Below are 65482 nucleotides of genomic sequence, written 5' to 3' on the forward strand. Positions count from 1 at the left end.
AGTAGAAAATGAAGGCTAATCATGTTTTATGTGTACTATTCCTTTAACTGTGACAAACCATTTGCAATGCAAGCTAAATTAACAACATTTCTCTGTATTTTATACACTCAAATACTTCAAATATTTTAAAATCAACAGATCCCCGCCACTTCAGTGGTAAGAGCCATAAAAACATAGTATTACAAGTCACTGGATACAATGGAAAAAATGTGAGTGGGTGGCATATCTTAACCAAGAATATAAAAGACAATATTTGAGACATTAAACATTTTCTTAGAGAGTTTTGTGTATAAAGATTTAGATTCAAGCAGTTAAGGTAAATAATTGAAAATAAGACTACGACTGTTGCTACTCGTCAAACTAATCGTATTACTTCTGCCAATGAAGAAAAAAAGTTTTTGTCGTTTTTCTTTAAATGCTCTTTTAATTTAAAATGTGAATTTAAACACAATTTATTATGCAATTTATATTAAATTAAAAACTAGTTATATTTACAGAAACCCAATTCAAAATGACCCATTCAAATTTTGATTTTATGTTGAACAAATGAAAAGGTGTTTAGAAATTTTAGACTTTTATTTTGAAGTCAAAACAAATCTCTGTCTGAGGTTATTCCAGTTTTCTTTATGCCAGCTCTGCAAACACACACGTGTTACACCAGACTTTGGCAAATCTAAGCACTGGCTGGATCATACTTCCCAGTTTAGTCATTGACTGGATTTCCCAGTAAGGGTGGTTTCCTGGGGGATCAGAGCAAAGGCAAAAGTCTAGGGAAGACAAAAATCCTCACCGCTCCTAAAAAAATGTGAATATTTTTTAACAGCATTGCTGGACCTGTTTCAGTTATGGATACAGATGTGAACTTTGCTTTCTAGTATGAGCTGAACATAGAAAGCTCCATTTCAAAAACCTGAATGTAATTCAGTTTTGATGAATACTCATTCTGTGCCAGTCAGCGCTTTAGGATGATGCTAAAAACAACCTCTATGGAAAATCACTATCACAGTACCAATCAGGAAGAATATCATCATCAGAATAAGCTGTGTTTGGAAGTACATTGTAAGGGTGAGGTGTAATGTGTGATTTCAAGAAAAACTATGAAAAATACATAATTCTTTTTAATTTATCAGTAAAGATGTTTTAGATATTACAGTTACAACTCACAAAAGTAAAAGGCAGTCTCTAAATTAAATGAGACTTTTCCATCAGGAGTAGAAAGCCTAATTGGATTTCCAGAATTATGTAAAAGAAATCTGAACCTGTTTTATTCTCTTATCTTAAATAAGATAAGTATTTTGTTTTAGATATCTCCACTCTAATAGATATATAGAAATCGGACACATCATTGCTTTCATCAATAAGAAATGGTTTATGGATATCTGGAATATATATCCAGTTTAGAATTTAAATTTCATCAGGTCCACCTAAGCTTTAAATGAAACCTTTCGAAATCCCAAATCTTTCTTAAATTGTTTTGATAAGTATAAGTGATTGAAACCGTACTTGTATTTAAAGTGACCTTTTTAGATCCAAATAATAATCAAATTATTGATATCTTTGAATTAAAACAACTACAACTAAGAATTGTCACAATGGTCTCTAAAATAGCAAATAGAAAATGGTGTTTATTAAAACTGTTTTCCATATTATTTAATCTAATATAAAGCATAATATTTCTGCTTCTCTCTTAAACCTTTAATGCCTTGGAATGAAGCCAGAAACATCTCACAGCTCCATCTATCCCAAACCTGGAGTCCACCTTTAGCTAATTAGAGCAGCAATTTAGCCACAGAGGCACTTCTAACCTCTGACCTTCCCCGCATTCCTCATGTCCATTGTCCAAGGAGTCAAAAATGAAATCCCGGGGAGAAGTCAGGCCAGGTTTAAAAGCATTCGACTGATTAAGCCTCAGACCTAATAGATAGCTGGTGTGAAGTATGTCTGTGTTTATAGTCTCAGAATGAAATGATGGCTAATAGTTGCCAGGTCAGAGCAGGCCACAGATCTGAGCGCATTCTTCCAGAGGCCATCAAGAGGTTTCAAGCTGGGTCATCACGTGATTAGCAGTCGACTCAAAAAGCTGTCAGTTTGCATCTGGTCTGTGATGGTAGCAATAATTAAAAGGATTAGGCTGGCAAGGGGTCTGGACACATGGCTTTGGCTTTTAAACATTGGTTTCAAAAGTACACACTTTTTTACTTAAGCAGAAGTACAGATACTGCAAAATTCTTTGAGATAGGACAAAGGATGAGGGAGGTCTTGTTGGTCTCCATCTCCCGATACACTCTCACCTGTGTCCTACCTTTCAGACGTTTCAAAATCTTTTTCTGAAACCGACATTGTAGCATGGCATAGACAATTCACATTTACAGTATGAAGAACACATGCTTGCTTCTGATGATTTCCTTTAGCTAACCAATGAGTGTTTGCGTCATATAACTCATCCAATTACACTAGTCTTCACTAGATCTGGATGGCACCAATGATCTGCATTGGATGGCGCACATGACGTGAAATAAATATTTATAAACATTAAACCAAAGCCCAAAGTAACGAGTAATGTTTGTTTTAAAAATGTAAGGAATAGAAAGTACAGATACTTGTGTGAAAATGTGATGAGTAAAAGTCAGAAGTAGGAAGAAAACTAAGTAATGGAGTAAAGTAGTTAATTGAATGCCTTAAACAGAATCAATCAATCAATCAATCAATCTCTCTCTTTGTTTGTTTTTTAGAGCAAAGTCGAATTCCTCAAGAAGTGTGCACAGTTAAAGCTGAAGTCTGTAAGTTTTTAAAAATCACTTTTTTGTCATATTGGCTAAAATTGTCCCTATGCCCAGACAGCAGTACATGTGATATGTAACCTGTGAAAAAAACTGCTTCAATTGGTCCCGCATACTGCCTGTATTTCAATCAGGAAAGAATATTTCGGGACGAGTCAAAACAACCAATCACAGCCAGAGGACCTGCCGCTGCTGCGCGGCTGCCGCAGTCAGGAGGACGCACGTGGAAGTCATGGCGGAGCGACAGCCACCAGCGAAAGAGAAACTGCCCTTACTGCCCCTGCCGACAACTGCTTACACGGCAAACTTCGGTATAACCAGCATCTTATATCTAGCTGCTTGGAGGTGAGTGTTATCGCTCTTACCGGTTCACACTCCATGCCGCGTACGCTGCTTGGACGCTTCTGGTCGCATGCGGTAGCCGCGCAGATGCTGTGAGAGGGGTGGAGCTTGGAGGTGGGGCATGAGTGAAGCAGAGAGGGTGGGGGAGTGGCGTGAAACCTGTTTTTCTTCAAATTTTCAGTCGAAGTCTGCTCTCTTCTCAATGTTACAGACTGCAGCTTTAACAGTCAACACCCAACATTTGACTTTTCTGTGAACTATCCAATCAAGCAATATTGAGTTTACAAAATCATTGTGAGACAAAAATGGTGAATTCATGACAGTGGTGTGCCGGAAGTCCATTAAAATATGATTAAACAGAATACATGATATAAATAGCTTTTATTGTCGCTCAATGGGGAAATCATGTCTTGCTTGTGGACATGCATCAATTGCTTCCCTGCGATGGACTGGAGACCTGTCCAGGGAGTACCCTGCCTCTCGCCTGTAGACAGCTGGAGATAGGCACCAGCAGCCCTCGCGAAGTGTGTCAGAAGATGGATGGATGGATGCATCAGTTGCTTTTATACAACTCTCCGCTGTTTTGAACCATTATCATTAGTTTATCATGTCAGTCAAAATAACCTATACTTCTGAATGCTAAGTAGTCATTCAATTTAAAATTTCTTGTGAAATTTTCAACCATCTTCCTTGTTTGTTCACATTTATGATCCAGTGATTGTCTCAACACCCTGCCACTAAGTGGTTCAACTACTGACACCACAACCCAGGCACTTTTTAGTGAGCTTAAAGCTCAAGCTGCTTCTTTGCTCTTCCTTTACGCAAAAAAAATCTAAGCTAAAATCTTCGTTTAACTTATTTTGTGGTGAGGGCGGTTAAGCAGGGGGCAGCTGTGTTCCATTCCCAGACATTCCACATGTTTTTACCTTTGATGGTGCTTGGAAGAAAGCCTGATTTACTTTAGTGTCCATAAAGTGAATTATTGCACTTTTTAATTTAGCAACCTGATCCTGGGTGTTTTTTTCATTGCGTTTTGCAGGTTAGCTGCCCAGCTGTTTTTTCTTTATTTTTCTTACCAGAGATTTATGCACCTTCTCCAAGGGTTCCAATTATGCCAGCCCCACTCCACTCAGCCCCCTTTGAGTGCATACCCAGTACTGTTTCTTTTCTGATTGGATTGAGGTTTTCATAGCTGCTCAGGAACTAGTGCAAACAGAGCTGAGTGGAGCATTGCTGTTCACTGGCTGCCTTTTAGATAAGGGGAGGAAGTGCAAGGAAAGTTTAAACTAAATTGTACCTAGACAATTACTGAGGACCACCCAGAACGCAGTTCATACTTGAATACAATTTTACTGCGTATAAACCAGAAACAATGTATCAAGCAAATTGAACCCAACAAAATGCAAAACAAAATGCAAAACAAAACCATGAGAGCCTACACATGAGAGCCGTGATCCAAAAAGCAGGAAAAAAGCATCCATTAAATCTAGTTCAGTGCTGACATTACTTTTGTATAACTGGGTTACATACCCTGAAAGCCTTTTTTGTTTGTTTTTGAAGAGTTTTTTGTTCAGTAATTTATTTACAGTCCACCATAGAAAGAAGATCAAGTAGAGAAAATATCCACCAGCAGATGGCCTGCTCTGGTTAAAATGTGAAAAATACCCTGCTGAATCTGGCAAGCACTTTTATCTAATAAAGTTTTACCTATTAAACTTTGATCAAAAGTCTTTGGTTTCTGTTGTGTCTTCACTCCAACATAGTATATTAAAAATAAAGGATTCAACTTGGAGGTAAAATGAAGAGGACTTCACTGTAGTTTTCAATATAACATATCAATGCACTGGCGGATAACCTATAAGTATACTCAGTAGCAGTTTATATACTATAGTTTCATCCTGCGTCTGACAAACCCCACTTTTGTTAAAACTTTCTGTGCAACTCTGCCTGTTTTTACAAAATTGAAAAAGATACGATTTCTCTGAGAGGACTTTAAGACTTTTTTTGAATATAGGTCATATAATCATATGATTATAAACTTATCTTATTCTGAAATTTTTCAAATAATCTGGGTTATTTTTTGTTAAAGTTGTGACCACTAGTAGACTTCTGGAGTAAAAACATTTAACTCAATTTGTACAATACTATGAACACTCCAAGAGACCTCACTGACTATTTGAAATAAAAGACACTATATTTAATAAAAACGTACTTCTGTAAATCCACTTAAGTCGTTTTTTTTAAAAAGGTTATAAAAAACTAAATTAGAGATTAGGTAAAGATTCCAGGATACAGAGAAAGATTAATTCTAAAATAGAATTAATTCAATTAAATCTAAAAAAATACATTTAAATAGGGTTAATGATAATAACCCCTTATTGTCCTAGAAATAAACCAACACAAGTTACTTTTTTGCAGAAGAGGAGAGTGGACCCAGATGGAGAATTACACTCCCTGAATGATGGGTGATGATCCATCACCTGCAACCACATGGCTGGATAGAGCATGTCTTTTCCTTTTCTGGGAGAACCATTAGTTCTCCCTGTTTGAAGTTAAAAACAACAGAACATTCATAGCAGGCCAAATGCCTGTAAGTTAATACAAAAAAACAAAATTATGACATTCACATTTTTCTAACATTATTATTAATTCCAAAAGGAAGTTAAATGTTGTAAACCTTTTTTTTTTTTTTTTACAAGTTGTTTTAGTAGTTGATAGCTTCACGCTGGAAAGATCTATTGTAGCTGTCTGTTTTGAAGAAAACCTGGAGAAGCGTTTGATTGAACACAATGTTGTAGTCCAAGAGAGTATGAGGATTTCATGATTTTGGCACTGATGGCTGGCTTGATTGCTCATTTCATCCACCTGTCTAGCTCTGCCCTGTTCCTCATCACTGCTCATCTGATCCCCCTGCTCTTGGTTCTATTTTAAATCCTTGGCCCCACCATCAGTGCCAGTTTATTTTTGAGCCTTTGGTGTTGAGAGTTCTCTACCGTTTCTAATAGTGTTCTGATTGTCTGATCCTGACCTGTCTCTGTACTTGGACCCTTGAGCCTGCCTGCCTCTGTCTGATCTGGTTGCCTGGCCTGTCTTTAGACACCCGTTGGATTCTTCAGTGGACTGAACCTGGATCTGCCTCTGTAGATCACCCTGTGGATTATCCTTCCTTCCTTTGTCTGCTCGGACCTGACCTCCTGTCAGCTCTGCAGCCTTCTAGGCTTCTGCATCTGGGACTCTCTGGCAGTGTCTTGTCAGCCGTCTGGCTGGAATCACCCTTGTTCTCTGGGCACTGACTGAACAGTCAAACCAGGTTAGTGACTCACAGAGTCATATCATCCACCGTCGGAGTATCATAGTCACTAACCTGTGTTTCTGTGTGATAGACATTCCTGCCTCAGCCGCTGCAGCCGCTGCTACTGCAGATCCATTCAGTCATTGTCTGAATAAATGCTTTTTAAGTATTCCACTGTCTGTTGTGCCGGAATTCTGGGACCTACTTTCTGAGCTTTTACAGAGGAAGGTTGTCTGCAATGTTCTTCATTTTATGAATATTTCTTCTTTGTAAAATCATCTCCAGTTTCGAGAAGGTGTTCTCAAAATAAATCAGGTCTTCTCTATCAGCTTTTTGCACTTTTTTCCATGCAGGTGATGGGAGAAGATATGCAGCATCTCAAGGACTTAAGTTTCATTAGGAAATACAGTGTGCACTGTCCCTTCTTGTAGACGATTTCACAGTTTAGTCCTTGATCAAGTCTGCTTTACATTTGAACACCAAAGTATTCATACTCCTCTAACACCTTCATGTCTTCTCCCAAAAAAGCTACTAATAGTAGTAGCTTTTGACTTGTTCCTGTTTCTTCTGAAATCTACAATCATCATCCTTGTTTTGTATATATTCAGGATCAGATGATTGTATCACAGCGTGCAACAAAGTGGTTCACCATCTCCCTGCACTCAACTTCTTTTCTATTTTAATGCATCCAATGACTACAGAGTCATAAAGATATTTCTGCAGATGACAGGACTCTGTCTTGTATTGGAAGTCTGTGATGTACAGAATAAAAAGGAATGGTGAGAGTACCGTCCCCTGTGGTGCTCCATGATGCTTTTGTCCAACTGCCACCTGAATCTTCAGGAGTAAATCAGGCCAATTGTGTTAAATGCCTGCAGAAATCAAGTTATATGACTGCCTCATAGTGCATTATGCTTTGTCTAATTGACAGTTGGTTTGATGAACCAGGTGTATGATGGCTTCTTCAAATAGTTTCACGTTGTAAACAAACTGCATCGGGTTTTGCTTACACAGGTGGACTTAAAGAAATCTCTCTTGGGTGTTAAGGATGTGGGATGCTAAACAGGTCTATAGTCAATGAGAACTAGTTTTATTTGGTGTCTGAACAGGGCAGGATCTATTGCTAAACAATGGAACCATCTCCTGGTCAAGGGGTTACAGTAGACCTCTTGAGACACCAGTGGGAAGGAGTAGCACATATCTTCTGATTTGGTTGAGAACAAATTTATAGAAGCAGGTGGATCCAAGACAGGGGTGGAAAATGAAACATTTAAAGTTGAAAAAAGGAAGCTTTGAGTAAAAAGGGAGCGGGACGACTGACTGGGAGCAGGAGAGAGGGATGCTGAGCTTGTTTCAGAGCTGAACCTATTGAAGAATCTATTCATTTCAGTGTCTCTGTCCAGACTTCCATCTGTCTTATTCTCCTCCTTAAAGCCCGCAATCTTTCTTAATCTCTAACCACACATGTCAGTATCAGACATTATACTGACAGAACAGATATTGCTCTGCAGGAGCTTACTTTCCAGCTTTCTTCCGTATGCCTCTGTCATAAGTGCAGCCCTGGTAGCTTATCCGATTACCCACTTCATTCACCTGCTGTTCCCTCCCTGCTCTCTAATTATCATTCATCTTATACACCTGCTCCCTCTGCTACATATTCGGTTCAGCCCAGCTATCGGGGTCAGATCATTATTCTTGGTTTATTTGTGTTATGTTTTCGTATTATGTTATTCATGTTTATTTTTTTAGTTTTATTTAAGTCCCTGGTTCATGTTTCCATCCCCAGAGGCCAGTGGATTGAGAGGGTTGGGTGTTTGTCTCCTGTCTTCTGATCGTGTACCGGCTCCTCTCCGCAGAGCCCTCAGGGTTTATGGCTTGGAACGTGGGGGAGGTCAGTTTTAGTCCCGAAAGCTTGGCTCCTAGTTGGAGACCAGTTTAAAGTTCCTGCAATTATCCTGGTGCCGTGTCTTATCTCTGTCCTTCATCCACCAAGCTTGCCTGTCTCAATCTGTGCATGTCTGTCTGAGCTCGCTGCTAGACTCATGGAACTCTGAACCTACACTCATGCTCTGTGGATTCCTGGAACCCTGGATCTGTCCGTTCCTGTGTGCATTCGAACACCTGGTCATGCTACGGACTACTGGATTACAGAACTGTTTCTGTCTGATCTGTATCCCTGACCTGGATCGGATTCCTGCCTGCTCGCTGGTGTTGCTGCATCAGGGACACTCTGGGCGGCTCCTGGCGCCGAAGCTCGTTGGCATCCCATCGGCTGGACTCTGCCTTCCTTGGTGAGGATGGACTGAACTGTTAAGTGACTCACTCAGATAATCATCTAATGTCAGATGATCATTGTCACTTACCTGTAATTCTCCCTCCAGAGTGTCAGCGATTGGGCAGTTCCCCGCCCCTCCCTCCTGCAGCTGCTGCGGTCCACTTTCCCACAGCAGCCCTCATATCTGTTCTGTTCAGTTTTGTTTTAATTTCTGTCATTAAACATTTTGAAACTTACCACTGTCTGACTCACCTGAAATTTGGGTCCATTTGACCGATTTTATGACAGCCTCTTTGCTTATTTTGCTCATCTTGTGCTTAGGTTGCTTCTGAATAGTCCTTAATTATTGTCTGACCCCCTTGTTTTCTTGAAATTTTCTTGCAATTCCTTTAGATAACTGGTGATCCAGGGTTTATTGCGGAAGCATCTCACTGTTCTTGTGTTTTAATAAAATCTGTCACACACTCATTTATTGTATTGATGTCCACTCCACCTTGTTGACACAGTGCATCCCATTTTCTAGCCAGTTTCTGCAGCCTCCTTGGACCATCTTCTTACAGTTTTGTTTCATGGAGTTTGCCTCTTAAAAAGATTCACATAGTCTCAGCAGAGTTGACATGCACACAGAGTAATGAGAATATCATAAAGGAAAATTGTGATGTTATTTAGTTTTAGCCTCATTTCTCAGCTTCCAAGTTTCCTCTTCTGTTGGAAAAGCTGAGCTGAATAATTATTAGAAACATACTTCAGAATAATATGGAGGCAGTGAAGGATAAAAAGGAGAGCACTGATTTATGGGGGAATGTTTTATACAAATGAGGACAGACTGAAGCCAATCAGGACAATGCAATAAAGAGAGACATCCAGATTAGTTATTTCATTCACTTTGATGTAACCTTTTCATTTTAATTAAATAATGGTGAATTCTCTGTACAGTAAAACTGTAGCGCTTCCTACAAAAATTCTTAAACACCTGATTTAAGGTGTAGCGTAGGCATCCCCAAAGTCGGTCCTCGAGGGCAGCTGCCCTGCAGGTTTTAGAGGTTTCTCTGCTTTAGCACAGCTGACTCTGATGACTACAGTTCAGCAAAAGCCTGTTAATCAACTATCAATGTAAATCAGCTGTGTTGGAGCAGGGAAACCTCTACAGTGGCCCTCGAGAACTTAATTTGGGGATGCCTGGTGTAGAGGTTACTATAGGATGTAGATACTTGTTGAACAGGCCTGCCATCTACAGGCTGTTAAATGTCAGCATCAGCAGACTGTATCTCCCCAGTACATGGACAGAACTTTGCCGATTATGGTTTCACTCAGAACACAAGGTGGTACCACTGTACTTGCTTTAGTAAGTAAATGGTTCACATAAAAACACACAGGTTAGAGCTAGTGTGACATATTTCTTGAGGTGGTTAAAAATAAAAAGGAAGAGGAGAAGAATTTTTATTAGTTTGATTTAAGAAGAGGATTTCTCAAAGAGATTTAATCTTCCTGGTACAGACCAATAGCCTGAGCATTAGGTTAATCGAGCTGTAGAGATTGTTCTTAGGTGTGAGTGGGTGCATTGTGGTTTGCTGTGTATCAGAGACAGTGTCATGAACTGGAAACCCACACCCTTCCAAGATCCATGCAAGGATAGGCCGCTAACAGATGGATATTGTACAAGGACCCTCCTGTGTCTTTGTAGGAAGTTAACACATTGTTTCCCTGAAAAAGAGATTAATCAATAACCGAGTAACATTACATGCACTTACGCTCAAGGTAAGATGTATGAAAATAGCACAGAGTTACTTGAACTTATTTTATGTCACATGAGTTAATGATTTGCTGAAAGCATAACACAAAGGGATTTGTGTCACTCTAGTGTAGCTGCAATGAGTGACTTGATTTCATGCTTGTGGGTTTTACCATGTGGTCAGTACCGCCCAGTGATGTATACAAGTCTGTTGAAATCAGCAAGTCATAGTGAGACAGGGTTGACTTTAAACTTCCCAGTAATTAGGCTCCAGGGTGTTGGGAAAGGTTTAGATTTCCTTCTAGAAACTCTCATACTTTCTGGGATGCTTCCTCCTCACCAAAGCGTTTATAGCTCAGTCGTAGGAATCAAAGGGAACCCTTGGTTCTTCTTTAAAATCCCCCCCTAGACAACTTCTAGTCTCCTATGGATTAAATCTGCCATGATACAAGGAAGTAAAGTCATTTTAGTCAGCTTCAGTCTGTGGTTTCTTCTCGCCTGGTAGACATTTTCAAATATCACTTCCTTACTGGTGGTTTAGTCAATTTATTTTGCAACAGTTTCAGGGACGCTGGTCAAAAGGAAAAAATCTTTTACATCCAACAGTTATAGTAATATAACAGGAGCATTGCTGGAGCTGATTTCCATCAAATATTTGTGATAGAATATCAACAAAACTATGTTATCTCAAAAGTTACCTGAGAATATAACAGATTATGGCGTCTGATCAAACCAAGCAATGGGTTATTGAAGAAATAAAAGCATGTATTCTAATAGTCTATTCTTAACTAAAAAGTGGTTTATGCAAGTGAATTTTATAGTACTGTACTTTAAAACTTAAAAAGTAAAACATAACGTTAACCTTTGATTGATATATCTAAGTTTCAGTCAAGATCAGTCAATGAAATCTATAAAATGGCAACAGAGATCTATATTATAAGAGTTCTTTTAATTATATTCATATTAATTTGCTCTTCCTAACCTAATCTACAATTACTCTGTCGATTTTTCTACAAACTTTGAAATACAATCCTCCTAGCTTTAAAGCAGTTCCTTATACTAACAGTATGACAGTGCTGTTGATGAGAAAATATCTTCTTTTATATAAAAAGGAGACAATAATCAATATCAGCATGTTATTATAACCACACATTGCTTCTTTAAAACATTGAATTAAAGTGGGGAGGCTAATTATCACATAGTATACAGAACTTAGCTTGATTTAAAAATCAATTAAGAAATTATGAAATCCTCTCAGAGTGAAACATTGTTTGATGCCAAGAGTATAATAAACTTAAAAAGTGTCTTAAGTTCATTACATTCCTAATTACTAAGTCAAGTTTTTAATATATATTTTTAAACTGCTTGGAGTAGAAAACTTATGTTTCACCCCTTTAAAATCAAGTGTATTTTGAGTTTTTGAGACCTCTGCACCATCAGTGTGATTTTTTTTGTCCTTAATTATTTATCAAAACTTTCAACGATAACTCTCATTTGAAAGAAAATTTGTTTTGTTTTTTTTTTTTTTACTCCAGGCTTTAAAGCGTTAATGTTTGTTTGGTTTATCTAACAGGCCATGCTCTGTCAATATTTTAAAGAAGGAAAAATAGCAAAAAAAACAGAGGTGCAAAATGTTATCTTAAAAGATTAAATACAAATTTCTATTCTATTCTGTTCTTTTCCGTTCTATTCTTATCTATGTGAATGTATTTTCATCACACATATTTTTTTCTTTTTTTATACTGTAGCGACTCAAGGGTTCTCCTGATAAATGGTGTAACGTTTTAAGGTTTGGGATATGATGGGACTTCAGTTTTCACCAGTTTCCAGTTTAACCTGTTGTTCCTCTTCCTGTCTGTTTTTTGGTGTAGAGATACAACTCTGCATGAGTTAAGCCTCTGTTCTTTTTAGGGACTTCCTCCACACAGAATATTGCGTTGGAGCCAAAAACATGTCAGATTTGATGATAAAAGGCATCACAAGTTGTACTGTCATTTCTTTTTTTCCATGACAAGGACAGCAATAAATTTGGGACACAAAGTCATGATCCTGAGGCATTACTAAGAAGACAAAATAAGAACCAACACTGAGAGAACCGAATAGGACACCAAGACATAATAAGATGAGGGATGCTTGTCACTTCCTCACAGTCACACAATGACACAGTAAAAATGAAGATAAATTTAGTACATCTGAAGATCTGAGCTATGGCCTATCAATTACAGGCATGCATATGAAAATTAACTATCTGTACATTTTCAAAATGTTTGCAAAAGATTTCTGAAAAGTAAGTTTGTGGTTTGAATTCAGCCTATACTGTGTCAAATGTGTAGAATCACCTTTTGTTGCAGTTGTAGTTTCAAGACGTTTGGTTGATATCTTTAGCAAGTTTGCATATATAGAGACTGAAACCCCAGTAATAAGGCCATCGGAGCCAGGTGACTCTAACGCACTGAGGCTTTGTAGAACAAAGGACAACAGAGAATAATGCTCAATGATTTAACCTCTCAAAACCCACCAAGTGGCCAGCAATGTTTTAAAGCGTTTACAAATAATAACTCAGAATGCATGAAAATTACACTGTTAAATGTTTACCAATATAGACATATTAGACATTGTTGGAAAGCTTAGGTTCTCCACAATCCAAACACCTAGTTCATTTTATAGACACAGTGAGCACCCAAGCACAATTAACACAGATATAGCAGCATGTCAAAATGTACCATGAAAAAGCAGCCACAACAAGCAAGCATGTCTTTATAACTGCTGTTTAAAAAAGACCTATTATTTCTGAGAATAAAAAAAACATCTTTGAGTCTTGTTTGAACGAATGCAGTTTGGGTTTGATGCAGCTTGGGTGTTTTACTCACCCAATTTTCACGTATATATTCAGAAACTAGAAGGTGATATCTTTCAAATAATGTAATTTGGGCTTACAGTTCCTGTGTTATTTGCTTTTTCATTTGGGTATGCAAAATAGGCGAGAATTTCCCAAAATGAGGTGGATATTACGAGGCTAAACATGGCACAAATAAAGATCCCAAATCTAAAGCCCAGCACACGAATATTAATGTACACATACAAGTAAGAACTTGGTGGATGGTGAACCTCTGACCAGTCCCAAGTCTTTTCAAGCCTTTGACATGTTATCTACCAGCAATAGCTTCATTTGTCCTCCATTTACTTTGGGTAAGTTTCCTGTCTCTACGGAAGGAAGGTATCCCCACAGCATGATTGCACCACTTCCATGTTTCACTTGTTTCAATTGTGTTCTTATTATGTCACCAGAATACCTATTTCAATATCTTTGCTCTGTTTGGTCCATGGCTTTTGGCAAACCAAAATCAGAGCAACTTTCTTCGTTTCATTCAGTTAAAGCCACACTTTATTTAAAGGTCAAATTTTGTGGAGTGAGTCACTAGTTATCATGGCAATACTCTTCCCATCTTAAGATGTTGGAATGATACTTAAGACTTAGGCTTAGACAAACTTTATTGTCCTTCTGTACTCAGAGTGTAAGTAAAATGAAATTTCATTCAGTACACTTCTCAAGACACTTCCATTTCTTAAAGTGCAGCAGTGATCAAATGTAAAATGGTGATCAAATGTAAATATAAGACTGATTTACGTTTTTTTTTTCCAACATTCAGCGTTTTTTTTTTTTCTGTTTTATTTAACATTCAGCAGTCTAATGGCAGTGGGGAAGAAGCTTAAACCTTTGGGGTATAGTTTCATAATTTAAGTCTGCTTTAGACTTCTCCACAACTACAACATTGACCTGCCTGCTGTGTTCCTTGGTTTTCAACATTTAAACCAAGTAATTTGTTCATTACAGTCCCCTACCAAATATTTTGAGCAGTATACTCGAACCATGACAGCATTGATAGAAACTGACCCATTTTGGTTCAGACGGTGGCAATGGAATAACAAACACATAAAGTCCCTCCCCATTTTGCAGAGTCCCCCAAGGTGCATGCATGGCTGAGGATTGGTGCTTTAAACCTCTGCTAACTTTGACAAAACTTAAAGAGTCTCTGCAATTGAATTTCTTATGATGAAGCAAATGCAAAAGTGTGATTTAGGGATATGTTAGACATATTGAGTATTTCACTTAGTATCCGTCTTGTGTGCAAAACGGTTGTATCAAGACAATCCTAGTGTGAATACCTTTGCCATAACAGATTTAACACTTTCTATAAGACACTAGTTTCTACTTTTTAATTCCATTGCAAGTTCCATTGCATTTACATAAACAATGCATTGAGCAGGATGCTGGCCCCACTTCAAACAGAACTCTAAGGTATCACTTGTCCCACAGCTTCACTGAGGGACAAAGCCCCCGTCTTTGTCTGCATTTGTACCACAAAAGCCAGTGAATCACTTTGCTCATATCAGCCATACAGTAGATTGTCCTCGTCCCAATGAGGAGTCTGCCAAATAAAACTCATCAAAGACTGAGTTGTCATGGCAGCCTGTGCAGGTGATGGAGCCTTCAGATGTAAGCACCTGAGGCTAACAAAGGCTTCACACCAGCCTGGATGCTATTGATGAGGAGCACCACTCACAGAGGCTGAATACTCCCACAGAAACGCAAAGGGAAATGATGCTATTCTTTCTCCCGCTCTCTGTGATGCAGGTGATGTGAAAGACTTCAATGGCATGATTTGGATCTATTTTAACAGCGCACAGGCAGCTCACACAATATCCTCCCGCCTGATGTTTTGATTATTCATTATTTGCTGCAGGATGAAGGGCCTAAGGTTTTCTGAAAGAGATAATTTGTTTAGGATAGTTATAGCTAAGTTATAACATCTACTAAAAAAAAAAAAAACTCTATGAAACAGCATGTGTTTTATTTATTATTATTATTTATAATCATTTAACCCATATTAAACTTTTTTATGTTAACAAACAGATAACTGAGTTGACATGTCCTCAGTAACAGACTTCACTCATTCTTAGGATCTCCAGACTTTTCCAGGCTAGATGTATCTCACATGAACTCTGGGTCTGCGCTGGGCCCGTTTAGGATGTCTTCTGATCTGGAATCTGATCAGGAGGATTCTGATCATCCATCTCAGCTGAAACCTTTTGCGGCAGAGGACCAGCTGTCATACTCTAAGTTCCTCCTCCTTTCTCGGGTGAATTCACTCTATAAAGGAAGTTAATTCCAGCTGCCCGCATTTTCATTTCATTCTCTCTTGATATAAATGTCCTGATCTGAAGTAAGAGTTGAATTATATCCAGCTTAGTAAATCAAGTCTGTACCAGTTTGCTGCGTCTTTATCACAAAAAGCTGGAGCAAGAACTAAACGAATCTTCCTGAGATTGAGTGAAAATCTGGAGGCAGTTGTTCATCTTTTTGCATTTCAGAACCATAGCCTCAGACTTAGCTGATGCTCAGCTGCAAACTGTTCCAGCTCACTTCAAAGCGGTGGTCTACATGCAATCATATCATCAACAGCAAAGATCTTTAGTAGACTCTGAGGTAACCAAACCTCCTCTACCCAACAATGTTAACTTTAATATGAGTCTGAACTCCACAAGCTCCATCGTGGTTATGGACTTGCCTTCTGCTGGTCCTAACTATGGCTCCATCTTATTCAGGTGTAAAGAACAAATGTACTCATTATAAACTTTAAATTTATATACCCTGTGAGTATGAATCATAGGCAAACTCATTAAACTGTATTGCGTCTTAAGGTGAGATGGACAGTTTTGAATATCAGTTAATGAACATTTGCAGTCTTTGTTCTCCAAATGCTCCAACTTCTTCCCTAAATGCTTTATGTTTGATAGAATAATCTTACCATTCTATCTAAGCTGCTGTCAGGCCCCATCAGCAATCTGCCCTGTGGTCTCCATAAAAGCTGTGCCAAAATAATCAGGTTATACAGTGAATAACAAAAACATTAGAGATTCGAATGTGAGATATAGATGCATTTTATCTGTTAATAGCCAATCCATTAGTTGTGTAATGTCCCCCTTGATTAAAACTTATTGATAATTATTAGGTCATGGATTGGAACCCACACCAGAGGGTTCTCTTGAAATTTGCCTGCTCCGTTCCATCAATTAGATGTTGGATTGGTGCTCCGTTCCTCCCATGGCGTCCCTTGTCATATATTTAGCACCAGGTCATTTAAAGTTATCATTTCATCATTAGCAGTTGGACGTTGAGAAGATAAAATTATTTTTGGGTCTCCTTTTTTGAATCCAGAGAGATTTTTTGATGTGTAGCTATTGAAAAAGCTAAGTAATATGGGTCAATTAACATAATCTCCCTCCCCAGTGATATCTGAGGCTGACAGGCCTGGTTTTTACATATCTGAATCATGACGGATTTAGATATTTTATTCTGGGCCAACTCAACAATGGCACCCTGTCAACAAAAACAGTCCCTTTTTTACTTTCTGTTTGAAAAGTTATTTCATTTTTTGTTAATCACATTAAAAACAAATTAAACCGATTATTTTAAATGCTCATAAAAATCAAACAGCCAATTTTTTTTTAACCTGTGATTAAAAAAAAAATCAAATGAATGACCAAAATATAAACAGACTGACCACGTTGAATGAAGAGATTTTATCTAACAAATTCTAGTGCAACATTTAAACACATACACTTGGAAAATCAAGTGTTTCTGTATGTTGTTAAATACGTTTTGGTTCTGTGTTAGAAAATACAAAAAAATTTAGCAGCTAAAGTTTGAGTCAAGGTAGAGTCTTAAACCAGATCCACCACCTCTGATGGGTATTAACTGTGTTTTTTCTTCTTCCCAAATCTATGTGGATATAGAGGCCTAATTTTAAATCCTTTTTGTTTCAAAAATAGAAGCCCAGCTCATGTTCTTAAAAGTGTTATCAATAAGTTTATCTGCTGCCCAGCACCCTCTGCTTATAATTAGACCTGGACTCGTCAAATGTCTTTGGGTATTTTATGGCTACCGGACAGTTGCCTTTATAAAAATTGCTGTATAATCATCAAAGTATGTTATTAATGCTGGTAAATGATCAAATGTTTAATTTCATCTGAAAAGTAGCTCACATATGACCTTAATCAATTCTGGTGAGATTTAAATTGAAGTTATTTGATCCATAAATACTTACAATGGGTATTTATTAATGCCTACTGATAGCCAGATTAGGTCCTGGTATTCACATGCACTGGAAAATAAGGGCATAAATTGCTAGCTTTGATAATATTATTTAATTAACAAGTTTTTTTAAATAAGACCTTTGGTAATATAAAGATAGATGACTGTATCCAAATGGATGGAATAATCTTATAAACTTTAATAAGGACACCTGTTAGGTACTGAGGTTTGTGTTGAATTCTATTACCCATGAATGTATGTTTGATGACTTTTAACTTACATCTTAGAGGGTTATTTTGTTTTAATATCTGGTATATAGAAAAAAGCACCACCAACACGATTCATAAGTTACAAATATTTACTAGACCTGCTGTGGTCGCCTCTGAATAATGGGGGCTAAAGGGGCTCACTAACTACAAATAAAGCAACTAACCGAGTTTTATTGTTTCTTTAGGTTAAATCAGCAGCACTCTGGCATCAATGTGATGATGCTGCTTGGATACAGCAGAGTTTTGCTCATTGTCTGGTTGAAAACACTTATTTCCTTATGAGCAGAAGACAATAAGATAACTCCAAGCATTTTGTTCACAGCCTTAAGGCTAATTTGTATTACATCTGATTCAAGTCAGGCTGTAATCTTTATTACAATAGCTTTATAAAGTGTGTATATCTTCATCTTTATAGTTATGGTAATGTCCTATTTAAAACTTAATTCAGAAACTGGTTAAGGTCAACAAATATTTAATATAAAACAAACCAGAATAGACAAAATAAATGTTAAGGAAATCCATCATCAGAAATGTATATGTGGCATCACTCTGTTCTCTCTAAAACTGCCCAAGTTGTCCAAGGACCAAAGGGAGATGAAGGCAGCGATCATGGTTTCCTTGTTTTTTGCTCTCATTGTGTCATTCTTCTGTCACATAATTGCTCAGAAGGTGGTATTACAGCAGCACTGAATTAATCAACATGAACAGCAGAGCTCTCTCGGAAAAAAGCTTAGCAACAGGAAATAAATCAGCTGGCTTTGATTATAATCTAAACTCTCTATTGGGTCTTTATTAAAGTGGAGGTGTTGCATTGACTATAAATACTGTAAATATATCAGTTTGTCTGGGGTGCACTTTTGTCACACAGGAACATTAAGAGGTAAGTGACTAATATTTGCCTTCGCTACAGTAGATAGAGATTTTTAGACATGCACTAAACTGCTTTCAAAGCTACATAAAATCAGGCTCCATTACTCCTGCCTCAGGTTTCAGTTTTGTTCCGTTTGCTGGATTCCAGAATAACATGGAGCTAATTTAAAAAGAGGCTTATGAATCCTTGTTACAAGACAGAACTAATGCAAACTTTTTTTGCTAAAACTTTCTATTTTGCCAATTTACCCACATTGCAACAGTGCTCACAAGTTTTATAGGACTCATCTTGGCTTCGTTATTAAGAGCACAAAACATCTTTACTATCCTTCAGGATCTTTGTATTTATTTTAGGGGAATTCACTTCCAGATGGTGTTTATTCCTAAATACAATCTGCTTAAAAGAGAACCAGACCCTCAGACAGCAAAACACCCACTTGGTGAATTCGATCATCTTACCTGAAAAGTAGGAAAACTTAGTCCGATTTAAGTGAAAACAGAAAACCTTTTTGCTTCTAGCAGCACATAAATAAGGTCCATTCCACTTAGAAACCTCCCAAAACACAGGAGACCCAAACAACCCACTCCCCAACAGAAACCAGCAAGTCAAATGTGAATACAACCTTTATTAAATGTGGAGCAAAAAGTTTTCCAGAAGAGCCGACATGAAGAAACTAGTCATTTATACATTTGACCAAAGTCCCGTGCTGACAGAAGACTGAATAAATCTTTATTTACAACATAGAGGCAAAACACACAGGATAAATTAACTGTGAAAACAGCTCAGTCTACAAGTTGTAAAGCATCTCTCCAAAGGCTCTAAGGTTTGCATGCTCAGAAGAGGGCATGTTTTCTCTCATTACTCATTCTCTATACTTAATGTTGATGGTTACAGACATACGTCTCAGTCCAATGTTGAATTCGGGGTGAGATGAGAGTTTGTAATTATGATGGAGATATAGACATTCTCTAGAACCACGCAGTAATTCAAGCAGTTTTCAGTCTGTGCATCCGCTGCTTGCAGGGGGGGTGGGGGGGTACGATCAGATGCAGGTTGGGATTTGGACGAAGGATTTGGAGCCACCATCAGGCGCCTCTGCAGAGGGACATCGATTCTTGCCCACCTCAGTATTTTAGGTTACGGGCTAGAACGTCAAACACTCCAAACACACACATCCCAGCTGTCGGTGTGTGCTGGAGCTCCTCTGAGAAGGGTCACGCTGGTGGAGGCCAGCAGAAACATGAGCAGAGTAACCCCGCCGTTCAGCAGACTACCCTCATATAAGACTCTTAGCAGCTCGGGCCATCTCTTTGCTGCATCACAACAAAGAATAGCATCTTTCATCAGATCGGATAACAATCCAGACTAACACCATGTGAAATCTGGCTGAAACCCAAACGAGGACAGGTGCTGATAGAGTCAATTATGAGAGCAGCCCGCTAAACAAGCAGGGTTTAACCTCAGCAACCACTCTTGGTGATGTCTCCACCGGATCTCTTTGACACCTCCAAGTCGGTAAAGATCTAAAGGGGAAAAAAAAACAGGGAAAAATTTTTAAAAAAGGCTTGAGAAATATCCAAGAAAGCCAGACAAACCTGCGAAGACCATTTATGAAGAAAATTAAGCTACAATCAGTAGCACAATTATCTAATGATCAGTGATGCTGTGGGCCTGCTCTGAAAACCTTGTTAAGACTGAAAAATGAACACAGCAATGCTTCCACAGAATCAAGCAAAAAGAAAAGACTTTAAACTCCAAACATATTTAATCACATTGGCTGACGAGCTGTACAAGTCATCCCTTCAGAAAACCCAAACCCAATAACCCAGACTTAGTCTAAAAACCTGAGCAGGATAATAAGACCAAACTGCTCTAAAATGAACATATGAAACACCCAGAGCCTGTTAATGTGCAGTAATTAGCTCTGTTAGACATTAGCATAATGAATGGGTAATCTTGCTCTGTTGTTAAGCTAATACACAGCTTGCATCTGCACAATGGAACTGATCCATAATTCAGCTCAAGATCTTATTAATAAGTCAATTAAAGATTGTGGATGAGGGGATAAAAGAGGGGAGGCCTACTGCTCTCATACAGAGTGGCCATGCTACACTAATGGATTTAAGTGCATGAATCCTAAGCATGTCTCAGTCGTGGTCTCTATGATCCATGTTTTGAAAATTTTACATTTTCATCCCAGGAAGAATCCAAAAGTCTATGAGAGAAAAAGAAAAGCATTCTTCAAATAATAAAAACAGGCATTAAGTGTTCTTCTTACCTCAGCACAGGTTGGATGGATCCCAATGGTGACGTCAAACTGCTCCTTGGTCGCTCCGCATTTCATGGCGACACCAAAGCCCTGTGTCACCTCCCCTGCATTTGGACCCAGGTAGTGGAACCCAATGACCCGGTCCTGAAAAGGATTGGAAAAGAAAATTCACCCAGAGTAACAACCAGCTAAAGCTAGCAGGCGCCTCAGCCAAAAATCAGCCTGAACGGCCAGGTTAACAGTACATTGTCAAGTTTGTTGCAGATGATCTTGGCGTAGCACTGGTTGTTGTCACGGTTTGGCACGGTGAACTCCAGAGGCCAAAACAGACTGTGATACACCTGAACATGAAAAGGAACAAAAAAAAAAGTGATTAATAAAAAACAAAACAAAAAACATCAGGAGACAAATTTTAACTCTGTTTATTACAAACATTAAATATCTCATCTAAAACTAAAGTTTTAACCTTCAGTTGGTCTAAAGGTCAGAAGACATTTCTGGTATCTGACACCTTTAAAATGTTTGATAACCCCGAAACTTTCCTGTAATTATAATCGTTAATATCTACGTTCTACTCTTATCATTTGACAGGAAAAGCGGTCCTTAACCAGACTGCCAAGGATGAATTATTCACCTCGATGTTGTCCTGTCCGTAGAGCTCGATGGCCTTCTCCTCTGACAGACCACAGGCGCCGTACTCCAGCGGGGTGAAAACGGTGGTGGGAACATTGACATAGTCACACTGCACACACAGATTTGATGGTTAGGGTCCGATGGCATGGCACTAGTATGGTACAGGAAGGCTGCAGTACCTTCACTCTTGATCCTCCATAAAGGCGACGGGCCAGTAGCTTCCCAGCTTGGATGGCAACAGGCGTCAACTCCCACTTTCCCTCCAGAATGTCCCCAATGGCATAGATGTGGGGCACATTGGTCTGTTCCTCGTCATTCACTGGAATCTTCCCATTCCTAGAATATGATTAAGAAAGAGAAACAAGGAAATAAAACACAGAAAAAAAAAAAAATTAATGCTGGGTTCAAACTAAGTAAACTATGACATCACAGCGAGGTGTGACATTTTCTTAGCATTTGTTAAGCAGATGTTAGCATTTAGTTAAAATCAAGTTGTCAACAACTATCATTAAACTATATTGAATATATTTTTCATGAATCCTGAATCAATAACAGAGAAATAAACTAATTTCAAATCCCCTCCTTCTTCCTGAGCTTCAGCATTTCGTCATGAATATATGCCTTAAAGGGTTTATATCAAAGGCAGAGCAACAATAGAGCATGAGCACAAGATATCTACAATCAAAAAGCAACAAACAAAGGAAAGATTATCCCTGAAACGTCTTAACCGAGTTATCTTTTACTGGTTACTACTTATATAGGGTAGGGGTGGGCACTATATTGAGTATAGTCCATGCATCTTTAGTTTATCCAGTTAAAATGACTATCACAACCATTGAGTACAAATTCACATGACGACATTAACCCGTTTGCATCTATTTCACTATATTTTTCCCCATACACTTTGAATGCATCATAAAACACTCCCCAAGCAGGATTATTTTCAGCGCAGCATACAAACTACAGCAACTAGCAAATGAAATATGGCGACAGTAGGTGTTTCAGGTTAGCAGTATATGGCAGCGGTTTGGATTTCACTCCGAAGCCGTCGGAACAAAAGGCGCCAATTTGTAAGACTTGATGCAAAACCAGTGCTGCAAAAGGTAGCAGTGCAAATTTATGGCACCATCTAAAGTCATTTGCTGCAAAATGAAAAATGTTGTAAACTCTGCATGTCAGCGTTTCCCCGCACACCAATTAAAACAAATCAGCTGTGAAGCAGATGACGTTGGTCTTGTCGTTTGAAAAAGCTATCCCATATGAGAGAAAGGAAGAGAGGGAGGGAAATCAGATTCTTTTGATTACGTTATTTAAAAGTTTTTTTTTTAGATGCTCCAATACTTCTGCTGTGGTTTTGTAGCCAATTTCTAAACTTTGCCATGTTCTCAATTTTACTGTGCTTCTTTAAAATTCCCCAGGAGTTAAAGATCAGCACTAATATTTTTGAGCTGCTCTGATAATGCTCTCATTTTTGCTCAAGTCATTTTTTATTACTCTGCTTTTTTTATCATTCAGAAAAGAGCCCTTTTTCTAATATTTTTTTTTGTTGTTGCCTTGTTTCCATTTGGTTGCTGGAATCTTGTTAAAGGTCTAATACGGACACTGAAAGACATAATGTGGCAGTATTATTAGTGAAAAGCTTTGAGCTGGTTAAAATAAAATGTTTTAAATTTGAAATCAAAATATTTGCATGTCAGTTTGAATGAGTAAATCTGCAATTTTATGCATAATTGTTTTTGAAGGAAAAGTAAACATATTGTGATATATATCATGATTATAGCCCAAATATATCGTGATATTGGATTTTCTTCATGTCGCCCAGCGGGTGACACTAATTTGCATTCAGTGCAGCCATCTTATTGCTAGCAGAAATGTTTACTGTAGGGTCAACTGCCAATATCCAGGTTGATCAAGTTTTCATTGTTTGTTTTTATATCTGGTTAGTCTGACCGGATTTAACTTAACTCCCGGAGAAAGTAGCTGGACAGAAATTAGGGTTTAGTGAGTAACTAATCCAAGGCAAACCAGCCTGGCCTGTTTTTGTAGACTAAATAAGAAGCAACAACAGAAGCTTAAGTTCCAGTATTGGCCTGTTGATGGTACTCTAAGTCTTTTTCTTTTATATTGTGTCACATAATGATAAACCTTGGTGTCTTTCTTTTCTTCCCCTTGTCCTGTTCAGCATCATGGCAAGTAGACGTAATTTCTGACTGCCATAGTTGTGCTGAACGGTTTTACTTTTTCAAGGGAGCCTTTACAACTATAAAGCTCCTCTTACTACCCAACCCTTGAGGATTTATATATTCTTATATAATACCCGGTTCTCTGATGCCCAAGTGCAATCATTCTGTTTTCTCTAAACATTTTGCTTCAGTTTGTCTAGCAGGTAAAATCCCAATAAAACACACTAAGGATGGTGTGTGCACAGCTGACCTGCTTTGATGCCGATTATGAGCTAGCAATAAACTAACAAATCACCTTTGAGAAAAGGACATTTGGATTTTAACCACATGGTTCACAATATGAACGAGACGTACAGAAATTCTTACATCTGATCTGACACAGCAAAGATAACTGGATCCAAGGTCATCCAGTGCACACTTGCACAAAGCTGTAGTGGCGCTTGGGAAGACTGTGTTAATATTTGACAGCATACAGTAGAAACACCCTCGGGCCCATTGATGGGCCCCTAAGCCCAGCGGCTCCAATTGGATGTCAGGTTCTGAATGTTGCTAGGGTCATAAGACCAGAGCATATGACTAGGAGCACTAAAGCCGACTTCAACCTCTTAATCTTTGCCGGACTCAAGCTACTAAATCGTTTCTGCAAACTAAGTTTACATTTTCTAATCAGTCAGATCAATCTTACATGAAATAAATACCATACACACTGTATATATACATCCCCCAAGCACATTTATCCCAATTGGACACCTTCTTTTTGACAATTGAGAAGATGTGACAAGTGAATTTGAGAACTGTGAGATCAATAAAGTCAATCAATGACATTAAGCTGCGAGACGTCAGTAAAAGGCAGATGGTTTTCAGGAAAACTATTGTTGTGAAACAAACTATAACGAGTCGATTCCTGCTAGTAGCCACATGCTGACACATGATACGCCGCTACATTCTCCGTTTACTAGCCAGCCACCTCTTATCTCTTCCTGATAAATTCCCCGGGGGACACTTAAAACTCTCCCAGCAGAGAGCTGAGGGTGAGTCAGAACTGCTGAATCACCGTGACTGTACGGTGAGTCTTAAAGGCACAGTTCAGCACACGTGACACAGCTGAATGTACAGAGACATGCAGCGGAGCAGATGAGGGGAACTTACTTTGGGTTAACTTTAACACCTGCCTTTTCCAGGCCGATTTTGTCAGTGCATGCATTTCGACCCACTGCTATCAAGACCTGAGAGACAGAAAGAGGGCCTGGTTAGTTTGACAAGTCTTCAGTCATGATTCAATTACACAGGATTGGTACGACGTCATAAAAAGGTACAAAAACCACTTCCTTCTTATATGTTGCAAGAATTGAGAGCTGCTGCTAAAAATGGCTTCAAAATTAGGTTTACTTTTACACTTTGCAAACAACATATGCAAAGAAAAAACCTCTGAAAAGCTCTACTTGTTTCCTACCTAAAGAATTATAACAACCGTCTTAAAGATTATTTTACTGAATGGAAGAGGAAAACGTCCAGATTTAATCAAAAGAAAAAAAAAATACTTGATTACATTATTTCTTAGTGCACTTATTTCAGATTCCTAAACAAACTGGTCATAAACACTTTTTTTTAAGCTGTGAGGACTTGCTGGATGAACTGATAAGGGAACTAGATACCGTGTTGTACTCGTCCTCGATGAGCTCGTCCGTTTCCGTGGACTTGGCCGTCACCTTTAGCCTGCCAGGACTGCCTGCCTCCAGCTGCTCAATCTGGCAGGAAAAAAAAGAAAAACATTCATCTACTGCCAGAATCCTGGCATGTTCAACAGATACAGTACAAAGTCTGCAGCAAGCGAAGCCACTTTGCAACTCTTAAACACAATAATCACAAGAGTTTGACAGAAGAAGAAAAAAAGCAGCGGCTGCTACAGACCCAGAATTCAGCACCACAGGAAGAACACAAACCTTTATCGGAACAAATTTGCGAATGAACTTGACTCCGTGCTTTTCCATGTACTCCCCGGCACGGTTGGCCATGTCTTGATCGAAGCCCCTCAGCAGGATGGAGCGTACCATGATGGTGACGTCCAGCCCGAGGCTAGTCAGAAAGCCGCCGCACTCCAGAGCCACGTATGAAGCTCCGATAACCAGGGTCTTACCCGGGCAGTAGGGCAGTGAGAAGAGGTCATCACTACAGAAGAAAAGAAAGAGCATGTTTCATTTCCTTTCATTTCTAAAGAATGCACTTCAAACCGTTTGTCCAATCCCATTTCATATGCTATGATTTCAGGTTGCAACAAAAAAAAAAATTCAAAAAAAAAAAAAAAAAAAAAATGCAGATTATGTATATAAATTGCTTTTTCAAAACGTTTGCCAACCAGATTTAAGGGGATTTGATCACAACTGGTTCATGTTGAAGACATTCTGCGAAGGCAGCCGAGCAGCAACCTTTAAGATCTGAACATCTGGCCTAAATTATTGCCAAGAAACTGAATCATAAAATAAAAAAAAAAATTCTAAAATAAACCTGCTGTAATAACTGTCAGCACTAGAAATGCTCCTTTTTTTAACCAATTTGAAAACCCAAGCTAAATCCATAGCTTGTTCCAGCTCTTTAAAAAATGGCCAACATCATGGAAGAGAGGAGAGTCTACTATGAAGGCAGATCATTTCACCAACAGAGGAATTACAGTTCGTGAAGATCTAGCTTAAGCTTTACACAGGCTAGCAGATCATCGCTACACTCACCTGGTGATGCAGTGCTCCTTGTCCCCAGGGATTCCCAAGTAACGTGGCCTTTCTCCTGTGGCCAAGACGAATTTGGCTGCCGTGTAAAACGTCTCTTTTCCTCGTTTGTTTGTGGTCTGTCACAGGTGACAAAGGAAAATGGGGGCCTTATAAAAAACATCCATGAACATAAAAGACTAAAGACCTATTTGAGCTACACTCTTCAAATACTTCATGTGTTTGCCTGTCACAAAAAACTAAAATTTAACAGATAAGTTTGTGGTTTTGAGGTGAGGAAAAAAAAAAAAGTTAACCAGTTACCTTGATTTTGTGGGGTTCGACAAACTCTGCATAGGCGTTAACATAGTTGACGTTCTTGTCTCTCAGCGACACCCTGTAGCCCCAATTCAATGATCCAATATAATTGTTCACCGCTGTCTTCATTGTCTCCCAGTTGTGTTTCACTGAAGGCAAACAAGACATCTGGTCAAACACAGAAGCTCGTCTTTAAAAACACCAGCGGGTGCGAAGATCTCAGAGACTGGAAGGCTCACCCGATTCGTCAAACTCCCAACCAAACTTCCGTGCATCTTGGATTGCTGTAGCCAACAAGGCCGTCTGGTGCATCAGCTTCTTTGGGATACAGCCGACATTCACACAAGTTCCACCAAGACCTGATAAAGGCAGCAGGTGTTTAGACTTTACAATGGCTGCCTCACAAGTTCTAATCAGTGTTATTAATCTGAAACGGTATCTTACCCCAAGAGGTTCCCTTCGGTGTTGGGACCACATAGTCCAACACCATAACCTTTTTCCCCAGGAGGGCTGCTTCCTGTTATTGGTAGACCCGTTGTTATTGTCATTGTGTTGCAAATTGTCTATACACTACAAAGTTAAGATGCTTCAATTCTCTTTCAAAACATATGGTGCATCTTAGTGCAGAGAAAGTCAGAATTATAGACCGTTTCCTTTTCGAACCACTGACAAAAAAACCAGACCAGAGGAACTGAATATGCTCCATTACCTTAGAGCACGCCAGGCCCCCAGATCCTCCTCCGATGACGATAAGGTCATAGTCATACGCTTCATTCTCTCCACTGAGAAGCTGCTGTAAGCTGCCGTCTTTATGAGCCTGATGCAAACATTTCCACAACATTAAGCAGTTAAAAAGCAGTGATCATATGAAAGCTATAAGATCCCGCGCATAAAATTGGTAAGTAACGAGAAAAGTCAACCAATGACTCACAAAAGGCACCATTTAAACAATGAGTCAGCTCAAGACATCGGATCCTCACCTGCATGGTTTTGTCACACCCACCAACGTGTGTCTTATTGACGAAGACCTGAGGGACGGTTTTCTGCCCGGTAATCTCCAGCAACATCTCCTGGTAGCTGGTTCCATTCTCTGGATAAAAAGATGATCAGATCAGAATAGATGGGTGGTATGTTTTCATTATAAGCCAATTAATGCTAAACATTCCAAGCAGAAACACATCAAGCCCCCAAATTGGTCAGCTCCTAACAGAAAGACTCTGCTCTTACTATAAGGACCACTTAAGACAGAAGGGGTGCTTTAACTTCAATTAGCACTTTGTCAATAAACTAACAACACTTTCCCAACTTCCCCAAAAGTATAGTTCCTCTGACAAAACACAAATTTTAAGTGCAAGTTCCTGTTGCCAAACATTTCAACGTTTAGCAAAAACACCCTACTGGCAGCACTTGGCATGAACCAGTTCAAATGAGCTCACATTGGATCACTTTGATTTGAAACGGGACACTTTATAAGCAAACGCTGATAAGATGTCACTTCAAGATACTCTGCTTTCAAGACAAGTTTGGCTTTATCCAAAGGGAAAAGTAAGAATTTATGTGAAAAAAACAACAAAAAACTTTCACAAATCCAACAGGTACAGTTCATGTTGGAAAGAATTTTTTTTACTGCTAATTTAGGTCTACCAAGATCTGTGATGATGCTCTTTGTGCATTTAGAAAATGGGTTCAAAGATTTCAGTTACAATTTAATCTTTTTGCCCCGTATTCAGTTATAAACTACAGCACCACATTTTGTGTCAGCAAAGACAACAATTAAATTAAAACAGACTGCTAATGGTCAAGCACAGTTTAACCAAAAGATTAACTCCATACCATAACTGTAACATCTGGTGTGCTTCATCATCCTTAACACCTCTGGTTTCCTAGCATGGTTTCATATTTGATAACAGAACATGGACTTCAATCAAAGGGATAAAAAAAAAGGAAAAAAAAAAAGAAATGTTGACCTTCTTGTACCTTTTAAACTGACTGCATAAAGAAAAAGCAAAAAATAATGATAAAATTACTCCATCTCCTTAGCCATCCTTAATTCAAATGCATCGGTCAAAATCTATAATGCCAGATATTTGCTGCTTCAAGTGAGCAGAGGTCAACCAGGCCATTTGAAGACTAAAGTGAGGAAAAACTCTTCATTCTTACCAATGAGATCCAACTCCATCACATTACACTTGATGTTCAGCTCTTTGAATAGGTCCTTTACCTGAGAACAACAAAACAAGCTTTCAGCTGCATTACAAAAACTATTGCATGCCTGATAAACCCTCCTATACTATATTTGCAAAGCAGGTTTCTCAGTTTAACTTTATGACAACAAAAACTGCTTTTGCAATATATTTAGCTGCTTAATTGCACATATTGGTAAGAATGGGCTCTGAATCCCATATGAAAATGGTCCCGGGGCGACGTCAGACAATCTTATTCCATACGAGTCCTCTTAACCGCATCTCTTAAACTACGCATCACGCACACTATAGGAATTGGCAAACGAAATACGGCGACAGTAGGTGTTTCAGCTTAGCAATATATGGCTAATTTGTAAGACTTGCCCCAAAACCATTGCTGCAAAAGGTAGCAGTACAAATTTATTCCACAACCTAAATAAGTCATCCAAAAAGAAGACACTCAGCATGTTAGCTTCTCCCTGCACACCAATTAAAACATTAACTAAATCAGCTGTGAAGCAGATGATATTGGCCTCGTTGTTTAAAAAAGGCGATCATATATGAGAGAAAAAGGAAGAGATGGAGAGAAATCACAGATTTTATTTATGTTATTTCAATGCTCTTTAGATGCTTAGATACCTCCAACGTTTTCTTGTTAAGAGGCTTTGCAGAGGTTTTCTAAACTTGGCAATGTTCTCAATTTTACAACTTTTTGTGCTTCTGTAAAATATCCCAGCAAGTTAAGATCAATGCAAAGTTAGAAGATGCTCTGATAATGCTCCAACTTCTTTTTTTTTTTTTTAAGTATTTCGACTTTTGCATTTGGAATTTGAGGTTAATTTATTTTTTACTTTTTATTATGATGCAAGGAAAGCCCATTTTTTTATTTTGCGCTTTAGTGTTTTTGCTTCGTTTCCTGTTTAGTTGCTGGGTTAAAGCTCTAATAGTGACACAGAAACACATAATGAAGCAGAATTATTGGTGAAAAGCTTTGAGCTGGTTAAAATAAAATGTTTTAAATTTGAAACTAAAAGTTTGAATGAGTACATCAGTGCAATTTTATACAATCCATTGTTTTAAGGTACTTTAAACATATCGTGATATGTATCAGGGATGGCGATTTTGCCCAAATATGCAATGGTATTAAAGTTTCTTCATGTCGCCTAGACGTAAGTGCGTTCTACCAATTTGAGGTATGCAGATTGAACCATAAATTCCCACAGATTTTGCAGGCAGCTTAAAACCTCTCCAGCAGACAGAGAGCAATTTCTGAAGGCAGAGGTGCATTTTAAAACAACTCTATAAAAAAAAATCAGCATCATCTCCACACCCGCAGGTGTCTCAAAACAATGTGAGCCTGGGTGAACCAGTTATGTTGCATATTAAGGAGAGATATGAACGCACCTTTCCAAAATAGAGAAAAAAGAGAGAACAAATCCAAAGATCCACCAGCATTTGGAGGAAACCATGGGCTAAAATACCATTATTGTCAGAATGCTGACATACAGCAAAACATGCAGATGTAAAACCGTACACATATTTACAGAGTATTAAGTGGTTTTTACTGGAATTGAATCAACAAAAATTATATTAATTATCTTCATTAAATTAGTATTAGATAACAGTAGTGAGAGGAAATTGATGTGTCCATTCAATTCTTTTCAACTTTGTTAAATTTAATCTAAAATTAAATAAAGAGAGAGATAATTATCAAACAGCTCATCAGATGAGTCAGGAGTTCATCTTGAACAGGAGGCTATAAATCTAACATTAGACTTATCAATGCATCAAGACATGGGATGGGGGGCAGCTGGAGGAAGGGGCTCCAGCAGACAGGGCCAACATGGAAAACCTTCCTCCATGGGGCCACTCTGTTAAACTTGGTGCTGCATATCTCAGACGAAACAAAGGCTGATCGTGTTTCATTATTTGTTCGAAAAACACTTTGAGGAATCGTATTTCATCCTGAAAAATCAGAATTAGCAGGAAGTAGGTTCTAAAATTACAACCGTTACGTGGTTTTTCAGAAAAACTTTACCCAAATAACTAACGCTGTGACCCACGTGGTACGATACAGATAATTATTGTTGACCTCAGCCGACAACAAACTGTTTTAGGCGTCAGGTAACATAAATATATATATTTATACATCAGCCAAGTTTGCTGAGGGCGAGATATTATGAAAGCTAACGTTTAGCCACATACGAATAAGTTACATTCTTCCCCTTCCGTTAACTCCAATGCAGCTTTAGCTCACTTTCAGGTTAACCTCGTCGTTTAGAGCCGACAGGCAGTCAAAATATAATAAGTTTTAACGAAGTCTTAAAGGGACAGAAGCCGTTGAAGTGTCGAAGCGCAGCTCCAGCAATTAGACTGAGCCCATCCCGTGGAGTTCGCGGGAGAAAAGTCGAAGTTCTCGTCCGGGGAAAGGAAGATCTAATAAATAAGACGAAAGCGAAGACAAACAAAAAAACAACTTACCTGGACACAATATGGACAGTAGCTTTTGCTGAAGACCACCACTTGATTGTCTTCAATAAGCTTCTGTATCTGAGTTTTGAGTTCATTTTTGCCGGTGTCATTTTCGATGGGAGGCATTTTTCAGCTATTTCCGTCCGCTTGCGTAAAGCAAGCGCCGATAATCGGATTTCCTTAGATAACCACAACCTAACTAGCTGCACCACTTACTTCTGTAATAAACCCCTAAACTATTTTAAGGGTCTGAAAATACCGGACAAGGGAGGACAGTTGGGCTGCCCTCAGTCAGTCAGCCTTCAGGCACCAGGTAGTCGTCTATCAACCGCGCAAACCGTATCTAGCATTTTCTTGTCTAGATGCTATGGGAGCGTTCGTTATATGTCACCGTGTGTGCCGTACGGGCCGATAGTTTAATAGGGGCCCTATTAAACTATCGAGAACCGGAACAACCCCGCCCATGGGCTATATTGTTGAATACAAAACAAGGCTACTATCAGATACGCAACAGCGTCATATCTTAAACGCCCAAAAGTAATTACTTAACTCACACGTTTAAGTCTGAACATACCCTGGGATTAATAAACAGCTATGTTAAGAAATATATAATAAACAGCTTTTATAGTTAGGGGAGCAACACTGGGGTTAACGGGGTCACTGAAACTTTACCAAGGTAATTAATTTTAGCAAATTAGGAAGCTTTAAATACTGATTGGTATTAATTTACTGCTTTGAGCTGATGATAGTATAGAGAACTTAGCGCCTCTTATATAAAATGCTACTCATCGAAAAGCTGGAGCATTAAATGTTGGAGTTTGTCGCCACCTAATGGTAAAAACCCACCAAAACAAAATTGGTCTTTTTTATAGTCAAGTGCCATCCATAGTGACTGTGGAACTGGATAAAGCCTTAATTTCATTCCCTTCTGTTATTTATTTATTTATTTGTTTGTTTATTTATTTATTTATTTATTTATTTATTTATTTATTTATGTGTAAAATTTCGGAAGTTCAAATTTTGGATTAAAACAAATCATAAAAACAACCCAGTTAATAAAAATTTAATACTGGATTTTTTTTTTTTTTTCTGGTGGATTTCCATTATCTCAAGAAAATTAATATGTTATATCTCTAAATAAGGCTGTCACTTAAAGTAAGTAAAAAATGCATTTGAAGAATTGTGTAAAGCACAACATTTTGCCATGAAACTACTAACTTACCGTATACCTGGAATCTCTGTCAGGGGACAGACAGAGACTTTTGAAAGTATGAACAGATTGGGGTAGCGTTAAAACAAGTACAGAAAAGTGTTGCTGTCAAAACCTTAAAATACATCAAGATGATTAAAACACATCAAGATAATTAAAAAGGATTATGGTCAACTCATAAAATTTCTGCATATTAAGCTCCCTCCCCGAGGTATTCTATACGACTCTGGACAACTTCTCTGGTCCTCTAGATTGAAAAGCACACTGGGCCCTGCAGAAGAGAGCAACAAGTGAGAAGTGTGTCATAGAAATTGATGTCTAGATATGGGTAATTTAGATAATATATCTAAATAGATGTGTCATAGAAATCTGTCTAAGTCTCTAAGAAGATTAGAAAAAGTAGAGTGTTTCTCTGCACGCCACATTCCAATGAAGCTAAGACAATGTGTAAAATGTAAATCAAAACAGAAAAAAAGATCTTCAACTTATATGCAATTAAATACACTACAAAGACCTTTGACCTAACAGTCAAACTAATAAATTTATATATATGTACGTACATACTTTTACTTAGTTAGAAAAGTCAGTAAGAAAACTTGTACGATTTAAGTATATTTATATTTACTTTGCATATATACTGTAATCTTAAACTTTTAAGTTTATATATAGCCTCTTAAGCAAAGTGAGGTTGGTGGAAGGGGTAACTTCATTTTACAGGCATAAGATCAAATAGGGTTAGGATTAAAACCTATATTTTTGCCCTTTTCACCTGGTCCCTATTTGAAACAGGTCAACAAAACCATAATCAATAATAATCTTGAAGAAATTACATAAACTTTTCGATGAAGTAAATATGAGTCCTTAAGGTAGGATCACAATTTTTATTTGCTAGATCAGAGCTTCTAGTGGCTCTTTGGGTTCCTCGGTATATTAAATGTTTCACTATTGTCCTTTCACCCACCCTGGCCTGCTGATAAAGTAAACTCTAGAACTGGTGATGTGCCTCTGACACTGATCATATCACATTCAAAAAACAGCTGTTACATACAGAAACAACTAGAAATGATTGTCCAACCATAGCTTTGGCTCTCATTTGTGCTGTTTTGTGTCACAGCAGTACCAGAAAATCCATAGTTGATGAGAGCCGAAAACTTGCTGAATCCACTCATGTCATCTTTGTTTTGTGGACACCAGACTGGCTACAGTAATGTCACTTAGATATTATAGTGACAATCTATTGTGTTTATTTCCTTATTTAACACATAAGGCAAATGTTTTCTATGCAAACATCTGTTTTTGTTTTTTTGTTTTGTAGGTAGAATGTATTGTTGGGACATTTAAATTGCATTCACCCAGGCCTATGATAATTTATTTTCAACTTTTCACATCCACGTTATCCTCCAGGATCTCCCCTTTAAGAGGTAGAAATCTCCAGCAGAAGCAGACTCAGTGTGTCAGAGCTGAGCAAACAGATTGTTCCACGATTGACCATTTGTCTATTTTATGGGGTTTAGGTCAAGCATTTTTACTGATGTGCAGAACAGTGCAACAGCTTGTCAGTGTCAATGTAACTAGTGTGAACAATTAAATCAAATAAAGTGGGTGATAGGATGAAATATCCTAAGACATTTGCAAGAGACCGCCACTCGGTAAAACAGAGAAAGACCGATCTTTGCCTTTGCAAATGTATTCAGGATTAAGCATTTGAAGGCTTCTACTCTCAGAGAGGCAAAAAGTGTTAAAGGAAGGTGTAAACACAATTTTATACCTCACAGAGGAAATTTTTTTTCTAGCCTAAACCAGTCTGTGATCAATATTCCTCCTTAGCTGGCCTTGGAGCAGAACTACAGTACATTGTGAAACCTTTCTGAATTCAACTACTTAGCACAATCAGTATGGAATGACTTAAAATATGCAAAAGGGCAGCATGCAGCTTCCCTTAAGACAAGATATGGATATTGCAAAACAACTGAAGCAAATCAGGATAGAAATAATCATACATGAAAATTTTCCACCACACATGGAAACCAGAATTTCCAGTTTTGACCTCATTAACCAGAGGACCTAATTCTGCATTATTGCTATTTCCTAAATGGCCTCTAGCAAATGACTACTGCTTGTGCCTTTTGTCTAACAATGGCTTTATTGTTGACATTGGTACATCCAAACCAGATTTGTGAAGTACTTAACTAAAGGGTGCAGCTCACTCAGAGCTACCATGGGCTTCTTGGCTTCTATGATTAATTATTTAATTAAATTCTTGAAGGTTCTCCTTACCTTGCCTATCAGCTGAGGTGAACAGCTAAATCTTTGTGGGGTGAGGTATTTTAGATTAGATCAGATTAAATTCAACTTTATTGTCATTAATTACACAGGTACTGGTACAAGGCAACACAATGCAGTTTAGGTCTAACCAGAAGTGCAATAGCAGCAAGTGCAGGATAAATAATGGTAATGGTTCCATAAATACAGGACATGGGTTCCTACTGAATAAGTATAGAGATGAATACCATTATAAGCTGAATCTTATAGATGGATATCATATATAGATGATGAGAGATGATGGTGCCCTGTGAGGTGTTCCCTCAGAAAGTAGATAACCTGAGCAGAACCACAGAACATAGATCGAAAACAACCAAGACAGGAAGTAGGCTACTGTAATTTGTTAGAAGCTGCTGAAACTTTTCCCTATTATTTTCCTGTGTTGCATAATTTGCAGTAATTTCTGCTTTTCAGTTTTTTCTCTCTTACACTTAGCCAAATCTGGCCTGACCTACTGTTCAGACGTGCCTCTGTACTCGAGGCGAAGATTGGATGGTTTTCTCCTGCTGCCAGGGATTTCATATTCTCCTTTCTTTGATCCACTTGGCCTCACCTTTCAGTACTAACTGTGTCTCTCTCAGTCACACCTGCTTTGCATCATTCAATGCAGGTCCAGCAGATTCTGCAACACTTTCTTCCCCATCGACATCAAACTGCTGAACGTTTGAGAAGCTCTATATCATGTCACAGTCTCTGCATCACACTGAAAACACCAAACCTAAACAGTACATATTTGCACCATATATATTAGTGATCTGAACTTTCATATTATATATTTTGCACCATGTTTTTTTTTCGATCACTGCTGCACTTTATGGAATGAAAATGTTCATTTACTGTCTGAAAAGCTATACTAAATTCAATTTCATTTTGTATATACTTTATGTATACAAAATGACAATAAAGTTGTCCAAGTCTATTTACTGAGCTCTTACTGAGTCTAACTGTGCTCTATTACAGACTGTATTATTGAATACTGACTCAGATCTTACCCTCTGTTATGTTTCTTTCTAGAGGAAGCCACTAACGGAGCTATTGCATTAACTTTTTACTTTTCTCAATTAAGAGACATCAGCCTTAAAAATGCATATGTTTGGAGGGTGTTCAGTGACAAATTGATAGAGTAATTAATGCAAAAGTAGGCCCCACCAAGCATTTAATGTCAATGGACATGAATAACTTTAACCATACTATTCTTTACCAAAACTTTTGGTTTTATTTTATTTCTTTTATAAACTTAATGTTTCTATAAAGTTTAGGTTTGGCTATTCTTTACTTTTAAGCTACAGTCATTGAAAACTAACAAGACGGCCTTACGTAAACATATCACCAGAATGATTGACAATTAGGAGGACCACTTATTTGGATGATCCACCTGGAAAAAGAACATCCTGCACCGCACTATACTATACTGACTATTTTTATTGGATGGATTAAACAAAAATAACTTATGGGGATTATTACAATTATTTACCATGTATATTTGAATTAACGGAATCAAACTCAGTACTTGACAAATTTGGTGAGTGATTTATTTCATAATGCAGAACTCGTGATATTCCAGGGTAAACTATAAAATATTTTAACAGCCATTCTTCTCAGCTGCTCCTAGTAAAAGTTAGCGGGCGTGGCTTTAAATACGGTTTGGACCCTACGGCTTCCCGTAGCTCACACCCTGGGCGTCGCTGCTGCCGCTACTGCTTAGGAACCAAACACTTCAACACAAACAGAGCCGGAGGGGTCTCTCACATCCAAAGGGAAAGTTAATATAAAGTGGTGAAAAGAAAAAAATGCATTCGGCCGCTCTGGACAGCAGCGGTTCCCCCAGGAAGCGGACGATTTCTCGGGGAATGAGCGAGGATGAGTCTCTGCGCAGCATAATAAAGGAGGTGAGGTAACAGATCACGGTGTTGTTGATAACTGTATACCTAAAGCGGCTGTTTTATAATCTGTAAACACGATCAGATGATGGATGTGTGCTTATTACACAGTTTATAACGAAAAAACGGCTAGATAAATAATACAGTAGCTGCCTCTGGCCTACACTTCCCCTTTCTTTGAGCTAATTTAGCCTGTGTTTTGGTTGTGATGCTAACTGTGTTTTCCCAGACCGAGAGCTCCTCCAGACGTCTGCCCCGCAGCGACAGCAGGACAGGGACCCTGAGGAAGAGGACTGACAGCCAGGTAGGAGATCAACAAGCTGGCCTCCACCCAGCACTCACCATCTCTATCATTGCAACACAAGGATTAAGCCTGAACAAGAGGATGTTTTTAGGAGTCTGTCTGTCTGTCTGTCTGTCAGAAACACATGCTTTAAAGATAAGCTGTAAAAAACAAAACAAAAAACAAAACAAAACAAAAAAAATATACATATATATACATACACATGTGTGTATATACATATGTTTGTATATATGTATATGTGTGTATGTATGTATATATAGTATGTGTATGTATATAATCATATAAAACTTTACAGTTTTATATGACTGATGTTTTAAATACAAATTCATAATGAATAATAGTAATAATAATTTACCTTTATCGATCTCATATTGGAGAAACGTACCTCTGCATTTAACCCGCCACCTTGGGGAGCGGTGGGCTGCCATGGGGAGCAGCTTGAGGTTAAGGGTCTTGCTCAGAGACCCAGCCTGGTAGCCTGATAAACCAGACTAAATGTGAGATTAAATGTGTAATTTAGTCTGGTCCCGATGAATGAGACATCGGAAATTGTTGATGAGAACAAGCAGTTGTTTTTCAAACCATGTCTGTGCCTATTGGCCAACGCTCTGACCAATGAGCGCAACTGACTGTAAGCTTGACAGAAAGTTGGTGGGGGAGTGCAAACAAACAGCCTGTCGGTAAAACGGTGAATACGTCCTTCTTAAAAATGAATGAAGCCTCTTCCTGCTCAGGTTTCAACGAAAACCCCAAGTCTTATCCTTTCAAAACTGATTTCAAATCTGAGTCAAACGAGAACTGATCAATAGTTGTTACCATCTTCCTTGTTGTGATTTCTCCAGTGTCGCACAGTTTTGTCGTCCCCTCCTTAAAACCCCACCTGCTTTGCATCCAAAAATTCAAAACACATCTCTGCGTTGTGATTGGCCCGCCAGTTCTAGGGCCTGGGGCATTGATCGAGGCTAGACCAACTCAAGGTCAAAATAATTTTGGCCGCTGGTGGGTGGGGCTACTTTACTAGGCTACCAGAGTGGCAGTCTGTGGGAGTGGCGCTTGAACTCAGAACTTTAGGTTTCCAAGCTCTATGCCCTAACCACTAGGCTGCTGCTCCCCCATTTATTTGTAATGAGATAGAATCACATTGCTTATTTCTAGATCTGAGGATCTTAGAGCTAAAAATGGCCCTTTGGTGCACTTCATTTATGAAATAAAACCCTTTGCTCTGTTTTTCTTTCTTTCGATCTATTGTTGGGTGCCCCCAGTAAAATAAACAAACATTAAAAAACACTATTTAAAGCCCTAAAGCCAAGATTCATCAAAAAAAGAAGAGCAGGTTGATGTCTCGAGGATTTTAAGTGGTATTATAACACTGTAGATTTTAGTCCAGAGTTGGTAGGATGGACCTATACATGTATGCGATTGCCTTTTGAATTTTTGTTTAAATGCTCTGCAAACTTGTTGATATTTTATGTTTGTCCTCTTCAGCAATCCGACCAGGACCTCTTCATGGGACTACCAGAAATGGTAACTCTTGTTCTTTTCTCTGTTAAAACATGAAAGTCACTTAAACAGCTGCTGATAGTTGAGTTAAAAGTCCTGGAGTAATTCATAAAAGTATTTCTGAACATATGGATCAGCAAACGACCTCCCACATATTGTCGCCTCCTCTTGTCGAGCACTGATTCAACCACACGCTCATTACCGATTAATGTGTGTGGTATAGTTGGAGCTGCAGGCCAGCTATGACGAGGCGGTGCAGGAGCTGCGTGGGCTGGAGGTGGAGCGAGAGGCTCTGTTGTTCCAGGTGGATGTCCTGCAGGATACTTTGGAGGGCGTAGAGGAGCTGCTGGCCGAAGCCCAGAGGGAAGCTGGGCAGGCAAATTTGGTAAGCTGAAATGTTTGAATCCTAACTGTATGGAAACAGGCCCAGCTCCCTATTGTTAAGCTGGTATGTCTTTTATATTTGCAGGAACTGGAGCAGGAAAGAGCAGAGAAGAGGAAACTGGAGAGCCTGGTGTCCTCTCTGATGAAGGAGGTGGAGAGATTAAGAGAGGTAAAGCAGGAAATAAAAATATAACTGGGTGTAATACAAGCAAAGGGTTACATTTACTTATAAAGGGTAATATTATGCCTGGTTTTTAAAACTTCTGTTTTTTGGCTCTTAGAATCATTTCGTAGAATATTTTCCCTGGCCATGATGGAAATCTGTTGAAAGACGTCTGAATAGAGTCCAATTGGTGATCGCCGTAGAAACAGATGTTGCTTGCTCTCTACTCAGTTTCATCATGGTTTCCATCTTGGACACTCATGACATGCATGAATAATGAGCCATAATATTTTCACAAGAGTTTAAAGAGGAATTTAAGACTGCCAACACTATGCCTGCTGCTATTACTTGCTGGAAACTGGAGCCACCATGTATAATGTTTTTATTTAATAAAAGGCTTAAACGATTAAGTAACATGATGTAAAACTAGGCTTGGTTTCCATTTGCTTTTCCTGGCTCTTGCTGTAAAGTACAATTCAAAGCCCTCCTGGTTAGGTAGTTGATGCAGATAGACCCCTCTGAAAACAAGAGATTAAAAGGGAAAATAGTGGAATATATAGAGAAAGCATTATTCTTTTATTGCCAGCCACATTTATTTTAATCTGATCAAAATAGTTCATTTTACCCAAAGGCAAAATGGTTAGCATGAAACCTGGTGAAATACAGCAAGCATATCCCATTTCAACCAATGACAACTCATCGTTTTTTTTGTTGTTTTTTTTTCAAATGTTGGTATTTCACATGCATGCTACCACTCTAACATGTTGCTTGAGCAGCTGGAAAGAAAACAGGCCCACAGCATCACCGATCCTCCACCGTACAGCTGGCATTAGAGCGGGGGTTATGGCCTATTAAGCATACACCCTCTCTGAATTTTGATCTACTGTGGTTCTTTGGGAGAGATGGTTCCAAAACATTGTCTGACCCAAACTGTTAGCATGGGAAATGTATAACTCTTGTCCAGCCTGGTGGGCAATGGTTAGAAGAAAGTGACCTGCATGATGCCAAGGGAAACAGAAAGAAATGTTCTTTTAACTATATACGATGTCCTGATTCGATCTAAAGAAAGTTACAGTTAAAGGTATAGGGGAGCATGTTCTTTTTCCAGGTGGTTTATCTAAATAAGTGGTCCTCCTAACTGTCAATCATTCTGGTGACATGTTTACAAGGGATGCACCGATCCGCTTTTTTCACCTCTGATACGATGCTGATATTTGAAGTTTAATGTTGGCCGATAACGATCCGATACCAAAAACAGCACTGACTTATTACCTAAAAAAATGGTTTTATTGTGTAAAAAAAAAAAAAAAACTGGGATAATTCGTCTGTGCATATGATTTGATTTGAAAAAAGAAAATAGGAAACAACCCAAATATAAAAGTTATGACTCTTAAACCAAAAGTTCTCTGACTTGATCAACATTTTAAAAAAGTGTCATTATCAAGTATCATCTCTGTGATTTTTTGCCTCTATACTGTTACATGGAAAATTTAACTTATTTCCAAAAAAGTTAGCTGCTTCCGGCTGCTTCCTTTTTGTTTGCCGAGTCCGATAATCTCAGCTAGTTCCTTGTTATGAAACTTCTGGAGGTGTTTCAATAAGTTGGTGGTGTTATAGTTCGAAGATTTAACATCGCCTCATGGAACATTTCTCCCACAAATATTGCACGTAGCCATTGGGCTAGTAGACTGAGAGAGCCTGAAAAACCTCCACAACGCAGATCCTTTTGCCTCGCTCCATCATAATTAATATGACGGTAGAGCATAGCCTAGAGTTCGAATGATTAGATCCGCCCCTATATTGAATCAATTGTCACAGATACCGATCTATTTTTTTCCCTTATATCTGGACCGATACCGATACAAATATCGCATCAGTGCATCCCCAATGTTTACGTGCTCGTCCCCATTTTCACTAACGTTGGTGAGTCTGACAGTGGAAAAAATTGCAAATTTTCTTTTGCAAAGTAAGCTTCTATGAGCGATCCAAACAACAACTTTGAAACAGAGCATGAACGAGGAGAAATGGGTTCATGCATGCTCTTGCAGGCGTTTAATAGGCATTCCCTCTCGGGAGCGGATACTGGGTTGTGCATGTGCGTTTTTTTTTTTTTTTAAGTGGGCAGGTCTTTTCAAAAATTCGTGGAAATCCTCCACTAGCTAGTGATTTTAAAATGCTTCGGTTTGATTATCATTAGCATCATCATAATTTTAAAGAACTTCTCAGGATTTCTTGCCATTCCCATTCAGTTTTATTTAACATGGTATGTTTTATATTAAATGTCCTGTGTGATGAAAGATCATTTATCTGAGATCTTCTTTACACATTTAAAATTTGACAGAGATGAAGATTTAAGGAAAAATCTTAAGTATATATATATATATATATATATATATATATATATATATATATATATATATATATATATATATATATATATAAACTGCTCACTAGTAAGACTTTTTTACTTTCTTTACAGGGAGAAAGCAATCAGCCGACTGCTGCGTTGAACTTGACAGATGAGGAGAAAGGCGAAACAGATGCTGTTCTGTGCGAACCTTGTATCACCAAACTTGACAACGCTGGGCTTGTTGCTGCGGAGGAAGCGGGACCAGATAAAGGTTTAGGAGAAGCAGGAAGTGTCATCACAAAGACGGGACGAGTGGTCAGCCAGAATCTGGGCCTGCCGCCTTCTCTAGCTCTACACGACATCATCTCCACCGATGGCGTTCTTCAGAGGCCCTATGAAGGGCACACGGAGGACGGGCGGGATCCGTCTCCTGACAGGAACGACTCAGACAAAAGCGCCTATGAGGACGCATCCGCTGAGACCCCAGAGCAGGACCGGACCTTTCCAGGCGATGGAGACCTGCCTGAGGATTCAGAGGAGAACGGGAAACATCCAGCTGACGGCAGCCAGAAAGAGATCAACCCTGATCTCTGTGTTTTGTCTTAAATTCAGCTGCTTTTAAAAGGGAAACTTTTTTTTTGTTTACATTTGGTTTGATTTTCACTTTTATTAGTATATAAAACATCAATCTGAGCTGCAGTTATTTGATTGATAAATCAAAAACATTCATCAGCGGCGTTTTACACTGAATGTTTACTGTTTTCAGCTGCCCTTTAAGCATAATAATTGCCAACCGTTCCCTGCCTTCCAGAAAAGATAAGAAATTTCTTTATTACACCTGAAGTCATAAAATGTAGTGACATTATTCAGGCTTTATGACTTAAAATTGCTAAGGATACGTTTTTAAGGTGGTATTTATAATTTTTATCAATCAGATCACTACAAAAAAGCTCAGGTTTTCTATCCTGAAAATCACAGACTACTTTATTTTAGTTGCCAAGCATTATGTTGACTTCTGCCTTTTACTTTTCTTTTTCTTTTTTTTTTAAGAATAGGGAAAACTGTTGGTTCATATGTCAGAACCTGATAGGATGTTATCAGGATTTGATCTGTATCCAAAACATGGTGAATTCAGGAGGAATGCAGACATGGAGCGTTGTGTTTCATTTCAAAATATTAAAGCAAGTTCATGTCACATGTTGAGAAAGTTTAGAAATGTAACTCTATGGAATATTATCCATGAAGATTTTTTAATTATCTTTGAAGATTGAAATACATTCCTCAGTTTTCAGATACTTTTATACAATCCTTTTGATATGCTTTACTCTGAAAGTTTATTAAGAACATGGTTGCATTTGCACTTTTCTTTTTTAGGAACAAAGTTTTGTCAGATTATAAACACAAGCAAACAAACACGTCAAGTGTGAAATAATCTTGTTTCAACAGGCTGAATACACTCTGCCTCCACAGAGACCATGTGTGTTTGCACTTTCTTTGTGGAACCTGCTGAAATGTCTCTTTAGACGTCTTTTATTGCTGTAAACATGTTTTATGCTGTCACATTACTTAAGCCAGCTGTAAACTGGTGCACAAACATACATTACATATTCATTGTTTTACAAGCTGCAAATGAAATTATTCTGGTCATGAAATCTACTTAATGCACAGATTTTTACTTTTGTCATTCACTGGTTAATGTTTCATGTTTTTCTTGCTAGAAAATACAAATATTGAAACTTTCAAAGAAATCATGCCAGATTATGCTAGGTTATCTTTGAAAAATGCTTATTATTTAATCACAACTGATTGGATATCTATAGTGCATTTTAGTTGCATCAAATCAGAAATAATCTGGCTGTATCACAGAAATTGTTAAACAGACAATTGCTTTTTATCGTCAAAAAGATTTTATCTGCCATCCAATTGAAATGTGTCCTTCAGATGTTGCCAGCACTTGTTTAAAACAATTTTACAAATGCTGATCACACATAATGCAAAAAAAAAAAACAAATGCCCTAAAGCCCTTATTGTATCTTAAAGCCTTTTGTTGGTCTTAATATTTTCTATCATGTTGCTGGTTTTTAAATGTTTTGTTGTAAAAAAAAAAAGGATTTATATGACAATAAATTGACGTTGACATGCATTTTGTCTTCATTTATTCAACTTTGAGACATAAGGAATGCTTTCACATGCAGCTCTGAAGATTGGCGCTGAGGAATTAACTAAGTTTAATTTGCTGTGTTTGTGATTTTTTTAGAAGATGAGACCAAGATGACATCATAGCAAATATTCTAATAGCAATCTTGTGCAGATTATTGAGTAATGCAAAATGAGGAAGAAGAAGTTTGCAAAAAGAAAAATATTCCCAGGAAAACAATGAAAGAGACATTAAAGAACCTTCCAGTTTAACATGTTTCAGTTTTTATCCTACTGGTTCAAAATAAGAATCATCAAAGCCTCCTTACTTTTGGTTCCATTTTTAAAGTAAATATTGGTGACTGGGTTCAGCAGGATATTATACATTCCCCTATTTTAAGGATTTAATGGTGATAAAGTTATTTCCATTTACAGAATTGTTCATGTTATTAGCATCCCTGTTCAATTATACAACAATTTTGAAGAAATGAAACCATTATTTTAGCACATATTTCTGTTTATAACAAAATAATCAATGCTATGATTGCTTTTGCCTCAGCAGTTAATACTTTATGGGGAAAAGTGGAACAAAAGTAATAGAAAAATAGTGAGTTTTTATGAATTTATTCAGAAATATAAGGTGCTTTTAATAAGAAATAAACATATAGATAAATAAGAGATAATATCCCCTCCCATGAGAAAAGCTCAGATGCACCTTTACATAATGAAGACACCCTTTAATTGCCTGTGTTTTTAAAGCATAATTAACATGAATGTTTAACATGCATTTTTTATAAAGTGAAACATCAATGATTGTAGATAAGCAATAAAAAAATGAAAAAAAAAAACCTTAATGTAAAATAGAATTTCAATGTAATGTCTGATGAGGATTAATTTATATCGGTGTGTAATTGTTTTATAATTTAAGATTTGAGTTAAGCACATAGATATTTAGTTTAGTGTTCTCCATACATTCACACTGAACATATGAAGAGCCATCTGAGATCCTCAGAAAGAAGATTTTTGTAGCTTATAAGTCTGATGTTCTGAAAGATGACTCAGCTGAATTCAAAACCAGGAATTTCATCACATAGAAAACAGTCTTAAATTGCTAATCTGCTTAGATCTAGTCATCCAGGTACGTAAGAGAGAAATGAATTAGTTACGTTAAAGGATCCTGCTAGTGTTTTAAAAGCACATGTCTGTACAGTCAGAAAGATTTATAAAGGTTAACGACAGAAGAGAATAGAGGGAAACATAAGGCCCGACCAAAGTCTGACTGAATACAAAAACAGCAATGTTCTACAACAGATGAGTCTAAAATATAATTTTATTGAACACCATAAAAGGGGATGTGGTTAAGATAAAAACGTCAAGCATTCCAGGAAAAAAATCATCCTACTAACTGAAGCATGGAAGTAGAAGTGTCATGCTTTGCTAGAGGAGGGCATGTCTAGCTCACCCTCAAAGATTTCCCTGAACTTGACTTCATCAACATGCTGCACAGTAAAACATCAAACAGCTGAATGTAACTAAGGAGACGGGCAGATGGTTACCCGATGAAGCTCTAAAAGTCAAAGCCAGAAAGGATCATTGGGTGTGCTAAAGATATTCTCATTTTGTTTATTAAAATATTTAGTTTAATGAGTAAAACAACTTTAAGTCTTTACTTGCTATCTTTACCAAAGACAAAAAGCATTTTTAGACTTCTTAATATTTCCTAATAAAACATTTATCTAATCTTTTTACAAGGCTGTACAGTCTGAGCATTGATGAATAAAATCAATAAATAGTCAAATTCAATGTTTATTTTTGTTATCAAGCACAGTCTGTGGGGTGGCCAGAACTGTAGGGATGTTTAGGCTTTTTTAGACATCATTACCGGAGGTACCAGTACTTATTGAGAGTACCACATTTACAAATCCCAACTTTCTCAGTTGTTGGATTTCACCAGAAGTTTTTCATAAAAATCTGGATTTTAATGGCAGTCAAAGCAATACGCCATCAAGAAGCCATTCAGAATTAAAACAAGGGGGAAAAAAATTAAACCATGATAGAAAACATTTGCCTCTTAACTTTAAAACACAGTACAAAGCCTCATCAAAACAAGCCTTTTTCTTTCTTTAGGTTCAGCTGCTTCCACTGTGGTAGGCCTGCAAATTCATCTTTGGTCATCGAAAATACGCTGCTGAAGTCATCATCAGAGAGGTGCTTCTGAAAAAAAAATAAACCCAGAGAAAAACCTGTAAGTGCAAAATGTTTTTAGGGGTATCTCTGTTAATGTACAACATAAACATAATATTTCATAATCATCCAGATTGTTGTTAGAGAATTAATTCAATCGGATAATAATAAAAGAGTTTAAAAGACTAACAAATTTTATTTAAAAAGCACAAATAAGTTCATCCAGCTGAGCATATTGTGACCGTCTGTGATCATCTTTTCCTCTCACAAGTACAATAAAACACACACCTCTTTTGCGGAGGGGTCCACACCTTCAGGCAGCTCTTCGGTTTGTTTGTTTACCAACAGGTCAAGAGGGAAAGACTGAACGTTTTTTTCTGTCACAGAGGTTTCCTCCTGGAAAAAAATAAATAAAAGAAAAAAAGTAGAGACTCAGACTATGAATCATCATTTCAGCATTTAAGGGAAATGCTTCTTCTTTTTATTGTTGCAGGGTGGAGGATAGATCTTTGCTAAAAAAAAAAAAAAAGACTTTTTATTCTTAACAGTGGTATTGTAACTTTGGATTTAAGCATCAAAGCAGCATCTCAAAGGAAAATGATTTCCTTTAAGATGCTGCCGCCACCTGCTGCTCTGCATTCCTCATTAATAGGAGTGCTTGATAAAGTTGAAAACAAGATAGATATAATAAAGACATCTATAATTTTGGATTACAAAATATGTAACTGAATTAAAGAAAAGTAACTGTCAGTCATTTAATGCTAATAATATAGCTTAATTATGAAACTAAATGCAACAGCAAGTTTTCTGTTTACCAAAAGGTTTTGAGTCACTTACAGTTTGAACAAGAATGGGTGTCAATTCTTCTCCCAGTTCTTTCTTCAGCTCTTCATAGCTCTTTCCTCCCTATATTACAGGCAATTGTTTTTAAAAGAAATATAAAAAAGAAATTAACAACATGGTTGTTGGCTTGCGTCTGAAAAGACTCACGCTCCATTTAGAGGGATCCCAGGCAGCAAACCAGCCGGTGAAGGTGGGTGGCTCGAAGCCCTGCTTGATCAGGACGATGGGTGTGTCTGGATCTCTGTTCCCAGGGTGGGTGCGCAGGTACTCCTGGCTCGTGACCACAGCTTCTTTGCGCTCCACCTCATTCGCCTCTTTGCCAATCCACAGAAACAACTAAGGATGACAATGAAAAAAAGAAATGTAAAATGAGATTAAGTCAAAAAAGGGGGAAAAAAACAGCTTGTTTATCAAAAGCTCTGCATCTTACCTGGTCCCAGGTATCCAGCAGCATGACGTCATCCTCACTGAGGTCATCCTGTGTGAACTGAGCCACCTCATTGACGGTGAAACGCCCTGTCTTATTGGAGCATTCAAACAGGCGTGGCTCATGGTCTAAAACCATTTGCTGTAATCTGCAGAAACAAAAACATAAGCTTAACAACACAGCATCAGATGGGCGTCTCCTGCTGAGGCTGTAGTACAAGTTAAATAAACGCTGATATTTGTGTCGTTTTTTTACCTTTTGTCATTTGCGTAAGGAGCTTTTCCTCCAAGCAGTTCCCAAAATTCAACAGGTTCCTGACCCTCCGCTACAATCTCTTCAAAACCTCTTTCTGAGCCAAGGCCGATCACAGAGCTCACCTCCTTTGCCATGGCTCTCTCATCTCCACTTGATCCCTAATAAATGAGCCCCAATGTTTACGTGCAGTTTAACAGGATCACAACCATATGTAAAATTATCAAGAGAAAAGTAACTTTAAAAAAAAGAAAACTTTAGGAACATTGTACAGTTTTTGTGTTTGCAACCAATGAAGGGGACAGAGAAAACATGTTTAAGAGGGTGTGCTATTCAGAAGAGATCGGCATTAAACTCTAAGGTCTACATGCAGAGTGTTGTATGAAGTGGAACACTAAAGGCCTGGTTATGCTCCTGCAGCAGTGTGTCGCAGTGAGCTTGATGCAGATATGTTATTCCACTCCACAACGCAAGAGGGACAATCCCGAACTAGCTGTGGGTGTAGATACGGCTGAGGCGGTGAGGAGGGACATTAGGGCGAAAAAGAGCAGGGATCCAGGTGGAAAGAGGGTCCCGACACACGCAGACGACCTAGTTTCTGAGTATAAATCAGCCTTAAGGCTACGTTCACTCTGCAGGCCTTAATGCTCAATTTCATTTTTTTTGTGATATCCGCTTTTTTTTGTTTGCCTTGCTGTTCACATTTACAAATATATGCAGCTTGTACGTGATCTCCTGTGTGAACCGCATTCATACAACGCAAGGGTCCCACCTGGCCAGTAGAGGACGCAATGACATCGCAAGCAAGCGTGCTCTGTGTTTAGGAAAGTAAACATGGATGGTAATGCTGGAGCACATCTAGCGATCTTTCCCAACCTTAAAAACTATATCTTTTCAAGATGTTTAAAAATTTAATTATCATCAGTCATGGTTGTTGTTTTTCGTTCCCCTTCTGTGCAGCAAAATGCAGAACAGTGACCTTTGTTGAGTATTAATAATGTTCAGGTCGGATGAATGCGATCTGGCCGTTCAGACATAGATTACATTTGAAAAGATTAGATTCATATTGGAATTGCTTTGTGGACATAGCCTAAGAGTTAAACATGGCGGTGGTAGGATCAGGCTGCGGAGATGGTTCTCTTTAACATGGACTTTTGAAAGTTGGTGGGAAGACGGATAAAGCTAGACACACGATAATCTAGAACATAAACCTAGTAGAGCAGGGGTGGACAATTCCAGTTCCTGAGGACCAGTATCCTGCAACTTTTAGATGTGCCCTTGGTTCAACATACCTGAGTAATTAGATGATTGAGAGGAATCTGGAGGAACTGACTGCTTACTGAGGAGGTAAGTGAGCTATTTGTTTCATGTGTGTTGGACAAGTCTGGTCTTCAAACAATGTTTTAGTCATAAGGGAAATAAAAAGGCTTTTTTTTCCAGCAAAAACTTAAAGCCTCTTTAAGTTATTTGGGAGAAAAAAGACCAATGTCAGTGCCTTGATGTCAAGAGGTAGTAAAGATATGGCAAAAAAAATTGTAGCTTCGCCTGGACTGTCAGTCTGAATGGACTGCCATCTCTTGGAAAGTTTCAAGTTCGGCAAAGCGCTTTTTATTTCAGATGTTGGATTACAGATGGCTCCATGACACCACCGAGGTTTAAAATGTTTTTTTATAACCCTAAACTACTCTACACTGCTAAAACACAGCTTTCTCCATGACCTACTGCTGGGTTTGTTTGTCATGATGATGCCATTTGTTCACATCATGCTACCTAAAAAAACCTCTGAGGCCTAGAGAGAAAAGCCAACAGTTATATTTTGAAAACAATTTCATAGGCTAGATTTTATTTGTGGAGTTAGAGTCTAGGGGGTTAAATACAGGAGTGTGCATCACTGTTCAAATTATTGTTCCTATGACTAAGCGCTACTTTGTGTTGGAATATCACCTGCAATCCCCAAATACATAGAAGTTTTTGATTGTAACATGACAAAATATGAGAAACCTCAAGCTGCATTAAATTAATTTGCAGAGCACCAAATCCGTTGTAAACAAACAAACAAATGCATGAGGAATCGGTTGTATCGTTGATGCGTCTTGTTCACCTTCCCACACCACAGATAAATTCCTGTTTGGCTCTTAAGCAGAAACACATCGTTGGAGTTCAGGGAGGTGGCCAGCGCTGGAACTTCAAAGGTTTTAGTGTTGGACTGGTCAGAGCCGCGGACCTGGAAAAGCCTTACTGGAGGCTCAGGATCAGAGCATCCATTTCTGGATGTGCCACCCTGAAACAACAGAAAAGCACTGAGCATCATGGTTGGCATTAGGTTAATTTCAACACAATTATATAAATGCCATCTTACATCAAAAATAACCATTTTTCCCTTGAACATTGCCATGAAGTGTCTTGGTTCCTTTCCCATTGTTACTCTCACTTGAACTGGCTCTCCGTTGTATTTCTGATCTAAGTTCACAGCCTGAAATGCCGAAGCTGCCAGTTCATCCTGTGTGGCGTTGCGCCCCTTAAGGACACAAATGAAAAAGCACAGAAATATCTCACCACACAAAGACGAGGCAGCTAGATATAAAGTAATGGAGTTACCATATCCTCACCTGCCACATGTACAGCAGATAACACTTTTTGTTGTTAACTAGGTAGGTGTAGAGGATCAGGTAGCAGTCTCCTCCATAAAAGTATCCATATCCCTTTGGGTCCACTGGGGCAAGCTCCAGGTTCTCCACTCTCCACACCTTAAGGAAATCAGGAGTTAACTAAGTTGACTAAACATCATCATGTCTAAGAGCCAGAAAAATATAAAGAGATTCAAAGTTATTAAAAAAAATTATACATTAAAAATGTATGCCCACTCATTGGAGAAAAAGACTTCCATTATTAGAGGACTCCTCTTTACGCACCCCTGAAACTAATAACAAAATTCCTGCATCTGAAATGCTTTTTTTTCTTAGTGTCTTTGCCAAATGAACATGACAATATTTGGCTGCAGTTGTGTTCTTATTATATATAGCATTCTCATGTTCCTAAGTTCCCGTTCAGCTTAACCCCTGTGATTTAAACAAAAACCGATCGACGGTGTGTTCACACTGAATGCAGAGGTTTTGGTCACCTGTCATTGGTCTACTAATGTTTCAACCCCCTGCTGTTGAATCTACAAAAATCCACTCAGCTTGCTTCACTGCATTATAAAATAGGAAGAGTGTCTATCCGCTTAACCAATGTTAGAACATATTCTGCACCTCACGGGTCTAAATATATGATGGGGCACAGAATATGGTGTATCACCCATTATCTGTTCAGATCACCATGGCTGCAAGCGAGTCACAGGGCTGTATGGGAAATAGAAAGCTAAATAAATACTTATACTGGCAGTGTGTTGCTCCTACAGGCACCAGATCACATGGATATCAATCACTCCAGTGTGAGTCTACCTTAGGAGTGATGATTCTGGTCAGAACTTTTTAAAATATACCTGATTTTTAAATTTTTATTCTCAAGCGTTAATGTTATTCTGCAGTGAATCATAAGACTTAAGTCACCATGGTGAGCTTTTAAATTCCTTTTGAGGTGTCTGTTTGTGTAGTCTCCAAGCTCCCGTTCTCAAACAACATCAGCCCCTGATCCCTTCCTTTTTAACTGGTACATTTTCTGAACATTATGCAATTAACCTTTTCTGACAACTTTAAGGTGTTTCCACTGCTGCTCTCTGCTCCTTTCTTTTTCTTTCATGCTCAGAACATGTAGTTTGACTTTAAATATGATTCTAACGATAACTAAGAGAAACATTAAGCTCAAAAAATGGATGCAATATCCCCTTTATTTACGGTACATCTGAATCATGACAGGCAGAAAATGTTCCCACATTGGTAGACGTGAACACATCCAATAAAGAGCAGTTAATAAATTAGTGGAAAATTAGCTTTGAGGTCACAACAGCAGGCAGTATGTGAGCAAAGCTTTAAATCTAAGAAAATACTAAATGATGCAAAGATAAAAATGCTGAACAAACTGACTCTACGCACAGTGTTTATGGTTTGCTTTGAAACCTCAGCCATTAGACAACCCTCATTGCTGGGAGGCTGTCCAAACGGCAGATTGTCCTGCAGGATAATGACTTTGCAGTAGCTATAAATTGAGTTGTTGTTAATTTCGATGCCCATTCCCAAAGATATCCTAAGGAATGAGTGGATGTTGGGATCCCTAACATCTACTTTGATTTTATTTCTCTTTCAGTTTTTTTTTATCTTAAATTAAGCTTTTCTAGTTGAAACAATTTTAGTTTATTCATTGTAGATAATATTCTTAGCTTCTTTCTTAGGATCACTCTTTGTTAGATTTCTCCATTGAGTTTTACTCTGTTTGCTCCCTGGATTTCCCTAATTCCCCTCAAATGTTTTTAGATCTGATCTAATTAATCAGCAGCTCTCTGGGCCTTTTCTCTCATCTCACTAAAACATACAACCTACCTGATTTATTCCTTTCATTAATGGTTCCTACTGTTTGACTGCTCTATGTCTGTTTATTCCACATTTCCTCTTCTTCCATTGCTACGACAGGTCAACATTTGTCCAGTGATCTCCTACGTTGTTTTTCCTTGATTATTTTTTAAATTTTACCCCATTCAGACTATGGATCCTTCAAACCAAAATATGACAGAGGGTAAATTGTGGTGGTTAGAGGGTTTCAAACCTTCCTAGTATTCCCGTAATAAAGTAAAAAATCAAATGGTAACACTTTATAGGCTATTCACCATATTCAGGCAATAATAAATATTACATCATGATATGAATAATTGCTGAAGGTAAGGCCATCGATTCTTATTCCTGTTATTTTACTGTGCAAGGCAGCTGATACTAAATGGTCTTTTTTCATTTAAAAACAGTTATGCAATAACAATATCCAGCAACACATGTTTTTGTTTTATGTATGGCATTCATAAAGGGTGAATTTTATGGAAAATAAATTGTGATGTCCAAGAGAGACCTGATCCAGCAGATGAAGCATCACAAAAACATCTAATGCATATTCATAGTTGCAGATAATGCATAAAATTCAGCAATCATTAGGGACGTGCACAGATAGACACTAGGTGGTGATAGAGCACCTGCCATTTTTTTCCTCTGGACAAAAAAATGCCCTCCTGAAATCATTTTTGTTTGTTTTTCTGATCAGTCTTTGGCCCAAAATTCAATTTCTGAATTTAAAACCTATCAACCAGAGTCTAGATTTTTGTAATTTGCTCCATGAGAGAAGTAGCACCACCTCAACAGAGCCTTGACCTGGTGAAAGGCCAGCTAACCGTCTAGGTAACTAAGCAAGTGTATTTACCTCCTTCACCAGCTGGTTAGTTCACAGCATAACATATTTAATTGCCTCTACCAGGTGCCAAGACATGGTTTAAAGTAAAACTCTTTGATTAAAAATATATATACCGGTATATAACTTAAAGCATTCATAGATTTAATTATTGATTTGCTGTGATGGTCCCTGTCAGGGACTCCCTGATGACATCTATTTGATTTTTAATGACAGCTATAGCACACAAGTGACCTTTTGTCTGTTAAACATTTAATTTAAAAGCAAACATAAGGCCAAATTATCACAATTCATAAAAAATGACTTTAATTAAGTTCTATTCAAGTAAAGTGGGGCCTGCAGATTAGGCCACATTTTCAATTACTGTCTTGGACTGCTAAAAATGAACATATGTAAAATTAACTGTATTTATCTTTATTCTGAACAGAAAAAAATGATGATCTGTCTCTGGAATTGGAGTTTTAAAGTTTAAAAATAATACTAAAACATATTACTTACTTGAAATAAGATAAAAGAGATGTTTTTTTTCATATTTTAAATGTAAATCTCAGTTCATCTGCAAATTGTCATATACACCCAATTAACTTGAACATATTCTGGAATCCTGGGCTTTAAATATATCAGTGAATTTGAAACTGTAATTTATTTAAGTGACACCAATGTGGCATTGCTACCTATGGACTGCGGAAGATCGCTAAACATCAGCATCAGACGGCGTTCGGCTGTTGGCGTCTCAATGCGACGTATAAGGTGAGAGAGAGTCAATTTCCCCATTGTGAGACAATAAAGGGATTTACATAAGGTGTCCTATTTTCAACCTGAGCACCTTCCCCCAGAAATGTCTGTGAACGCCAGTAATTACACCACTAAGTTTTAGTCGCCCTTTATGCTGGTTGAATAGATCATTTTAAAGTTTATAAAGTCTATAGAAGATAATACGTAAAATAGGCCTAGAAATAGAATTAAAAGTAGAACACAGCCGATCAGAGATTGACTGATACAGGTTTCTAGATTTCTTTAATGTCATATCCAGCTGTTCCAGAATTACACTAAGGCCTTTTAACTTAAAGATTACATCTGAAAAAAACTGAATTAATCCAGGAAACAAATGTAACAAACCCAGGTCATAAAGTATGAAAAATCTGCAGCAGGTTTAGCCCAGAGGGTCTTAGGAGCAAATTCCGCCTATAATTACATATGTGAATTAAAGCAAGGGCAGCTTCCAAGATATAAACTGGAAATACAATTGTTTGTATTTGTATGACAAAAAGGCATTGAGGAATATTTTTCAATTGGAATCACTATTTTAAATGTCATCATGTCTGATGTATAGCCTCCCTAATATTTATTCCAAAATAAACACCGCAAAACATCATGAAACCCTTTTTGAAGCTCTGGACGAACCCTCAGGCTTTATAGATCTGCATCTTGATTATAACTCGAGCAAATTTGGACTGAATGAGCTGAAGCAAGTTTGTTCCACAAAAGTTTTATTGGGCAGTGCGGTGCCAAAAGTGGCCAAATTGTGCCAAATTCCTTTTTTCCATTTATAAAAGGGAATCAGGCAAGACAAGTATGCTGATTTACATTATTGGAGATCTTCTGCATAAGGCAAAGCCTTTGCTCCTAAGAGTTAGCCGTTGTTTCTATTAAAATTCATCATTGAACACACAATAATTTCATAGAATTGAACGGAAAACAAGAATAACAGAGCAAACTTATGTAATGGATGCCAGTTACATCATCCTAAATGGTTGCACAATTACCTCCGACCGCTCCTTGGAAAGGTCTGAGCCTATAGTTTCCAGTGATGCTGCCCATTATGGGTTGTGGCTAAATATGAAAACCTTCTGTTGCATTACTCTCGCAGAGTCACATATGTCAGGTGGAATTTTAAATCTCATTTTATCTGTTTACACAGCTATAAAACAAAAAGCACTTAAAGTAAAAACATATTTTTAAACATGTTTTAGAAATTGTAAAGCCCCATTTTAAAGGTGTGTGGATGAAAAACCATGTGACTGTATTTTGGCCATTTCTATAACTGGATCAACGTGAGCAGGTGTCAGATGGGCTCGGTACCAGGTTCTAAGGGCTCAAGGGGTTAATAGAGGTAGTAGTTCAGAATGTAATTGAAAATAAAGGACTTAATATCTTCCTAACCTTTAGCTGTTTTGTTGTTTTGGGGAATCAATGTACAAGCTGTTTTATTGTTTATGCATTTATCACTTAATTTTAAACCAAATAATGCAACTTTTGATTTTGATTTTCAAAGAAATGTGTCAATATTTCTGCTCAGTGGCGCCGTGGGTAGCACTGCTGCCTTGCAGCAAGAAGGTTCTGGGTTCGATTCGATTCTTTCTGCATGGAGTTTGCATGTTCTCCCTGAGCATGCATCGGGTTCTCTCCGGGTACTCCAGCTTCCTCCCACAGTCCAAAAACATGACTGTTAATTGGCTTCTCTAAATTCTCCTTAGGTGTGAGTGTGTGTCAATGGTTGTTTGTCTCTGTGTTGCCCTGCGAAGGACTGGCAACCTGTCCAGGGTGTACCCTGCCTCTCGCCCATTGTTAGAAAATGGATGGATGTCTCAATATTTCATCAAATAGTATTTTGAGTATTTGGACATTGTCCCTATGAGAAAAATAAATTTTACTTCAACTGTCTGATGCATCACAAATTTAAAATACTTTAGTTTTAATAAAGCAGATGGTGGAATTACACTGAGGTAAGATTAAGGTTTGGAAACCTGCACCAAAGTTCAGATTCTGAATATGAAATATACACAGATTCTCAGTTTAAAAACAGAATTTTGTAAGAGTATTTTGTCTTTGACTATATGGCTGTGATACAATTAGTGGAATGTAAAAACACCTTTTATTTTGAGGTGTATGGTTAAAAAAAAACAACAACAAATAAATACTTCACCTCCACCTGACCTCCACCGTTGTCTACCATTCTCTCCTGTGCAGCAACCTCTGGCATGGCGTGCATCAGGGAGGCATCGAATTTCTCTTGTGTGATGTGAGCTAACATCAAAGTGGAGGGGAAAAAATGACTGACTGGCATAGTCTGACATTTTGTTTTTGTTGTAATATTCCAAATGTTATTTTTCTTTTGTCATACCAACGTACCAATTTTGCCCCTGGTGTTCACCTTTCCGAGGCCTTGCGTCTGGTCTTTCACAGTCCACCTCTGGAAGAGCTGCTTGAAGAGAGCTGACTCTCCGCCATCATGCACTGACTCAACATTAGTGGTCATAGGGTAGTTTTTTGCTTTAATGAAGTCCTGCAACAGGCAGAAAACAAAACGAATGGGGGAAAAAGGTAGCTAACCTCATCTGTGCTGATGTGGGACACTCACCACAGCTCTGGACATGGCAGCCTGTCTTTCAGCTTTGTTTGCTTTCTTCCCTTTCCAAACAAAGATCTTACTCCCTCCTTGGTCCAGGATAAAACAGTCCTGTACAACATGTGGATAATTGTTATTTTAAATGGAAGCATGTAATTAGCATGTGCAGACCTCCAAGCAAGCATAATGTTCTTATAAAATCAAAATCACTAGTTTAATCATCCATTTTTATCACTTATAGCTTACATTTTCTGCTATATGTATCTGTCATATATTGCAAATAAAGGTTCACATTTCATTAGATGAAAGTTGCATTAGTAATTGATGAACATGTAAAAAAATCGTTTTTGTTTTATAAAAGAGGTTGACACAAAACTGTATTCGGCTGCTTTTACCAGAGCAGTTGATTGAAGCATGTGGACTTAAATAAGAATTGCATTTGCTTCTTTTAAGGTTTTGGAGAAAGTTAAGGCAAAATTAATTTTAAACTATAAAAAATTTAATGTTTACTTATAACCTTTTTCACCCTTATGCCACACAAACTAATTGTTTTGTCTTTACTGAAAAGATAACTTGATTGAGGTAAAGAAACCAAAACAATTTGATTAAAATGATTAGTTATCATCTGGAAATCATCAAACTTTTTTGTATCTCTTTTAATTTTTGAAATTGTAAAATAAAAAAATAAAAAATTTTTTTTTATTATTATTATTGGTACATCTGTACCCCATGCCTAATTTGTTTGTCCCATTTATTTTTTAGTTTCTGTATAAATCATTTTTTGTATTTTTATTTTTTTGGTAAAAGATTCCAGATTTGTGTTGATAATCTAGCCTTCCATATAGTTGGAAAGGAATCTGATTCTGTTTCAGGTCAATTGCAGCATCATTTGAAAAGCCTTGATGTTCTTCATACTTCCACCTTTCTTCAATGGTTCTATCTTTGATTGTGAGTTATGATTTAAATCTAAAGATTGATATTGAAATCTATCATTGTTGTCAGACGTGTAATGCTGGATAATCATCTCAAATTTGCCAATTTAGGATGCATAAGAGAGGCAAGGAAGCAGTGTTACAAACCTTCAGAAAATTAGAGATTGTTGTTCAATTTATATGCTAAGAGATAATCCTGTGGCAAACGACTGCTGGTTTTGGTTATTATTGTGCATTTTCTTTGTGGGTTGTTTTTAAATTGTTATTAATCTGCTTTAAACCTCATATCTAACAGGCTTCCTATGTGAAGGATTGCAGTATTATTATGGCAAAAAAAAAAAAAAAATTTTAAAGCCTAAATCTTGTCTTTATGAAAATAAACAAAGGATTGAGTGGACCTGGATTGTATTGATTCACCTCATGGTTGAGCAGATCCTGAACTAGTGGATTTGTAGAGATCTCTTCCACTTTCATTTGGCCATCTGCATCTGACACGCTGAAATCAAAGACAAACATTCAAACAATAACCAACAAATGGACAGACTCTCATCCACACTAAGGTTTTGAAGACAGATGAATGGAGCGCCCTACCGGTAAAGTGTGAGTTTTCCCTTTACTTCCTGGTCGACAGTCTCATCCGGCTTCCCATCTGGCAGGCTGGAGGGTTTTTCACCAAGAATATTCTTCATGACCTCCATTATCTGAGGAGAGTTACTCTCGGCGTTTCCTTCTATCACTCTGACCTCTGACCGGCCTCCTCTCTCTCTGTCTCGAATGTCTTTGGCCAGCAACATACCCTGGGAGGCAGAGATGTTTTTATGCTTTGGTCTGGATTCTTTGTTATAATTTAATTTATTTACCTCTTCCTTTTATTTATGGGGTTTGAAGATTCACAATTTGTTGGTCTATCTGGCCTTCTCTAGCCATTTATTATTTATTAATCAGCCTTTATTAAAACAGTAAGAAAATAACACCCAATACATTGATAACAAAGACTCATTTAAAAGGGTGACTCGGCCAAGAGGTCAATAACAAACACAAATTAATAAAAGAAAAACAGTTTTTTGTTATGTTGAGTGCAATTTGTAACAGTAATTCAGAATTATTCAGAATTACAGGCATTACCATCATGGACACTGGAAAAAGAAGATAAAGTGCAAGATTTAAAGTAATACAGTTTTCAAAAAGACAAATTCAGACATTTTTCCTACAAACTTGAAGCAAATTCCAAGCAGGAGTAAAGTAATTAAACACTGGAAAAACGATCTAGAAACAAGTAAAAATTTCTTAAATAAAGTGTATTTACCCTTAGCTTGAGTAGGTAAATGAGGTAGTTTGCCAATGGAATGATTATTTTTACTCTTAAAATAAGATAATTAGATAACATGCACTTGAAATAAGACAATGCAAATGCCTTTTACTTATTTTAAGTGTAAATTGTCTTGTTCCACTAGCCATTTACAATGGAAATGGCCATTGTAAATTGATCAAATGATTAAATGTAATCGCTTTTACCTCCTCAATCCAAGGACAAATGCACTTACTTTTAGAAAAAATGACTTATCTAGATTTCGATTTATTTCCAGTGAAGCCATCCAACGTCATTGTGCCTGTTTTGTATCAGAGTTTCCCCTTTTAGAGTACTAACAATCTGAACTATCTCTTTACAAGTTTTCTTTTGGGGAAGTTATGACACTAAATATCTGGACAATATGCACTCCAAGGATTACTTTCCTAGTTTTTAACTGTGCCCTTTCATGTCTCTCAACGTTGCTACGGTGATTTAGCTGCTTTGGCTGGATAAAGAATGAATTGTGGTGAAATTTACAGTCGTGCAATGATGCAAATCTTTATGATATTGATGAGCATGAACTGAAAATGTGAGCAGTGTTTAGTTAGCTGGGTAATGGTTGTAAAATGTCAAAAAATGGGGGGGGGGTGCTTCTTCCTGATGCATCATTCATGTTATCGTTTGCTGTGTCTGATCTAATATCTTTATGAGTCCTATGTCCAAACACTGATATAGGGACTTATTCAGTCAGAGGAACCGTACTTTAAGCCTTTCCTGCCTGTTGCTCTTGGGTCCGTTCCACTGGATAATGGTCTTGCCGAGGTCTAACAGAAACACATCTCCAAGGTTGAAGCTCTTCCAGCTCATCTCCACCTGAAACCAACATCCAAACAACTAGTTGAGAAACACAAGATTCAACAATTTGCATTGGGACTGTATGAGAAAGAGCAGTGCAGAGGTAGCACATGAGGTAACAGTGAAGTAGAATAGAAAGGATTTATGATTTATTTTAAAGAAAGCTATTAGAAGTGTCCATAGAGCAGGACGCACAACATGTGACCTTTTTGGACCATAGGCAAACAGCTGTTTGATGAACAAGCCAAACACTGAACTTAAACCTGGACACAATATACAAACAGAGAAGAATGGGTTAGAGCACCATGTAGTGGCAATGCTCTATTTAATGGAGGCTGATCAGAGTATATGGGAAGAGCTAAATAGCTACTTGGAGATGCTGGAAGAAAAGCTGTTGAAACCTCATCCAAGCTCACCTTCAACAGGACAGCAGCACTGAATATACTGACAGCGCTATACTGCCATTGTTTAAATCTAATTTATTTGCGGCATTACATGAAAAGCGATGTGTGCTAACCTTACGATCCAATCTGAGATATTTTGAGCTTTTCTTTTAAAGAAGATCAAATCAGAATTTCAATATTTAGGTGGGAAAAGTGATCTGCAGCTGTGTCGCAGCAAAAAGTGTTGACATGGATGTCTAAATGCAACCACATTGCACACTCTAAAAAATATTTTGTGTCTATACATAATTGAATATCCTTCTATTTTGCGAGTCTATGCATCTTTGCGAGCCAATGCATCTTTGTGTTGCTCTATCACATACATTCCCTGAAGCTTATGCCTGAGATGTTGCAAAATGTTAAAAAGGTTTAAGAGGCAGGAATACTTTTGCAATGTGTTGCCTTTATATATAATGTGTTGCTTACCTCCTTTGCAACGACTCTCTTCTTGCCTTTTACATGAAGCAGCCTCTCAATGTTATAAGCATTGGTTTCTGTGTGCCTCATGCCAGTTGCAACTCCACCTTTCTTATAGCTAAACAAAACAGAAAAAAATGTGAGAAGAATTTTTTACTTTCTCTTAAAATCGATATGTAAAAATATCTTTGGCTTACATGATCCCATTTTTGAAGTATCCCTTGAATGTATCCGACTCATTGTGCTGAACCTCTCTGTACTGCACTGGGGCTGAGCCTAAGAAGTCGTCCAGCTGTATGGTGTACACAGCAGCTGCCCCCTGCTCATCCTGGCTGGACTCTGAGCCTATCCAGAAGTGAACGTTGTAACTCAAGGAGCTTTTCAGCTTCTGTGTCTGGAGAAAAAGAAAAATGTAGAATCCATGTGTGCATCAACATACCGGTATATGGAAATGTAAAGACTTCAGTAGGATGCAGCTCAATAAGAGATGAATCTTTTAGATCATTTTGAAAAACGTAAATGAGCATTGCAATATGAGACTTACAAACAGAAGTACATAGCAGTCACCCTCATAGAAGTTTCCAAAGGACTTCTCAGGAACTTGAACCAACTCCATTTTCTGTTGCACAGAGATGACCACAAAACACTTTTACTTACAGTACGACTGAATTTACCTCTCAGAATGTGCTGCAGGTTACCATTAAATAAGGGCATTAAATAAACAGAAGAAAAAAACTCATTTACCTCAACTCTCCAGATTATAATCCCCGGGTTGCGGGTTACTGCTCTGAAAGTGTACTCCATGTTGCTTCAACGCTCACAGCTTTGCTTTTTTGGATAAAAAACAAAAAACAAACAAAAAAAAACATGGATGCAGGATATTTAACACATAGATTTTCATTAGTAGCTTTCTTCCCGGTACCTTCATAACTTATACATACCATGTAAAACTGTATGCTACGGAGATTGTTGTATCCTCATCTGATCATTCAGGAGATGATTTCCTGTCTGATAAACTAAGGAAGCTACAGTTCTCACCCAGACGGTTCTCATAATAGATTTGCCTACTTTTGCATTTCCAGGGTCTGTCATGACTCTGCCCAATCACAGAGAAAGGTATGGGTTTAAGTAGGCAAATGTGCTGGACAGGAAAAAGCACTGACTCATATTCAAATACACCTATAGTAGTACTTATCAGCTTTATTATGTCCCTTTGAACCAATGCAACCACGCAGGATCATTAATTAAAGCCGATCAGCTAAAACTGTCTTTTACACTCAAAGAAATAATCATACGTAAATAGAGTTTGTGTCATGAGCCAAATGTGCTCTGTTAATGTTTTTCAGCATTTTCTTGATTTTTTATTATGTTCTATAGCGCTTTCCATATTTTGTTACTAATTCCTTTTGGGGATAATGTCCTTATCTCTACTTTACTTGTTATCATTTCTGTATATTCTCTCCTGTCAGCAGCAACTTTTTCAGTTAATTAACCTTTGACCTGGTTCCTGATACTTTCTTATGTTTATTTTGTATTATATTTTGTTAGCTTTCTTCTTTGCTGTGTTTGTCCTAGTTTTCCCCTGCTTATTGTTTTCACCCCATCAGTCTCTGCCTTTATGCTCCTCAGCTATTTTGAAAAAGAATGGAATAAAATAGCTGTAATTATCCCATATTGGGGAAATTCACACAAAAAAAACATATAAAGAAATGTATCTGTGCTTTTTTTAAAGTTGCGTATTCTTAATTGCAAAAAGAGGTTAAATTCTCTAAGGCTACCTCCCTGACCATACTCTTACTCATTGTGCATGACAGGGAGAGCAACCTTAGTTTTCACCACATTCCAGTTCAAAACATGTTAATTATTGTTCTAATGGTGGATACAGTCAGATTTATGGGAACAGTTATGTTCTTGTAGACACTCTCTGACAAACAGGTCAACATACACCCGCCTTATTTGTACGATGTGATCCCTGTCTTTCCCATTTTTAAAAGTTTCTAATGGACCTCTGTGTTATTTCATATGAATGCCCTAAAAAAAAAAACAAGAAGTAATGAATATCTAGATAAGTTTCCCTAGTCACTTAATTAGTCAGATAAGTTTCCCTAGTCACTTAATTAGTCACATATTTTAAAAGAAAAAATAACTTTCATCTTGCCACTGCCTTTGTTATATTAATTCAAAGAATATCAGTAGTATGAGTATAGGACCTGTTATTATATTAAAAAGCTAATATTGGTAGCCATGGGACTTTTCTGTTTCCATAAAGGTTTGATTTGAGGTGTCATTTAAGGACTTTTACTTGTCTCTAAGAGTTACCAATAGCCGAGGGGGCATATTGCTGCCTATCTATGATAGGAATACAGACAGGCAGCTTTAGCAGGGCTTAACTCAGTTCTGTTAGCTTTCTTTTCCAGACAATAGTAGATCTAAGATGCTTTCTGTGAAAATCATTTATCCAGAACCCATTTATCAAACTCAAAGCTCATGGAGTGAACCTAGTCTACCAAGGCAATGTATCTGGCTCTCAGGAGCCAAAATAAGCACATCATGTTAAGTAGAGGTATTATGTAATATATAGAGGAATTATGTTATATAAGTGTAAAAATGGGCTAAAACTGCAACCAAATGAGAGCAAGGATATTGTCCAAGAATAGTGAACTCTTTGTAAATAAAATGATGAAAACAAATGTTTCATTTGTACAGCTAGAGAGTTGATAATGCTGAAGGTACCTGATATAATTGAAGTTTTGCAGCCTAACTCTAGAACATTGAGGTGAGAAAACAACTAATGCTCTGAGATATTCTTTGTTCTATAACACCCCATTACATATCTGGATTCTGGTATGAACGCCTTGACATTCAGAGGTTCAAATATGCAACAGACCCTTTGTATTACAAGGTACATTATGAGGTTTCTAAAATGATCTCATAGAAATCCATGCTGATTTACTGGTGTCATTCTTCCTATTTCAGCTGCAGCTTTAAATTATTCTTCATTTTCTCAATTTATTCATGAGAATCCCGCTAAATCAGTTTAGACTCATCATTCAAAAGAACATTACTGTTGTAGTCCTGGTTTTTCTCTGTTTTATTTGAGGCAAACATTAGTCTGGCCTGTGTGTTGATCAACAAGGAAAGGATTGGAAAGATAAAATGTAGCTAAAGCACCATGACTATGAGATAAAAAAATGTATGTCTAATTTTAAAGTTGATTTCTTCATTCTCTAGTTAATCACAGATAAGTGTTCAAAAATTCCAAAGCTCTTCATTCTATACACTAATTGGTTTGCAACTTTTGTTGTGTGGTTACCCATTTGCCTTGAACACAGAAAGAAAAACTGGGTTCTTCTGATGTAATTAGCAAGGCTACACATGTTAAAAGAAACTGGCTGCCCTTTTTTAGTGATGTAGAACTCATGACAAGAAAAACACTGTAAAATATGTCTTTTCCACTTAAAACTTATGCTAACAAACAGCTGATGCATGATGGCCTGGATGTTAACTGCTTATTTGGATACCATCAGTAGCCACAGCAGAAACTCTGCTCTCTCCTCATCTATCAAACAAGTTGGTTACTCAAAATGTTTTTGCTTGTTTGTCACAGGAAAAGTGTTTTTCTAATATGGAAAACACTTTTAAATGACCTGTTCATGTTTTTAAACTATAGAATAATATATAAAAGCCTTTTGATTTTGTTTATTTTTTGTTTATTTAAATTTTTACTTAAAAAGATAAAGAGAAATAATAAAAACATGTTTTTCTTTGTAATTTTCTTGAATGCTTTGCAGCTTTAAGGTATTTGGTCTAATTTTCTAAAGTAAAGGTTTCAAAGGTTTTTGTTTATTCTACATTAAAAAAAAATTCTTAAAACAAGTATTTATAAAGGAACTTCTTAAACTGAATATATTCACAGTGGTTCATTAGAGTACTATTTTATAAACCTCTACTCCACTCTTGCTTTTGCATTAATGGTCATTCAAATAGAGTAATGTGGTTATTAACTCTGGAGGCAAAGTTGGTCTTGGAAATGAGATGGGGAATAAAATTCCTAGATGCAAAGTAATACTACGGATAACAGAGCCATAANAAATATCATAAATATAGAAGGACAAATTCATACAGTTGAAATACTTTTACCTTTTTTTTTTGTTACACATAAACAAATCCTTACAGTGAGAACTCTATATATTTTAGGACAGGCTAGAGAACTCCCATTGATAATTTCTACTGTTTACCGTATGTTTATATGATCCTGGACTAGTTCAAATTACTCACAGAGGACAGAGTAGTCAAAGATTTTACTCATAGTGATACTTTACAAGAATATTACTCAAGTAAAAGTAACAAGTACGGCAAATTAAACTACTCCTAAAAGTATATATTTTTATATATATTATATATATATATATATATATATATATATATATATATATTATAAGGATATGATAGAAAGCTTTACTCATCATGCTTAAATAAGTGCAGCTGAAACAGCTCATCCATGACTCATTTTCATTCATTGCCAACCACATGTTTTTCCACACAACGTGGCAGTGATTGGTCACTATAGCCACCGACTAAAACTGACCACATTTTTAAACATAAAGCAAAGGTTTAATAACCTAAAAAACAGTGGGACAGAAAGGATAGTGAGTTATATTTTTTGGCTGTTTATTTTGTCGAACCCCCAATTCATTCAATCATGCAACCTGTTGGCATCAGAGGTCTGAACTAAATCTCCCCTTATTTACTTCTCCTATGAACTTACACACTAACAATGTTTTTTTTCTTCCCATTCTGTAATTATAATAATAAAAAAAAATCAATTCAGATGAGAGGCAGAGAAGACAAGGATGAAACTTGTAAGTGTGGATGAAAATTTAAGGCCTAATGTCGTCTTTCCTAGAAATCAGATTATCGGAAACAAAGTCCCTGTAAAATAGAACAAGTGGAAAGAGCAGAGATGCACTGCTTCTGCACAGAGCGACCTTGTTGGTTCTCTATACAGAAACATGCAAAGTAATTCCATTGTAGTTCACATGTAATGACAAGAAGTCTGCTTTGCTATGCAAAATCCAGTCACCACCTCTGCTTTATAGGGTGTGGTCAGTGTTTGGTTTCATGAACAACAACTCTTTGTGGTTTTCACCCTTCATCTCTCACACTGAAATATTGCTGCATATTCTTTTAAAGCCTTACCTCAAATTATGTCCTTAAAACAGACCAGCAATTAGCTTATATGTAGGTACTCCACAATCACCAGCAAAGGAGAGCAAAATAAACCCTTTGGGAAATGATTGTTTACTGATATCATCTGGCTTTTGTTTAAGAGCTTTGGCCTGTAATAACAGGGAAGATCAAAGCCTGTTTTTTCAGGGGTATGGGCTTATTTTGCTGCAACACAAGTGATGATAAAACCCGCAGAAACACACATTACTTATCTAAATTCAACCATTTTTAGTTTAAATTAATTCAGGTATATATATATATATATA

The 65482-nt window shown here is 37.6% G+C and overlaps 3 protein-coding genes across 4 annotated transcripts; 1 reads left to right on the top strand and 2 right to left on the bottom strand.

Annotated features, from left to right (window-relative positions):
- Positions 1 to 19268: 19268 nt before the first annotated feature.
- LOC107082136 (thioredoxin reductase 1, cytoplasmic-like) lies at positions 19269 to 31755 on the bottom strand. The gene is made up of 16 exons (XM_015370650.1): positions 31427 to 31755; positions 28923 to 28983; positions 27743 to 27852; positions 27472 to 27579; positions 27207 to 27279; positions 27002 to 27121; positions 26769 to 26911; positions 26469 to 26584; positions 25686 to 25911; positions 25398 to 25490; positions 24892 to 24968; positions 21739 to 21895; positions 21561 to 21668; positions 21172 to 21267; positions 20936 to 21070; positions 19269 to 20180 (listed from the first exon to the last, which is right to left on the bottom strand). The coding sequence occupies exons 1-16, from the start codon at positions 31541 to 31543 to the stop codon at positions 20118 to 20120; spliced, it is 1803 nt and encodes a 600-aa protein (XP_015226136.1). The 5' UTR covers positions 31544 to 31755; the 3' UTR covers positions 19269 to 20117.
- Positions 31756 to 36610: 4855 nt separating this feature from the next.
- LOC107082119 (leucine-rich repeat flightless-interacting protein 1-like) lies at positions 36611 to 42209 on the top strand. The gene is made up of 6 exons (XM_015370628.1): positions 36611 to 36838; positions 37059 to 37133; positions 38619 to 38657; positions 38857 to 39018; positions 39103 to 39186; positions 41660 to 42209. Exons 1-6 carry the CDS (start codon positions 36740 to 36742, stop codon positions 42134 to 42136), a joined length of 936 nt encoding a protein of 311 aa, XP_015226114.1. The 5' UTR covers positions 36611 to 36739; the 3' UTR covers positions 42137 to 42209.
- Positions 42210 to 45401: 3192 nt separating this feature from the next.
- Positions 45402 to 61034, bottom strand: LOC107082118 (advillin-like). 2 transcript variants are annotated; one of them, XM_015370625.1, is made up of 20 exons: positions 60929 to 61034; positions 60732 to 60815; positions 60532 to 60606; positions 60185 to 60381; positions 59997 to 60105; positions 59035 to 59145; positions 57573 to 57778; positions 57399 to 57477; positions 56062 to 56160; positions 55833 to 55986; positions 55627 to 55727; positions 49982 to 50119; positions 49732 to 49890; positions 49474 to 49653; positions 47376 to 47533; positions 47124 to 47268; positions 46841 to 47029; positions 46688 to 46756; positions 46139 to 46246; positions 45402 to 45880 (listed from the first exon to the last, which is right to left on the bottom strand). In XM_015370625.1, exons 2-20 carry the CDS (start codon positions 60789 to 60791, stop codon positions 45767 to 45769), a joined length of 2451 nt encoding a protein of 816 aa, XP_015226111.1. In that variant the 5' UTR covers positions 60792 to 60815; positions 60929 to 61034; the 3' UTR covers positions 45402 to 45766. The 2 variants fall into 2 exon arrangements, with proteins under 2 accessions (XP_015226111.1, XP_015226112.1); XM_015370626.1 differs by having other exon boundaries at positions 60732 to 60810; positions 60929 to 61004.
- Between the last annotated feature and the right edge of the window lie 4448 nt (positions 61035 to 65482).

This window comes from Cyprinodon variegatus, unplaced genomic scaffold (assembly GCF_000732505.1).
Source record: "Cyprinodon variegatus isolate N-32 unplaced genomic scaffold, C_variegatus-1.0 Scaffold47, whole genome shotgun sequence".
NCBI classification, from domain to species: Eukaryota; Metazoa; Chordata; class Actinopteri; order Cyprinodontiformes; family Cyprinodontidae; genus Cyprinodon; species Cyprinodon variegatus.

Bases quoted from the DNA above. Each gene is read 5' to 3' on its own strand.
- LOC107082119 (XM_015370628.1), top strand. From the start codon at position 36,740: ATGCATTCGGCCGCTCTGGACAGCAGCGGTTCCCCCAGGAAGCGGACG. The intron at 38,658-38,856 runs GTAACTCTTGTT...TGTGTGGTATAG, and splicing joins TCATGGGACTACCAGAAATG to TTGGAGCTGCAGGCCAGCTA. The intron at 39,019-39,102 runs GTAAGCTGAAAT...TTATATTTGCAG, and splicing joins AAGCTGGGCAGGCAAATTTG to GAACTGGAGCAGGAAAGAGC.
- LOC107082136 (XM_015370650.1), bottom strand. From the start codon at position 31,543: ATGCCTCCCATCGAAAATGACACCGGCAAAAATGAACTCAAAACTCAG. The intron at 26,912-27,001 runs GTGAGCCTTCCA...GTTTGCCTTCAG, and splicing joins TTGGGAGTTTGACGAATCGG to TGAAACACAACTGGGAGACA. The intron at 25,491-25,685 runs GTTTGTGTTCTT...TTTTCCTGCCAG, and splicing joins GCAAATTTGTTCCGATAAAG to ATTGAGCAGCTGGAGGCAGG.
- LOC107082118 (XM_015370625.1), bottom strand. From the start codon at position 60,791: ATGGAGTACACTTTCAGAGCAGTAACCCGCAACCCGGGGATTATAATC. The intron at 50,120-55,626 runs GTGAAGTATTTA...GATTTCCTTAAG, and splicing joins ACGGTGGAGGTCAGGTGGAG to GTGTGGAGAGTGGAGAACCT. The intron at 47,534-49,473 runs GTGAACAAGACG...CTCATTTATTAG, and splicing joins TTTATCTGTGGTGTGGGAAG to GGATCAAGTGGAGATGAGAG.